Below are 71240 nucleotides of genomic sequence, written 5' to 3'. Positions count from 1 at the left end.
TGCCATAAACGTGTGACACCAGCTACATTAGCCAAATGGTTGATCTCTTTACTCTTGATGTGCTGAAATTGTAACAGTAGGTTTAATATTGGCACATGCACAAAGTTTCCCATCCACATTCAGTACACAACCAGTGTCTAATTTGATGTGATGTGATTGACAGCTTCACAACGCAGCAAACGCCAACCAGAAAGAAAAGTATGAGGCCGATCTCAAAAAGGAGATCAAGAAACTCCAGGTGAGAACCAGTACAGCGAACTATTTATTTTCTTTACTGCTATTCAGTTGATTTACTGCAGCTAGCATTCATGTAACCTTGAAAACAACACGATGGTGCCTCCTAGCTAGTCACACTCCTCTAACAATAATGTAGCATAATCTTTCCTAGGACCTAACAAGGTTCCTGTGTGTTTCTCCTCCAGCGGTTACGAGACCAGATTAAAACGTGGGTGGCATCCAATGAGATCAAAGACAAACGGCAGCTAGTGGATAACCGCAAACTCATTGAGACAGTGGGAGATATTTTCACATCCTGATAATATACTTGCATTTTAGTCAAACCGGCATTCTAACCATGCATAGTTTTGTTTGTTTAGCAAATGGAGAGGTTTAAGGTGGTGGAGAGAGAGACGAAGACGAAGGCGTATTCTAAAGAGGGACTGGGTTTGGCTCAGAAAGTCGATCCAGCACAGAAGGAGAAGGAGGAAGCAGAACAGTGGCTCACAGTAAATATATATTGATTAAAATTATCTACATTTTGTACTACAGATAGTTATGACCATGCTGTGTAAAACAAACCTTCTAACCATGCTGTTATATTGACAGATTTTTATTCTATTTATGCATTTTCCTTATTCTCTACCAATCTAGTTGTATCCAATTCCCTGGCTATATCTCGTCTACTGCCTCTGTTCCAAACCCTGAACCGGGCCAAACCTAACACACCGATGTGTGTAGTCGCCAAATGCTTCTTTTAACATAAAGAGCAGTATCATGTACAGATAGTCATGCACTGCTCTCTGTTATTCACTGTCTCTGTGCAGTGCCTTCACCAGCCAGCAAAAGCTGCAGTTGCTCACACATAGCCAATCATGTCTATTAGGGCGCTCTATGGCAGAGCTAAGATTTGAACTCTAGAGCTCGAGATCTCAGCAGTGGTGGGCTAGCATGTTAGACTGCTGCACAAACCTGTGCACCCTACAAATGCAGATAACACTCCTTATTATCTTCTTTCACACAGCTTATTTACAGCTACAGCTCTAAAATTATTGAACACACTTCCTCTCCATGTCTGTACATGTACCTCTCTTCCACACCTAAAACCTAAAGTCATGCTGGAGCAGGAAAGGGCATTCCCTAAACGGTAACTGCAAAATTAGGAGCATTTAATTTCCCTTATATAATTGATTTATTACTTCTGTTAGCCACTGAGCAATTGTTGTGGCTAAAACACATAATTTTAATAATTAGAAGGGGTGTCCCAGTACCTTTCATACAGTGTATATCTATTTTTAATGATACAATGTGATGTAACTCGTTTGTACAGTGTTGTTTGGGTACCTTGAAAGGTACTTAGAAATAAAATTCTATTATTATTATTATTATTAGATATTACTATATCCACCTTCTCTTTTTTTTTGTTGTAGAACACCATTGATACTTTGAATATGCAGGTGGATCAGTTTGAAAGCGAGGTGGAGTCTCTTTCTGTTCAAACCAGAAAGAAAAAAGGAGACAAAGAGGTCAGTCACTCATTAACCTTCCTCCCTCTCTGATTTCACAGACCTGTATACACACATTGCTTTATTTCTATTTAGCGAGCGCTTTTATCCAAACCACAATTTTGACTGAACACAATTCAAGCAAGCTGAATACAATCCAGGCTTTAATCCAGGGCCCAACAGTGGCTTAAGTCCTTTTGATAAGGGCTTCAGTCCTTTTGATAACTAGTTCTTCACCACTGAGCTACCACAGCTTCCACTTTTTTGTGTCCATATACATGTGTACAATAAAATAAAATCCTTTTCTCCCACGTATTTCAGCTTGTTTGGTAGCTTAGGTTAGAGAGCAGGGCCAGCCTATAGATGGCACACTGGAGCCATAGAGTCATTACCAACAAAGCCACAACTTTCTAATTAATAGCTTGGTGCTGTAAGGTGGCACTGCATGTAATAGGTCTGTTGGATGCACATTCATGCTGCCGACCTGCAGCTCAGATCTGTCCATTACAAATGTATGAAGCATCATGAAGAGGAGAATCAGACAACAGTGATCACAGACTTTTGAGTAGCTGAAGTCTCATATTCTCATATAAGAACTGACAAAACTAGGAAAATTAGTGTCCTCAGTTTCCAAACCAATACAAAATCTCATATAAATGGTGATGGAACACAGTGCTAAACATGCATCTGTCCGAAGTTGATAGTGTGTGTTGCAGGCATGAAATTCTAATGTGTTCACCTTCACAAACTACAATGAAGTTGATTAGTAAAAACATTGGAAATTTTGTTATAAATAAAGATTCAAGAGAATTAACAGTTTTATAGTCAGAATTATTGCATTTTACAAAATGTCCTAACTATATGTAATGTAATTATATAATTGATTGTTTGCACCTGTAAGCGATGGGTGTGGTTGCAACATTCTTTTGCTTCGATAGCTATCTATGGCCCACCTCCAGATCAAGAAGTGAACATGTGTTTTGTGTGTTTGCAGAAGCAGGATCGTATTGATGAGCTTAAGAGACTGATCGAAAGACACCGGTATCACATCCGAATGCTGGAAACCATTTTAAGGATGTTAGACAATGACTCGTTGCAGGTCTGTTCATCTGAACAAGTATTTGATTTAATGGGATTTCTCATTTCATTCAGTCGTCTCTGAACTGATTAAGGCGCTTGAAGATTATTTCACCTGAGAAGTAACTTCTGTCTCTGTGTTTTTGTCTCTCGTCATGATCCAGGTGGAGTCTGTCCATAAAATAAAGGATGATGTGGAGTACTACATTGATTCCTCACAGGATGAAGACTTTAAGGAGAACGAGTTTCTGTATGATGACCTCGACCTTGACGATATGCGTAAGTGTTCAGAAAGGATTGTTGCAGACCATAATGAAGTAGAATCATATGAACACGCTGTTATGAAAATGGGACAGATTGAAACATGTTAAATAGCTAAATTTATTAAACATTCGAGAATATATTAATTTTAATATACTAAATTTAATTTTATTATCTCAGTGTTAATAATTTAATACCATGAACTGATCCCTTGGGCCTGATCCACTGGGACTCATTTGTAGTTTATGTAATTCATTCATTTACCAAGAGCCATATTGGTTATGGTGAGTCACGCTATGCTGTGAGTCATCCACCCCTCATTAAGGCCCTGGACAGTGAGAGATTCCTACAGGGAGCTGTTAGATGTTTGGAGGAACACACTACACTCTCTTTATTGTTCCACCACTCCTACTTATACCTTTACCAGGCAGTAGGAGGCACTGTTACACCAGCAAGGTTGAGATTCCCCATCTAGTCTTCCTTCCCTCCTTCAGGCACAACCTGGCCCACTGCTACTAACTCAAACCTGGTTATTTATGGTGGTGGGCTGGCATTGTGCTACCTGAGCACCTTGAATATTGAAGTGTGCATAGTTTAGCTGGCAGAATATATGAGATATAAATAAGCTATACGGGTTATAAATGAGTTCCGTGAGCTATGTACAATGGGTTACTGCTCATTCAAACATTCATATACATTATTCTTTTACTTTCTCTTTTTAGCGATGCTGGCCACCTCTCCACAGGGACACAATGAAGAAGAGATGAGCACGCCCACATCCACCACATCGTCCTCTCCCATTCCTCCATCTCCAGCAACAGCCACCACTGTAAATGTCTTTACAAATATACTACACTTGATAACTGATTTAGGGCACCTGGGTAATTTTAATGATCCAAAACTATAAAACCACCCACGTTAAATGCTGTCAAATCAGCTCTGACCTGCCTGTACATCTTAAGGAGTCTTGTGGTATCTGGTACCAAGATGTTACCAGCAGTGTCAGTGGGTGGTGAGAACTGTCAGCGGGTTCTCACCACGGCTGCCTGTGCCACCCTTTGCTGTTTCAGAGATACCTCAACAAACAATGGGTTGAAGTACATTGGCTGGGGGTGAGGGTGGCAGTGATTCATCATCCGTCCGTCAGACATGGCCATTAGTGTCTGTAGAGCACCTGAACTTAATTAGGATTATCAGCTTTTGTTTTGTGGCACATTTAATAATCCTGTTGTGTGTTTATGTTTGTTTGTTTGTTTTCAGGAGAACTCTGAAGAGGAGAAGAAGCGAGGTCGATCTACTGACAGTGAAGTGAGCCAGGTGAGATCTACACCTGTCTCTGTTGTTCTACTTCAAAATTGGAACCACTGTATGAAAATCCACTCACTTTTCATCTCTCTCTCTAATTTTTTCTCCAGTCTCCTGTGAAGAACGGCGGCAACCCTCTCTCTTCATTCTCCTCCTCGTCCTCCTCCTCCTCAGGATTCTCTTCCTCTTCCTCCTCATCTCTTGTTTCGATGGCGGCCGTTGTTGGTGGAGCCACGTCCGTTTCCGGGGGCAGTACTCTCCTGGGCAGCTTCAGCAGTGCGGTTCAGCAGCATCCGCACGCCAAGCACTCTTCCTCCTCCTCGTCCTCCTCATCCTCTTCTTCCTCTTCTTCTTCGACCACCTCCAACAGCACCTCTAGTCCCCCCAGCCACCCCATCTTACCTTCTTCTACCACACCCTCAACTCCGCCCACTTCTAACTCCCAGACTCTAACATCAGCAGGGCTCAACGTGGCCAAAGCATGCAGCACTGTGCCAACCAGCAGTAATGTGGCACAGATAGCAAGTATCATGCCTAACAGCATGGCATCCATAATTTCCAACTCATTGCCCACTCCATACGCCCAGGCAGCAGCAGGCGGGCCCTCTAGTGGAAATAGCAGCAGCAACAGCAGCAGTGGCAGCATTTCGGCAGGGGGTGGGGCGAACGTTAATACTAACGTCAATGCTAACGTTAATGGTACAGCACTGTTGGGCACCAGTGGAGGGATTACAGGCCTCAGTATAGGGCAGTCAGCACTCTCAGGGACAGCACAGTTACCTGTAAGTCCTGTGAGTGCTGTGCCAGTAGGAGGAGGAGCCAACATGGGACAAGGAAACGGAGGAAGTACATCATCATCAGGCAGCATCGTGGGTAGTGTGCCACCAGCCAGACCTCCAAGTGTGGTGAAGCAGAATGGAGGAACAAGTGAGTTTATTTCTGGGAAGTTAAAAAATATAAAGTTAGTTTTATTATTTAGGTATTAAAATTGGTCAATTTTAATGACACTTTTTTCATTACAAATGTGTGTGTATACAGACATTGCCAAAAAAACTACTACTTCTACTACTGTTAGTACTCTTAATGATAAAAAAAATATTCTTATTCTTCTTTAATCTTCATTTTGATATATAGACCAAAGTACTTTAGTTTGGACCTTGGTCTAATTTAAGTGCTGTTCTAAGATCCTCTAGCGTACAGTGCGGTGGTTGCCGACAGCAGCTCAGACTCCTCTATTAGCAGTGTGAGCCAATCACAGAGCAGCCAGCCCTCCTCCACCAGCTCGTCAACCAATCAAGTGTGAGTATTGCTTGTGCTGCATTAGCATGGACAATTGCTTGTGGGGGAAGTTTATTTTCCTATATCCCTGCCACTTCACCCTACATACTAAATACACAATATAGTCAAAAGTATGTGAACACCTGTCCATGAGCTTTTTAAATGTAAATTTCAAAACCATGGGCATTAATGTCAAGGTTCTTTTGCCTATTACAGCCTTCACCTCTCTGAGGAGGCTTAGCACGAGGTTATTTGATATGTTTGAGAACAATGCATAGTCATTGCATAGGTGTTTAATGGAATGATGGGCATCACATTGTTCACAGGTGTGCATATGGTTTTCACATACTTTTGTCCATATGGTTATTGATGTAAACACAACATTTGTGATATTGTACTTATAAGTTGTATCAGTTCTCAGTCTTACATGTCTCTTGTCCACAGGCTGGATAATGGTTCGACCCTGCTGAGCTCCATCACTCTGCCTCCGTCATCTCAGTCTCCCTCATTTTCGGACAGCAACCCCGGCGGTGGAAGTTTGCTAAACGGCCCACACTCGTATACACCCAGCACAGAGCCAATAAAGGTTCAAGTTTAACTTCTAACAGCAAGAACATGTCATGAAAAAGCCACTATATTTATGAGGCCAAAAGTATGTGGACAGCCTTTGTGATTATTTATTAGTTCCAAGTTTTTAAGGAAGGCCCTTTCTTACTCCAGCACAACCATGCATCTGTGCACAAAGCGACATATAGACATGAACTGACAAGTTTGGTGTGGAGGAACTCCAGTGGCCTGCACAGGGACACCTGAGCACCTTTGGGATGAATTGGAATTTAGGTTGCCAGCCATGCATTCTTGTCCAACTTCAGTGGGCACAAATTCTAACAAAAACACTTTTCCTAAAAGAGAGGAGCAGCAAAGGGGTAAAACTCCTCACAGACTGTGGGATCTCAGAAACCTATTATCATGCAGCACCCACTTTGCCAACTGTGCCACTATGCCAACTGACTCTCAAACTTCTATCCCCCTTTTTTTCTCTTATTTTGGATAAATCCAATTCCCCATTGCATGTGCGACCTTTGCCGCACAAGCAACACTCACGCTGGCACAGGAGCATGCATTACCCTGTTGCTGGCTTAATTGAGAATCAAATCTTAGCAACACTAATTAATACACTTTCCAATTCAACCAATCAGCTCTTGCTTACTGAACATCTTGGTTGAGCCTCTGGGTCTCCGGGCACTGCAGAGATGCGTAGTGTTTGCAGCATTATGGGATGTGTCACAAATTACATAGCAAAACACTGTATCTGAGATCTTTTGAATTTAGGGTATTTCATGCACAAATTTCAGATTTTGGAACTTAGTGTGTGTTTGTTTGTGTTTCAGGCTCCGGAGCCTTTAAGCTCTCTGAAGGCGATGGCTGAGAGAGCAGCTTTGGGATCAGGACTGGATGGAGAAATCCCATCACTTCATCTGACTGAAAGAGGTGCTAAAAATCTCCCACCCCAACACAGAAACACTCACACAATCAAAAAGCACCATGTCCTGACTGGTTTGAGTCACAGGCGTGGGTCACCATCAGTGTTGAGCCATGGTACCGCTAGAAACCTGGCCTGAGACTGGTAGATTTTAGCATTACTTGCTCTTTATTCATAGTTAAGATTGTTGATACATGATAAAACAAAATCAGTGAAACACCTAAATATTAAATACATGTATGAATGAAATGAGGTGCAGGTATGAACGTTGTCAGAAGAGTGCAGCTTGTTCTGACAGTCATCGAGGAAATAAATCCAAGGGGTGTTAGTCCTAAAAATTTCTGGTACAGCTACAGAGCACGTTACCAGAACTTAGCGTGGCATTCTGCAGTGTAAATGCAGTACCAGAATCACCTGTGTGTACAACACATCTGTCAAAATGATGCAGCAGATGATCGGGTGATAGATCAGTATTGTGCACCACAACATCAGTCCTTTTAATCAGTCCTTTTGAATATAATCCATGTGTTTCAGATTTGTTTTCGGGTTCCTCTGCCCCTCCTGGCCCCCCTGCGCCTCCTCAACCAGCAGTGACCGAGGTGAATCTACCACCCACCCTGGGGGCATGTCCTTTAGGTCCCTCACCTCTGTCTAAAGAGCAGCTCTATCAGCAGGCCATGCAGGAGTCGGCGTGGACACACATGCCACACCCATCAGACTCCGAGAGGATCAGGTATATGCACACACATACAGGACTCGGACACTCACACACACACACACACACACACACACACACAACACACACTTCTAACACCTCTGTGTATGTGTGTGTGTAGGCAGTACGTAATGAGGACTCCATGCCCCCTGCTGCCCTTCCACCATCACACTCCTCCTCATCACTGCGACACCATCGACTTCTACCAGAGACTCTCTACTGAAACTCTTTTCTTCATCTTCTACTACCTGGAGGTGTGTGTGAGTTGTTTGAAGGCCAGTTTCAGCTATTGTATAAACTGGGAACATACACAAATATGTAAGCGCATTTTGTGTTCCCAAGTGTGTCAGGACATAGTCCATAATGCAAAGCAGGCACAAGCTGCATTCTGAGCGTTTTAAGCAAGGGGGTGCTGTAATGACTGTTCCAGAAAATTCCAAATCCAGAAGATTTTTTACATTTACAGAAAAGAATGTAAAAGTGAAATAAGTGCTCAGTGTTTGTTTAGCAGTGAGCTATTATAGAGGCAGTGTCATTCAATTTCAGGTTTTCTCTGCTTTTTGAAAGTTTGCTTTGCCCTATTTCACTTTTCAAAGCCAGACATTAGTACAGTATCTGTTTTCACTCACCAAGAGAAATTTGAAGAGGATTAAACAAAAATTTTTAAAGCGTGTTTATCCCAGGCCTGTCATGACAGAGAAGTTCAATGTTTAACTGATTTGTGGATAAATCTAGCACCTCCATGAGTACTGATCATAGCCTTCACAGAACGTAAAAACATGCTGGGTATGGACAGCAGGACGGGCACTTCCACCGCTATTTATTTACTGAATTTATGTACTTTTGTGCATCTAACATGTTTCCAGCCAAAGTGTCCTGGCTAAACTAACCACACTGTGTGTGTGTAGGGTACGAAAGCTCAGTATCTGTCGGCTAAAGCTCTGAAGAAACAGTCCTGGAGGTTCCACACCAAATACATGATGTGGTTCCAGAGGCACGAGGAACCCAAGACTATTACAGATGAGTTTGAACAGGTTTGTATTTCTTAATGTAATTTAACTATACTAATATGCTAGTGTTTAGAGAGGATACAGTCAAACCCAACCATATTTAGTTATTTGATATGCTAAGCTCCCTGGATGCAGATTGTTGATGCATATACAAAACACAGCTACATACTCCAAAGCGCCTGTGGGTTGTGCAGCTGGATGAATGTGCATTAAGATTCTATGTAAGAACTCAGCCAGCAGATGTCGCTCCAAATTGGGACAATGCATAATGGGGAAGAAATCAGGACTATAGGAGGTGCAGGAATGTTTTGGTTGGATTAGGGATAACTGATACCTGTTCTAGAAAATTTGAGTAATGCATTAACACACTAAAATCTAAAACACCTATCGGGTGAGCAGTGAGGTTTTGGTGCTGTCAGCTCTCTAAAATCCACCGATTAAGGGGAGGGGTGTTTTTTTTTCTCAGTGCGATGCTGTTCTTGACTGACAGAACCTCTTTCTGCTTTTTTCCTAAAGGGAACCTACATTTATTTTGACTATGAGAAATGGGGCCAGAGGAAGAAGGAAGGCTTCACGTTCGAGTACAGATACCTGGAGGATCGAGACCTGCAGTGATGTTCACAGAGAGAGAGAGACAGACAGAGAGAAGAAAGAAGTGAATAGAGAGAGAGAGGTTACTATGACTGCTGCTGTTGACATTCCAGGAGTGAAGAGTCCACACTGAGGGAATGTAAAGTAGCCTTATATATAGATATATACATAGAGAGAGAGGAACGAGGAGACGGGGACGAGGGGTAGAGTGCCTGTTTACATGTAAACATTTGAACTTTTATGTTTATTTTAAATCAAATTTCCCAGTTTTAGTCTATTTAAACAAAAATAAATATGAATCTTTAATACGCCTCGCCATGTGATTTGAGGAATAAACCAGTAATATTTGGATGCTACTTCTAACAAAACATTTTATCACTGGTGACATTAACTATTACCCAACTGTGCACTGAGCCTCGCCTGTTTGCACCGCTAACTACGCCGATGTTTTTAAATAGCCATGTGAGTGTTGTTTTGTTAAGGGGGTGTTTTGGGAAATTAGAAGAAAAGCATTAGAAGGCAGATATGATTAAGAAAACATGCCAAACTACTAAAAGTGGGGGTGAAGTTTAAACCTAGTTCCTCAAAACCCATGTTGCTGTGTAGCATCCACTCTATTAGCTGCACCACTACCACATCATGCATATATTTACACTAACTACTTGGTGAGGTAAAAAGTAACTGCACAAAAATCACAAAACCTGTGTAGACATTAAGGCCAAAAGTGTGACACCACTGGTGAAAATGCTTCCACTGTGCATTTTGCTCATCAGAAGTTGTAGTAGTTTTATACGTTTGTTGGCCTTTTGTAAATCTAAACACGGTTTCATACCAAGTCGGCATGTGACCATGTAAAATACAGCATTAGAATGAAGTAAAGGTGTCAGATGTCAGATAATGGGGCTTTCTGTGCATCAAATGATTGCAGTGCATTACTGCAAAGAGAGAACATACCAAATACCAAGAAATTACAAAAATCTAATAATTCTTAGTGATTTTTTATCATGATGATTGTTTATCATGTGTAATAAAACATTGTATGACATTTCAGAGATAACACAACTGAAGCATTTTCACTAATGGCTATAAACATTTGGCACCCACCCTAATTTTTATTTTTTTCGTTTTTAACACATTGAAGGTAGTGTACCAGCAAACCAGTGCCACCCCAGAATTAAGTGGGCATTAAAAGGGCATATGTTAAAAATAATAATTCGTCATTCATTCATTTTCTGCATCTAATTCATCCAGATTGGGGACTAGGTGGGTAAAGGTTGATAACACTGAACAGGGCACAAATTGGCTAGGGCAAATTAAGATTAACCAGTCCACCTTCTGCATGTTCTTGGGTAGTTGATCAGATTCCAAACGTTGGTTCAATGATGTCACAAGTCACCCCAAGTAAATCTGAATAACCTTTTCAGAAACGGATCGTAGCAGTGCAGATACGAACGCTTTTATTCAACCATCAACGAGATCTTCATCATCTGCTCTTCTACCAAAGCACCCACTAATCCCACTTAGAACCAGACAGTGCTTCTGAAGCCCAAACATAGTTTTAATGAACAAAACACAGGCTGAAAAACGAGTGGTCACATTAAATTGCTATGCAATTGAACCTCTCTCGGCCTGTGTGACCTGATAGGCGTGGTTCTGATGGGTGTGTGCACAGGAGGGCTGTAAATGCAGTGTGACAGGAAGTAAAATTGGATGAACAGAAGTATTAAGGATTTGTGAAATATGTTCCGAGCTTTATACAGTGTTCTTTTCTGTAGTTTTCGGCATCTTTCAGCTCCAGATTCTCCAAACAGATTCTCAGACAGGGTTCGTTTTTAGAAAACTATCACCAGTAAATAAAAAAAGAAAGAAAAAATAAAAAGATCTGTTAGCATTTCATTTTATGTTCCTTTTCTCCTTATAGAGGCAGATTTAAATGATCACCCAGTACTACCATGTAAAGCTCGTGTTTTTTGTTTGTTTTTTTAGCACAAGGACGAGTGCAGCTAATTTGTGACTTTTTCCTCCTGAAATAAACGATGTATAAATTAATCTCATGGCCCTTAGTTGGGCTGAGAGGGGAAAAAGAAGACGTGTAAAATTTCAATAAAATAATTTTATCAACCGGATTCATGCTTTGTTTTCAAGTGTTTATTCTGTCGACTCTGATTTCCCAGGGCTGTACTGCTCACACTCAGCGTGAAGTAATCATGTAGGATTTACCATTCACATCCCATTATACACCAGTTCTGGCATTTCTGTCACACCCATTAATAACAGACGTATACACTCACTCATATAACAGAAGAAAACCAAATAGTAGGTGAACATACTGCAAATGAAAGTGAGGAGGGAACCCATGTTGCTGTGCCCTAAGCACTAATACAGTGCCACACAGCACCATAGATCTTGAGGACCTGGGTTCTATCCTTTCCTTGTCTATGAGGAGTTTTACTTCTTCAGGCACCGTTTTTCTCCCAAAATGTTCAGATGGTGGATTGGCTGCTCTATCATTTTTTAGGTGTGAGTAAGTGAGTGAATAAATGATGTCTTATGATGGTCTGGTTGCCTGTGTGGGCTGCCCTGCCTTTTGGCCAGTGTTTCTAAATGGCACTGGACCCACTGTGTTTAACGCAGACAGAACGAGTTCCATGGACCCTTTTTCCTTTCAGATTTATTAAAAACAAAGGATGCAAAATAACACATGATCTAAAGAAAAAAAAAAAAATACACTGCGGAACGCTGAGGATCATCAAGCTCCACCATGAAGCTGCTCTATACACTTTTACACAACGGCCAACAACATCATACAACATGCTGCTGAAGGTGTGGTTCAGTCTCACATTTTGCTCGTCTCTCCCTCCCTTTTAACCTTCAGGAACTCGGCCATGTTGGAGAAATATTTCTGGTTGGCTTCCGCCACCTTCTTCTCTGCCGCCTGAGGATTCACGATCTCCAAACCCTGTAGGAAGAAAAACGTTATCATGAGCTTACTGGACATCCCATTCACATCTGTCCCTACAACCACCACTCATCTGGAAGGGCATAAGAGTTCAGCTCTAAGATTAGACTATGAGATTCATCCCAACTGTGTACAGTGGGGTTGAGGTCAGGGTTCTGTGCACCAAACCATGTCTGTATGGACCTTACCAGCGCTGCTGAAACACAAAAGGGCCTTCCCCAAACTGCTGCCACAAAGCACAAACAGTGCATCACATCAGCCTTTGACACATTTGACTTAGGTCAAGATTTTTAAGTCCAGGCTTGTGGACCTTTTGTACTACACCTTCCTTTTAGGATCAGGTGGGTTGGGAAAAGCAATAATGTCAAACTCACATGACATTTGGCTTTTATTGGCTTACTTTTTGAAGTAACCCCCAGGAGAATCCATGACAGAATTCAAGTCTGTTTACCTGTAAGGGAGTGAATGCTACGCTGGAGCTGGTTCCTGAAGATCTGTCTCTGACTGTGGACTTGCCACCGTACGTCATGCTCTGCTTCTGCAATGTTCGCTACACACAAACACAAAACACATATTCATCCATCACCAATCTCAATAAAATAATCACTTCTATTGGAATAGATCTTATGTACTCAGAAGCATCATCAATGTTACTGTTGTTCTTACCTGCAAGGATTTGGAGATGCGAGCTTTAGTGGCATCATTAACCTGTGCTTGTCTCACTCTGCCACTTCCCGATTTACCCAGCTGCCCCAGACTGAAGCCCAGGTCCTCCTGATAGGCGTCATCTTCAATCTGCAACAAACACCAGCACCAATCTCAGCAAACCACAACATCAGTGAGCATTCAGCCAATATTCATTCTACCCTCGGGGCTTGTTCTCATTGCTGTTGCACCAGCGACTCCTGCTGTCCGATAGAGGCAATTACACCAGTATTGGTGGAACACATGGAGCATCACATGACCCTCCAATCTGTCTGAGAATTGTTAATTTGGCTGGTTATTTATTTATTTATTTATTAGGATTTAAACATCATGTTTTACACACTTTGGTTACGTTCATGACAGAACAGGTAATTACTGGCTACATAAAATTCATCCGTTCAAATCTTTAATGTTAAACACAGTCATGGACAATTTTGTATCTCCAATGAACCTCACTGCATGTCTTTAGACTGTGGGAGGAAACTGGAGCTCCTAAAAAAACCCCACACAGACACGGGGAGAACATGCAAATTCAACACAGAAAGGACCCAGACTGCTCCACCTGGGAATCAAACCAAGGACCTTCTTGCTGTGAGGCAACAGTGCTACCCACCGTGACACCCCACACCGCAGCCAGTGACTTCACAGGTGTCCAAGGTCACATCAGGTTTTCCCTTCATCTCTGGTAAGTGTAATTTTACTACACATGCATGATCCAGAAAATTTACCAGCCTGCTGCTCTCCTTAGCCAGACGGGGTAGCCACAGTGCACAGGGAGGGGTATATATCCAATTTTGGGCAATTCAGTGAAGAGGACATGCAAAAATAAAGGTTATTTATAGTTGTGTTTGTGTCTGACCTCTGCAAACGTCATTCTGTTGGTGTGTTTTCTGATCTCGGTAAGACCCAACCTCTCCTTCATCTTCCGGTATCTAAAAATTAATAAAAAGTGTTAGTAAATAAAACACAGTGCAAGTGGCTACCAGTACATGCATATATAAGAACTCAAGTTTACCTCCTGCCACCTCTCTTCTTCCTGGAAGCGTCGAGCGGCGCTGGAAGCGGCTTCACCTGTTTGACGGGCGGCGGCTCCTGCCATTTATCAAACTTGCGCTCAATCTCCTCCTTTAGGTCGTATCCCACCTACACACACACCTCATGTAAGTGCCCCAGTTAAGCATGTGCTGTGTTATATAGAGTACTGAAGGTTCCCTCACCTTGCCAACTGCACTCTCGTGAAAGCTGTCCACGCGAGCAGCAAGTGTGCACTTGGCTGAGACCAGACGTGCCGCCTTCCTCCTCAGATCCTGCAGCCATGAGTACAATGTGAAGTTTATTAATATAGACCATTCGCAGTTAGAACCAAACCTCATTGTTGCACCACCCTCTCCCAATTATATATATAGTCTATATTTGGACATACTTGATTCTCCTGTGAAACCCTCACTGGCTGAAAGGGGCTACCATTATACATGTAGTAACATATACATTCTGAACATGCACATATAAAGTCATCTGTTAGCAATGGGTGTTGCTGAAACAACCGAATTAAGTCATTAGGAGACGTGTCTATATACTTTTGGCCATATAGTGTACATTTTGTTCCGGACCATATCCATTTACGATATGTTTGTGCATAGTCAGATCAAGCATGCTCTGGTGAAGATTATGTTGTGTGTGAAATGAATGCGCTTTTGAGACTGGTATGGTGTGCGCATGTGTGTGCTTACAGGAGGAAGGGACTGAACGACGTCGCAGTGGTAGATGTACCCTGTATGAGGGAGCAGTGAGGTGCTGCTGAACCCTGATAGAGTTCTCCTCTGAGCCCCTAACAGCATCAGGTTACATGCTGGCATCTTGGACAGGTTCGTCAGTCCTCCAGCAATACCTGCACTCACAACATATGTGTTACTCATGATCACACACAAATACACATGCACTGACATGCACACACAAGCTCTGCTTTGTTACCCATGATTTTGGCAGCAGTGGAGGCCCCAACTATGATGGATAGATTGGGAGCAATGAAGGACATCCTGGACTCGACATATTCATAGATCCTGTGTTTTGACTGGTTGAGCTCTAGCGCCATATCACACGCTTCCTCCAGTCGCTGGAGCTCCTCTTCACCAAGTAGTGTACTACAAACATCAACCAAACATGAATTAGAAAATAAACATTTCTGTCAGTACAACTGGTTCAGTCATCCACACGAAGGGTGTAATGGCATAAAACATTCAGTGTGGTGTAATGGTATATAACATGCAGTGTGATGTTTGTTTGTTTGTTTGTTTATTAGGATTTTAACGTCATGTTTTACCCTTTGGTTACATTCATGACAGAAACGGTAGTTACTCATTACACAAGATTATATCGAACACAGTCATGGACAATTTAGTGTCTCCAAATCACCTCACTTGCACATCTTTGGACTGTGAGAGGAAACCGGAGCACCCGGAGTAAACCCACACGGACACGGGGAGAACATGCAAACTCCACACAGAAAGGACCCGGACCGTCCCACCTGGGGATTGAACCCAGGACCTTCTTGCTGTGAGGTGACAAAGCTACCCACTTAGCCACCGTGCTGCCCCAGTGTGGTGTAATGGTATATAACATGCAGCATGGTGTAATTGGCATGTAATAAGCAGCGTGGTGGTGTTATACTTCATGTGCTGTTTGTCCATAGAAAAATGAGGTGAAATGAACTCACCCCTGTGTGGTGGAGGCAGTGACACTGACCACCATGATGGTGGCATTGGTCAGGATCTGCTGCAGTGTCTCATTGTTCTTACACTTTTCCAGGTTATTCCCCAATTCCTACACACACACACACTTTTTCATTCTCCTGAAATATCAAAACTAGTAATGTTTAGTTATTAGCAGCAGTTTTTTGTTACTGCACTAGCGCTGCAACTAACAATCATTTCTTTATTTACTTATTTAAATAAAAGCATAGTAATTCAAACAAATAACACTTATAGTAGATACAAAATCTGTCTAATTGTTATTATTACCAATGCTAGCTTAAAAGATCTATCTAAACAAAGTGTCGTTTACCTTCACAGTTCTAATGTAATCCAGCGAATTGGGCACCAGAGATTCCAGTTCTGGGAATCGTTTAGAGTATTTATCACGCACGAACTTGTGAATAATATCTACAAATACAAGATAAAATAAACATTATTATATTTCTTTTCACTTTAAAACAACCAATTTGTAACTTTGTAAGAAAAGATCAGTAAAGGATTTTATATTGGTTTGACCAAATATTGACACAGTGGCTAAATACAGCCATTAACTTTAAACCATAGTACTACAAAGTGTTTAAAAGTTCAAAAGGGTAAATATTTATGTCCCATGACAACTCTTATTCAATAATTTATTTTATTGTGGTCTGAACAGCAGTGGTATTAGTTTGAAATGTAATCAGAAAACTGTTAGTACTAGGACTGTAAACTGCTGAGTAGAGCAGAGTGCAGGAGGGTTAAATGTTCTAATGGAGGTCAAACTCACTCAGCTCATTATCAATTTCAACAGTCAGATTGTTTGCAGCAACGATGAGCCGATACTCTGGATCAGCTTCCACAGGACCTGAAACTGTGCACAAAATACACCAATTACTTCAGGTACAACTGGCTAGAATGATATATCAGTACATCAATATACCCTGATATCAAAACTTCAGACAGCTAATCAGATGAGCAATACATTCAAGATACACTACAAGGACAAAGTATTGAGACAGTCCCCCTAATTAGTGAAATCAAATATTTTGAACACACCCATCCTATCACATGTATAAAATCAATTATGTGCAACAACAGTTTGGGAAAGGCCATTTCCCTTCCCTCCAGTACGACTGTTTCCCTGTGCAAAAAGCAAGGCCAATAAAGATATAGTTTGACAAGTTTAGTGATAAAAACTTTAAATAGCAATGACTGTAGCCCTTTGGATAACCACTGGGATGATTGGGAATGTTGGTTGCGAGAAAGCCTTCTTCTTCAACATGGGTGCTTCTCAAAAGAAAAAACCCTAAAAAACGATGGTGGTGCCACCATATTAATGCCCATGGTTTTGAAATAGGTTGTTCAGATACTTTTGGCCATATAGTGTATGTTTTCATGCTAATACATGCTGCTGCTCACCGTCAGTGTTTTTGCGTGGATTCCCCACATATTGAGCAATCTTCTCCATGATCTCAGCAAACTGCACAAACACACACATACACACAAGTTAAATTGTAGCATTCCAAATTGCACACTACTGTACTAAACACTGCCACTGTGAATGGTATAGTTCCTCACTATGTGGCACATAAAACATGGTTTGGGAGATAGCCCATAATCTATACTCACAGATTTGCTGTTGCGCAGTTTTGCAATGGAGTTCACACTCTCTGTGCCACTGTAGTCTGTCTCCATCTCCTCTGGAATATCCTCCAGACCTCCATCTCCCACTCCCCCAGCCATCTCTCCATCGCTCTGCTCTTCTTCTCCACCTCCATACAGTCCATCTTCTCCTTCATCTCCGGCCTCCTCCAAGTCTGCCAGGAGCTCGTCTGCCAAAGACATCTACAACACCAAAGTAAGAGGAGACACACTAAACAGACTGGTCTGGTGTAAAAATCAGAGCATTAAAAGTCAAATGACATGTTTTTCTCATAAATCCATGAATAAGAAAACAGCCCAAGGAAACAAGAGCAGAGATATCATTGTGTGTAGTTCAAAAGAAAGGCTGGAACTAAAGATAGTAATGATTAACTGGTTAGTGGATTAAAAAGTCCTTGTCAGTATGAAGCTAGTCTGTATGGAGTATGGAGTATGGAGTGGGACTGCTTTAATATCACCTCTGCATTTTAATTCATTATGATTAACATATTTAGTTAGTGCTCAGATTAAATCAACATTCTGAATTGTTGAACTGGATCTGCTCACCAACTTTCTGTTCTACATCACTGCTACCTTCACTATGTTTCACTGATTATTTTTCAGTAAAGTATGATTGTGCTGATGTGTAGCACTGTGATGTACTAATCTGGTAAAAGTATTTAACTATATATACAGTGTATCACAAAAGTGAGTACACCCCTCACATTTCTGCAAATATTTTATTATATCTTTTCATGGGACAACACTATAGAAATGAAACTTGGATATAACTTAGAGTAGTCAGTGTACAACTTGTATAGCAGTGTAGATTTACTGTCTTCTGAAAATAACTCAACACACAGCCATTAATGTGTAAATAGCTGGCAACATAAGTGAGTACACCCCACAGTGAACATGTCCAAATTGTGCCCAAAGTGTCAATATTTTGTGTGACCACCATTATTATCCAGCACTGCCTTAACCCTCCTGGGCATGGAATTCACCAGAGCTGCACAGGTTGCTACTGGAATCCTCTTCCACTCCTCCATGATGACATCACGGAGCTGGTGGATGTTAGACACCTTGAACTCCTCCACCTTTTACTTGAGGATGTGCCACAGGTGCTCAATTGGGTTTAGTCCATCACCTTTACCTTCAGCTTCCTCAGCAAGGCAGTTGTCATCTTGGAGGTTGTGTTTGGGGTCGTTATCCTGTTGGAAAACTGCCATGAGGCCCAGTTTTTGAAGGGAGGGGATCATGCTCTGTTTCAGAATGTCACAGTACATGTTGGAATTCATGTTTCCCTCAATGAACCGCAGCTCCCCAGTGCCAGCAACACTCATGCAGCCCAAGACCATGATGCTACCACCACCATGCTTGACTGTAGGCAAGATACAGTTGTCTTGGTACTTCTCACCAGGGCGCCGCCACACATGCTGGACACCATCTGAGCCAAACAAGTTTATCTTGGTCTCGTCAGACCACAGGGCATTCCAGTAATCCATGTTCTTGGACTGCTTGTTTTCAGCAAACTGTTTGCTGGCTTTCTTGTGCGTCAGCTTCCTTCTGGGATGACGACCATGCAGACCGAGTTGATGCAGTGAGCGGCGTATGGTCTGAGCACTGACAGGCTGACCTCCCACGTCTTCAACCTCTGCAGCAATGCTGGCAGCACTCATGTGTCTATTTTTTAAAGCCAACCTCTGGATATGACGCCGAACACGTGGACTCAACTTCTTTGGTCGACCCTGGCGAAGCCTGTTTCGAGTGGAACCTGTCCTGGAAAACCGCTGTATGACCTTGGCCACCATGCTGTAGCTCAGTTTCAGGGTGTTAGCAATCTTCTTATAGCCCAGGCCATCTTTGTGGAGAGCAACAATTCTATTTCTCACATACTCAGAGAGTTCTTTGCCATGAGGTGCCATGTTGAATATCCAGTGGCCAGTATGAGAGAATTGTACCCAAAACACCAAATTTAACAGCCCTGCTCCCCATTTACACCTGGGACCTTGACACATGACACCAGGGAGGGACAACGACACATTTGGGCACAATTTGGACATGTTCACTGTGGGGTGTACTCACTTATGTTGCCAGCCATTTAGACATTAATGGCTGTGTGTTGAGTTATTTTCAGAAGACAGTAAATCTACACTGCTATACAAGTTGTACACTGACTACTCTAAGTTATATCCAAGTTTCATGTCTTTAGTGTTGTCCCATGAAAAGATATAATGAAATATTTGCAGAAATGTGAGGGGTGTACTCACTTTTGTGATACACTGTATACATATACACACATTTTCATCATTTAGCAGACACTTTTATCCAAAGTGACTTACAGTTATGACTGAACATGCAAGCAATTGAGGGTTAAGGACCTTGCTCAGGGACCCAACAGTGGCAACTTGGTGGTGGTGGTGGGGCTTGAACTGGCAACCTTCAGATTACTGGTCTAGTACCTTAACCACAACCTTAACCTTAACCTTAACCATCCATCCATCCATCCATCCATCCATCGAGTTCTTCATTATATATATATAATTAAGAACTATACATGTACATTAACATCAGTAATAATTATAATTGTTATTTTCATAGTAGTTTTTAAATTTGTTAATCAAAATAAGATTAAAAAACAAAATTGTTGGCAGAAATAATATTTAAGGTTTCTTTTTCCAGTCTATTGAAATTGAGTTCACTGTAAAACATGAAATTTGTTAACAGTTTTAAATAATACATATTAAATATATTCGCTGATTTAGATAAATAATATCAACACAAAACTTCGAACTGCTTTTAAATTTGATATACATAAAGCTAGTTAGCTTAGCATAGCTCACTACTACAGACTGCAGAATACAGTTAGCAGACTGGCTAGCCGATTAGCTTCTCGGAAGATTTTTACTCCAACCATAAATTTTCTTATACGTACCTTATTAAAACGTCCTCAGTCTTGCAAATAAATACAAATATTTTCAATTTAATGTGTATACACCAGAATAAAGCAACAGTCCTTTACAAACAACGTTCTACTGTCGTTAAAGCTGCCGGATGCGCCGCTTAAAGTGTCGCCAAACCCGCACTGCCTTCTGGGAAATGTAGTCTGTACAATGAAGGTTAGTCTACAGAACCTACATTCTGTAGGTGTAAGTGCATCACAGGGCACACACACACACACACACACACACACACACACACACACTTCGGACAAGTACCTCCAATTGACCTGACTACATGTCTTTGTCTACATGTCCTCGACTTGATCCTCCACCCAGGACTCGAGGAAGACAAGCATCAAGGCTGTTCTCTGTTCTAGCGCCGAAGTGGTGGAATGAACTTCCTCTGTCTGTCCGAACATCTGAGTCTCTTGCTGTCTTTAAAAAACGATTAAAAACCCACCTTTTTACTAAACACTTTTTACTAAAAAAAAAAAAAAGGCACTTTGGTTCTAACAGGTTTTAGCAGATTTATGTTCTTCGACTGTTGTTTACCTAAACTTGAGAAATAAAATGTTCACTATAGAAGCACTTCTGTAAGTCGCTCTGGATAAGAGCGTCTGCTAAATGCTGAAAATGTAAATGTAAATCTTTGGACTGGTGGGAGAAAACCAGAGCTCCCAGAAGTAAACCCATGCAGACACAGGAAGAACATGCAATGGCCACACAGAAAGGAACCCGGCCACCAGTCAGGGAATCGAACCCAGGCCCTTCTCGCTGTGAAGGCGACAGTGCTACCCACTGTGCCGCCCTGCATTAACATTACCATTTTAAAAACAAAAAATCCAAACACACGGTTTAATAAGCCAGTACAATTTATTTTTATCAAACACCTCAGTAAATGTTTCACAGTTTCTATTTGATTCATTTTCACCTCCCCAGAATAATCGATAAGAAAGCTTGTAATGAAACAGATGCTAAAAGCCACTATACAAATGAGCTGGTTTTATTTTAGACACTGACTGACCATCGACAGCCTGCCTGGTTTGTTCAGTTTTCTTTTTAACTCACACGTAGCTACAGAAAGAATGAGACTGAACGTCAAGTACACATGAAAATAAGGTTTAGAAACAGATACACTAAAGTGACTGATCGGTACAGACTAACATCTACGAGTATTTGAAGGTGGAAGATATTGCAAAGCTCATGAAGAGATACATCTGGCTTGGACGAACATAGCACCTGATTAAAATAATGCATAACAATTAACAATGCAAAATACAAGTGCAATTTATAATTAATTAATAAATAAATACACAAGAAATAAAAGAAATAACAATTTGCAATAAAACATGGTAATAAACAGAACTGCTAGCATTTTTTCTTCGTGCAATCTAATAAGAGATCTAAAATAAATTCTAAAATGAGTTTGTACATGTGATGTCACTATTTATTTGTACAAATACTAAAATCACTGCACTGTTAAATACAAAGGGGTTCACTCCACCCCCTCCCTCCAACAAAGATTCAACTGCGACAGGAACACATTTTCATTTACAGTTGTTGGACATGTGCTGCAAAAATTAGATTGGGAAAAATGGCGAATAAATAAATAAAACTGTAGCTGTCTATTATGCTAGGCCATGGTATTGGCTGGCCAGGCATCTACACAGACATGATTGGCTATGTCAGGCAGAAGCTCTGTGATGGATTGTTGGCCTGCCTTGTGCCCAGTGTTTTTTTTGTTTTTTTTTTAGGAAAAAAAGGGACCTGCTGCAACCCTGACTAAGCATTTGAGAAAGCATTTGATGCTTGATTAAATTTGATATTCCATTGTATCGAACTAGATTACACCTTTGTTTACGGAACACTGTGACTGTATTTTTAAGAAAGCTCATTTCTCATGGGTTGGAGTTCTGCTCTTAAATCATCATAGCAAAAGGAACATAATGAGAACCCAGTTCCTGTTCTACTCCAATGCTTTCTGCAACATGCAAGGCCCCAAAACAATCATTTTTTAGATGCTTAATATCCTCAGATTGTGCATTTACATTTTAGTAGATGCTGAGCAGGAGCTGGATCTGATTCATGGACCTGGTGTTGAAGGTGTCCTTTCAAATTACATTAATGCAATTATTCTGTTCCATTTTGCAATACTGTGAGTGTTGATATCAGCACATGCCCAACATGAAAGTACACTATATGGACAAAAGTACTGGGACACTTCTTTTTATTTTTGAATTCATGTGTTTCAGCCACAACAATTGCTAACAGGTGTAATAAATCTTATTATATAGGAGAAATTATATGCTTTCCCACTTTGCCTTTCCCACTTTTAGGGAAGGCCCTTACCTGTTCCAGCTTGACTGTGCCCCTGTGGGCAGAACAAGGTCTATTAAGACAAGAAGAAAAGCCTTGTTTAAAGTATCTCCAGTGTCCAGCCACACTAAACAGCTTTGAAATGAACTGGAACAGCAATTTAGGCTTTCTTGACCAACATCAGTGCTCAGCCATACAAATGCTTTTTGGATACAAATTCCCAAAGTCTTGTGAGAAGTCTTCTCAGAAAAGTGGCTGTTATTATTATAGCTGAAAAGACGACATAGATGTCAGTCTATTTAAAACCACTTGTTTTTGAAATTGGATGTCCAACAAGCCTATGATCATGTGTCCAAATACTTTTGGCCATATAGTGTATCTGCTGAAGCTCAGAGACACAGGTACTGTAAAAGAGAAGTGCTGAAAATGCTGCCTGTTTTTAATAACAAATAGAAAGGTTGTAGAAGAAGCTGTGAGGAGAGAGAATGAGGGAGAGAGAGCTGGTGCACTGTATAGAACGTAATCTTAACGTAACTGTAACAAGACTCCTATTGCATAGCCGTCAACTCCACGTCTGATTTTACTCAAGTTCAGGAATTTCCTCCAGCCTGAAAAACAGGAGTCTGATTTATAAAAATAACCTCCAAGTGACGTCATCACTCCAGAGCGCTACATATTTCACCTCTGTGTGTGTGTGTGTGTGTCACACTAAATGTGGATCATCAGCAGGACTGACGGTAAAGCGTGAAGATGCTGATGCTGATAATGACGATGAGCCGAGTCCTGATGAAGATTTCCCCTTCACTTTGTTCCTGCTGGTTTTGTGACTGCTTGATCCTAACAAGAAAAACACACAACACTGATTTTAGTATACATTAGTATACATTATATGGCAAAATTTATATGGCCAAAATTATGTGGACACCTGACCATGACTATGGGCATTAATATAGGAGTCAGCGCCTCCCTTGCAGCTGTAACAGCCTCCATTTTTCTAGGAAGACTTTCCGCAATATTTTGTGCTCATTCAGTTAAAAGAGAATTTGTCAGGATGAAAAATCTTATGTTGGATGGAGAAGACTAAGCTTTCAATCCTGGAAGGAGCTGTTACCACAATTTTTTTTTCTATTTTATTTTTGCATTTTCTCCCCATTTCCCCCCAATTTAGCGTAGTCAATTTGTCTTCCACTGCTGGGGGATCCCTGACTGCAGTCGAGGTGAGTATATTGCTGCTCACACCTCCTCCGACCCGCGCACAGCCCTTAACGGAACCCTTTTCCACCCATGCATTCTGCACAGGTGCCTCTATCTGCTAATCAGGGTCCTTACACAGCGTTTGAAGACCCCACCCACATAGTCCGGTCATCCCGCCCTAGCAGAAACATGTCTGCTGCAGGCACTGTCAATTATGGCCGTTAGATGGCACCCTGCTGACCAGTTGCAACGCCGAGTTTCGAACCGAGGAGTTCAGAATCTCTGCGCTGGTGTGCTAGCAGAATATCCCGCTGTGCCACCTGGGTGCCTAAAATTTTTTTTATATATATTTTTTATTACACCTGTTAGTGGTGGGTGTGGCTGGAAAAGTGTGTCTCAAGATAGTGGTTGCTTAGTGGTTAGGACTCAGACTGAAGGTTGAGGTTTGAATCCTTTTGGGCCATTGTTGGGCCCTTGAGCAAGGCCCTGACCCTGTGCTATGAGCCCTGAGGGATATGCAAAGAAGATCTTTTAATTGTACTGTACACCTGTATATGCACCAGTACATTCACCTGACAATAATGGCATTTCAACTCAAATGTAAGTTGAGGTGTAATGAATTGTTCATGTGGGGTTAAATAAATTCTTAATCACGCTAAACCTACCGTGTCCATCAGAGTGCACTGCCTTCACAGCAGGAGATGGACTGGTTGGGGTGGAGCCAGAACTCAGCGCATTGGTTGGCGTTTCCTACAGAAGAAAGACATTCAACAAGTGATTGGCCAATAATTACAGAGCAACCAAATTAATTGTACGTTTTTATGGGTTAACGTTTTGCTTGTTTGCTTGCCTGATCAAAAAGGTAGACCGTGACATCATCGAAAAAGGACACGTTCCTCCCGTGGTCACGGTTCTCCTTGTCGACAGGTTCTTTGGGAGATTTCAGCAAACTCCTCAGTCCTACTCTTTTGCGAACGTCGGTCTCAGTGACGACGATGACTTTCCTGGAGGACTCGTCCTGCTCTTCCTCTTCTTCGTCCTCTTCAGCATCGCTCCCTGTAAAGAAGCCCCTTCTCCGAGAGATTCGGTTCTCCCCTCCTTCCCTGAACCCTTTGGAACCGGGAGAGAGAGGGAGCGAGAGAGCCAGTGGAGGAAGAGAGAGGGAAAGGCGAGCTAGTTTAGCTGGAAAAGAGGATGGTGATGATGATGAAGGTGATAAATATGATGGTGATGTTGAAAGAAGACAAGATGTGAGTGTACCAAAGAGGAAAAAAAACAACCAGTCCTGTTAAACTAAAGAACTGTGAAGAATTTGGGGGCTTTACATCAAGTTCATGGTCCTGTGTCTAGTTACTTTTGATCATATAGTATTTTAAAAGGTACATTTAACCAGCGTTTACACTGGAAGTGTGCACAAAACGGCAAAGTGGCCCAACGTTGCTCATTCTCTATGAGAGCTGGAAATACGTGATAAGGTAATGCAATGAGGGCGAGCAAATTTCAGTTTGCTGCTGACCTTTATAAAGCACTGCCAATGAGACAAATCTGTTTATACAGCTTCATCAGAAGTGGGGCGGCGCGGTGGCTAAGTGGGTAGCACTGTCGCCTCACAGCAAGGTCCTGGGTTCGATCCCCAGGTGGGGCGGTCCGGGTCCCTTTCTGTGTGGAGTTTGCATGTTCTCCCCATGTCCGCGTGGGTTTCCTCCGGGTGCTCCGGTTTCCTCCCACAGTCCAAAGACGTGCAAGTGAGGTAAATTGGAGATGCAAAATTGTCCATGACTGTGTTCGATATAACCTTGTGTGAACTGATAAATCTTGTGTAATGAGTAACTACCGTTCCTGTCATGAATGTAACCAAAGTGTAAAACATGATGTTAAAATCCTAATAAACAAACAAACAATCATCAGAAGTGAAGCACTGACACAGCGGAGATAAACGAATTCTCTCTTTTTTAAATGGATTTTCTGCCCTTTTCTCCTGATTTTAGTGCATCAAATTTTTACCCAATTGCGTTATGCTTCCTCTCCACTGGTGCTGATTGAGGAGAGCGAACTAACACACGCCCCCTCCGACGTGTGCAGTAGCCGGCTGCATCTTTTCACCTGCACGAGGCGAGTTCATATGCGGATCAGCTTTGTGTACGGACAGTCACACCCTGATCGCATTATCCCTCAACCCTGCGCAGACGGCATCAATCAGCCAGTAGAGGTCGTAATTGAATCAATTACATTTACATTTACATTTTCAACATTTAGCAGACGCTTTTATCCAAAGCGACTTACACAATGAGCGGAACACGATGAGCAATTGAGGGTTAAGGGTCTTGCTCAGGGACCCAACAGTGGCAACTTGGTGGTGGCGGGGCTTGAACCGGCAACCTTCTGTTTACTAGTCCAGTACCTTAACCACCAAGCTATCACTGGCGCAATTATAAGGTAGCTATCCGGCTTTTCCCTCCCTGTATGAACAACAAGCCAATCGTTGTTCATATAGCCGCCCAGCCAGGCCGGATGGCGGAGCTGAGTTTCGAACCGACAAGTTTGAAATGTCAGCTCTGGTGTGCTAGTGTGTTTTACTGCCGCACCACCTGAGCTGCCAACCCCATGTTTCTTGATTCAGAAACCACTGGTTAAAGCTTTGTAACTCAGTAGCTGTTTAATAAGATTGAATGTAGCGTTCGATTGAAGCAATAAAAGTTAATGAACCCACGTCCACTTTTTTATCTTCTCACATCTCCAAATGATGACGATGCAGATCGTTCCTGTGAATAAACGTTCCTTACTGTCAGTCAGTATTCTGGATTGTTTTAAAGATCATCGCTCAGTGGTACCGTCAGCAGAAATGCTTAAAGCCATGGAATGCAGCAATCAATATACGTAATTCCAGAGCTAATGAAACATCAATTTAAAGTATTATACACCAACATGGCTTTGTTTATTGATTTCTCATGTTAAAGGCACCTTTCATAGCTTGGTTAGTGGCTGGTGGAGCAGGCATGACTTCAGGCTTCTCCATCATCATTATCGTCTGTGTTTCCAGTTCTACCTCAGTGTCTTCAGTTTCAGGTAAAGTCGGACTGGATGGAACTGCGTCCATTTTACTGCACAGTAAGATCACACAGAACTTACAAAATTAAGGTGGTACCACAGAATCATCATATTTTCGGATATACACAGAAGTATTGGGACACCCCTTCTCATTTTTTAATTCATGTTTCAGCCACAGTAGTTGCTATTAGGTGTACTAAATAAAAAAAAAATGTTATGCTGCCAACAGTGTTTTTCTGTTTCAGCATGACTGTGCCCATGTGCACAAACCACGTCTATAAAGACATAAAGACAAGCTTGAAGAAAATCATTTGTTTTAAAAATGGGATGTCCAACAAACTCAAAGTCGGCTGTCCAAATACTTTTGACCATATAGTTTATTTAAGTCTAAATTCTTTCTATTAGGCAGTTCGAAAGATTCAAGCCAACTTTTGTGATCATACTGAAATCATAACAAACCTTTCAGTCTCCTGGGTGGAATCCTTCCCGGAAGCATCATCAGCTGCAACAGGATTGTTTTCACCCCATGGATGGAGGATGATGCTGTCAGTAACAGTAGATCCCCACAGCACATTGGTTTTAACATTTTCACTGAGTGAGTACTGAAGTTTTTCTTCACAAACCTAACAAAAGCAAAAACATGCAAATAAACATCAGTTTGTGTTTGTAATCATGTTGTTGCACCAGTGTGATAGCACCAGTGGGATAACCCAAAATTGTGGTGTAAAGTACATCACAGTATCTTGCTAACCTAACATTTTTTTCATCAGGAGTTTGGTTCTGTAGAACCCTGCAGCAGCAGCACAAAGTTTTCTAAATCAGGGGTTTTCAACCTGTGGGGTACGCCCCAGTATCTGTCTGGGGGGGGGGGGGGGGGGGGGATGAGTGCCTGACCAGGGCAATTCATTTTTCACCCACAGTAGACATTTGATTAGTCTCACTGACCACGCACGTTTAATGTTATCCAGTTTAGTCTGAAAAAAAACCTTAAAAATAGGGCTAAGAGCAAAAATACATCGGTGAAAAAAGCAACGACTGCTGTTATAGGACATGTGTGTGTCTTTAAGAGAGATGCTCGGTTCACAGTGTCTATATAAGTGATTCAGGAGTCGATTCATATAAAGCAAAGCGTAAGTTTCTTTTCTCAGTCATTTCTCCATTTTTACTGTTATTAATTAATGTCGCGGTTTTAAATAAACACCAGATACTACAGAACATTTTGTGTGACTCGCTTACCTTAAAAAGCTCAGGCTTAATTAAACTGCTATTACCACAGAGCGGTAACCGAGTCAGACTCGTTCTGCCTGTGGAGCTAAAAGTTTTCTGTCAGTCGAAGCAGAGAATCCTGAACTAACCAACTTAGTAACTGATGAACTTTTGCATCTGCTTGGCTCTGTGAAGTATCTTTTTGAAGTAATACTTTCAATCAGCAAAATTGCAACGTATGTACAATGTGCACAACGTTAATTATGTTATTTTAGGTTGTCAAGAGCTTTCGCGATGGTTTCTGTGCGATGGTTGACAAAGGTGGGGTTGAGGCGCAAGTTTGAGTATGGGGGGTGGGGGGAAGTTCGCGGTTGGCACACGAAAGGGGGGCGCATGTCCAAAAAGGTTGAAAATCCCTGTTCTAAATGGCATCATTAATAAACATTTATATCAGTGAACCTGATATAAATACATCAAAAGGTAAAAACTGGCAAGCCAGCCAGGAGGTAAGCCTAACTCAAAAACTTCCAAGCTGCCTCTTCAGAAAATCCAACACCAAGATTCAGTGAACCAACCTGGTAAAATCTGATTAGTAAGTGGTCAAATACTGTTGTTAACACTAGGCTGAATCGGTCCTAAAGCCCTGGATCTTTATAGGATTAAAAATTAAAATAGTAAACATCTCATTTCAGACTTGATAATAAGATAAGTGTTTTCCTCGAAGAACCTTTATGACATTGTCTCCCTGGAACATGTGATACATTCCACAATAGTAGCCTCAGGTCTACTATTATTAACCTCTGTTAAACAAATCTGCAATGGTTCAGAATCACATACAAGCTTTAAAAACCCACCAACTCAAACATAAATCATTCACTGAAAATCCTTTTAACCAGCATCAATTAGTTTTAGCTGGTTAATTATGAACATTCCTCCCTTCTTTTCTGAACATGTTCCATTAAACAGTTTATGTCTTCCCGTTCTGTTTTTAACAGTTATGTATAACATCAATAACAGAACTTTGACATATTCCATCTCACCTGCATCATTAGCCCATTTCTGGTTTGCATTTGAGACAGTGACTGTTGGCTTTTGGCACTTTCACTTGAATGACATGGAGACAGCTTTGATGATGTGTCCTCTTCTTCATCTGCATTTTCTTCCCAGCTTTGTGATTGTGAAACATCTGAGATTTTGTGACCCTCCCGTTCTGAATCAATTTTTGCCTTCACATCTGTATTTTCTGAATTATCTTGGCCCTCCTTGGTGCTTGAGACAGTTTGGTGATTCTTCTTCAAAGATTCAAGAAGCTCTAAGTTCCCCAGCAATAGATCTCCGAGAATATCTTCATCTCCAGAAATGCAGCACAACTTTTCCAGTTTTTCAAAATCCTCCAGTGGTTCCTCCTCCAAGTTCTTCCACTCTGAGATGAGCAACTCTGGAATGTAGTTTAAGGAGCTCTGAGAGATGGTAGAACAAGAGTTGCTCTTTCTGTCATCCTCGTTTATATGATCTGAGAGCAGGTGAGTTGGACTTTCAACACTTAGTGGTATTTTCTGTCCCAAATTAGCAGTAATGCCTTTGTTAAGAGTGTTGGTCGAATGTTCTTCTCTTGATACACCTGAGAAATCAACATGGTCTGTGGTGTCAGGCAAGGTAAGATCAGCTGTGTCATCCAGGACTGGACTAGACTTGATTTCAATATGGTGAACTGTGTTTGGGAAATTGTCTGGGGCTTGGTAAGTGCCTGTTTCTGTATGCTGAGAAGCAACACAGTCTGAGATCTCTCCAGACAACAAGGAAGAGGAGAAGCAGTGAATGTCGCTGCTATGAATTGTGCAAAGTTCCGCTTCTGCATTAGCTTTGAGATTGGGACAAGATGGAGAATCTGATCGCTCATTTTCTAAACTGGACTCACCTGGTTGATGATTTGGTGTTTGGCAGTGATCATTCCCAACATTCTGGCTGGAAGCATCTTGGCATTCTGAAGATAAGTGAGCTCTTCCAGCAATGTTATTTGTAAGGATAGAATCAGATGTTTCTGTCTGGGTAGTCATTAAGGACTGAGTACTAACAGATTCCCAGTTGAGATTTTTTGGTGCGTTGTAATTTGTATGACATTCAGTCTGTTTGATGCTTTCAACCCTAACTGAGTCAGCAAACATGTGACCTATGCCATCTTGTTCTTCAGCGTCATTCTCTGTGTTATTGAAGTTCTCTGTTTGGCTGAAGTCCATAAAGTCATCTTCTGCTTCATTGTGTATGTATTCATTAAAGTCATCTGAAGATATTTTACCAAGACCATTCATTTGGGTCAGAAGCTCCTGCTCTGGACTCTCCAGATTATCTACTTCCACGGTCATAGAGTTCACATCATCTTCTAGGTCTCCACAATCTGTGTCAGGATTTTCAGTGTTTTCCCACCTTCGAACATCCATCTCCAGGAATGGCATCTGTTGAATTTCAGGAGCTTCATTAATCCAACTTTGAAACATTTGTTCCTCTGGTGTTTCATCATAGCATTTACTACTTTGAGTTTCCAGAATGGTAGGTTGAAGTTCACTCTCAGCTAGTTCATCTGGATTCTCAATGTTTTCCACCAGGTGGACATCCATCTCTGGCTTCCCTTGAGTTTCAGGTGCTTCCTTATCCCAACTTAGAAGTGCTTGACTCTGGTCATGTTCTTGTCTTTCATCATTGCATGTCATTTTAAATGTATCCTGAATGGTAGGATGAGGTTCACTTGCAGCTAATTCATCATTTGCTTCGTCTTCTTCAAAGAAGTCATGGCTTGTGGACAGACTTTCTTCCTTTTGGCATTCGACAACATGGATGAAATATGGAATTAACTGTAATTCTGTTTCAGGTCTCTGGCTCTCAGCTGTGGCCCACTGGTCATTTTCAACTGTTGCCCAGTCCTTTTCATCAGATAGTATTTGGTCATTTTCAGGTGAAGCATTCTTGCCATTTTCAGCTAATACTAACAAATCTTTCTCGCCTGAAGCCACCTGGTTCTCTTCAACTGAGACATACTGGTCATTTTCATCTGTCCAGAGATCATGATTACATTGCTGGAATTGACAAACAACTTCTTCCTTCAGGGGTCGGTCTGTCTTTTCAGTCTCTTCAGGACCCTTCCACAATTCTGCTTTAAGGTCAAGTTTCTCTGAGGCTTCTCCATCAAAATATTTTATTTCTTTACCCTTTGTTGGACTTTTCTGTTTTCTTTCAGCATCCTGAAAATTTCTTTCAAAGCAAAGCTCAACTTCTGCTAACTGCCTTCCAGCCTCTGAATTTGCCTGCTTATCAATTTCTTGAGTATGAGATAAGCTTCTCAAGCCCAATTCTTTATCATATGCATCTTGTCTGTCCAGTGCACATTTTTCTATATCAGAGGTTGCTTTTGCATTAGTCTCAAACCTTGTGGAAACGGTGGAAAAGCTTAAGTCTTCAATGCAGGACTTGTTTAGCTGGAAAGTCTTAATAGATGTACAATTTTCTGCTCTCAGCACCTCTTGAATTTCTCCAACTTTTGACAAATATTCATATTCATTACTTTTTAAAACCTGAGTTGCAATGAGTTCCTCAACCAAATTTGATTTGTGGGACTTTCCTGGTGATTCTACATTTGCTTTGGAAAGCAATCCAAGGTCCAGATTGTAAAGCTCTTTATCTTGACTTAAACTGAGAGTGGACTCTTGATAGTTTACTTGAGAGTCACCAAATGAAACCCTTTCTATTGGTTCATCCTTAACAGACGAGAACAACCTGTTCATGGCATTGCTATCACTATTTGAGCTCTCCAAAGTCTTAGATACTGGCACCAAGGTATCATCTTCATCAAGTTTGGAATTTCTTCCAGTAATGACTTCCACTGTAGCCTCTACAGTGTCAAAAGGTCTCACTGTAACTACTTTATCTGAAAAAGATTCCTGAACATGCCATTTGTTTTCTTGACTATCATCCTCAGCCTCTGTTTTTTCCTCAATTCCCATCAGTATTCCTTTCTCTGCTGATCGACCACTGCCAGGACAAGAGGAACTCAGTCCATCGCTCCTTCTAGACAAACCTTCTGCAGCATCCCAGTCACTGTCTGAGAAGTAAGCAGAGTCTCTATGTGGAGTTTCAGTTCCGAGAATTCGCCAGCCATTACCTCCTCCACTACCCCATGGTTCTCCAGGTGTGAGGCAGTCCATGGAACTTGAGGTAAGAGGTGACATTGCTGAGTCCGTGGGTGTAAAAGTAGACAGGGATTGTTCAGAATTTGGTTCCCTCGACAGGGATAATGGCAGCCCATCCATGCCTTCTTCGGCTAAAGATAATGTTGACTCTGATGTATTGATGCCTTCCCTCAGAGGGTCTTCTTCATGATCACATCTAGAACTTAAACTGAAGTCTCTATTGTTCAAAATAGTCTCGTTCCTAGATGTATTCATTTGTGAGACCTGACGAGAGTCTGGGCCTTTTGGAATAAGTGAGTTACAGTGTGTCTCAGTTACGCTTGCATCTGTATCTACTGAACTGGCCCACTCAGGAACACCCACACACGTAGACTTTTCTAGGCTAAGGAGTTGCTCTGAATTTTCAAGTGTACCAACACTGTGCACACTTGCTTCTGTTTCAAACATCATCTCTGAGTCTTTCACTAGTGAATCCACTGGACTGCCGCCATCTTTTCTCATTTCTTGAACACAGATGCCTGGATTTAATGCAGAAACATCTACAATAGCTGAATGGTTATGACCATGGGGTTGTTCTGAACTTTGAAGTGGCTCATCAATGTAACGTTCTGTTTTAAGCATCATGCCAAAGTCCTCCACCAGTGGTCTACTTTGGTCTTTTTTCAGTTCTTGTACATTGATGCTGTCAAGAGGCATCTCAGTTACCTCTTTAATATGTTTATCAGTCAACAGACTGTGCTCAGGTGCTTCTGTTTCTGTGTCCTCACTTGAGCTTTCCTGTAACTGAGGTTTGGTTGGTCTTGAAAGGTCTTTGCTTAAATTATAGAAGGGTAAGTCTTCCATAACATCAATTTTTACGTCATCTACTTTCTCTGGCACAGGAGATGTCTGGTTCATTAGAAGCCCTGTTTTAGGCAGGATGTCTGAAAGAGCAAGGTCAGAGTCTGATACTGCTCTGGCTGGATGAGTATCAATGGACACATTTGGTTCAGTTTTATGGCCTTTTAATTTTGTTGATATTTCAAGTACAGGCATTTCTGGTCGCACTGCGACTTTTATTTCACTTCGTTTCGCTCTCTTGGTAACTTGGGCATAGATTGCCTCTTTAAAATCACTCTCTCGCTTTCCAAATGATTTTTCAGATTCAAAAGAAATCGTCTGCGAGGATTCAGGGTCAATGCATATTGTCTCGTATTCAGGAGTTATTGCTGAAGATGATAGACTTTCTTCCTGTTTGCTTTGTCTTGTTATTATCTCAGTAAGGAACGTTTCAGCTGACTGGATCTGTTTTAGGAACTCCTCTCTGGTACTTGCCTCCATTTCAGACTCAACATTCTCAGGGCTTATCTCTGACAGTAGGGAACGACCTTCTACTGCCTCATTGCATGTCTGTAAGTCTTGTGGACGTGCATTAGGAAAAGGTGTAGTCCCAAAGCGGGACACTGGGACACCCCCTTCACCATCATATACATCTTCACAATCAGATACAGCAGTGTCAATCTCGGTGAGGAACAAATCCTGCTTTTCAGGACAATCTTCTTTAAAAGTCTTATCAGACTCAAGTTCGGTTAGGAGGGATTGTGAGTGTTGCATCCCTTTAATTTCAATGTCGTTCTTATCATCCCTGCTCCATGAGGTTTCCCCAACATTCGACTCCAAGGGTTCGTTGGAGACTTCTGTCAGAAATAGGTGAATTGGGGACTTTTTAGATGCCACAACTTGTTCCCGATGCAACTCAGCATCCTGCTTCCAGATAGCTGGTAAAATAGTGTCAAGACGAGACTGGGTTCGTTTCATTCCCCTGATGAAAAGTTCGACAGTGGCCGGATCTGGGTCATCAGCCAAGCTGGTGTGTTCGATAATAGTGCTGCTGCTAAGTCTGCTTGGGGATACAAATGGAGAGTTATAGTCATCCTCTGAGTACGAAGTACTTGAGGAGGACTTTCTTTCAATTTCTGAAAATGTGGGGGACTTCTTGTCTTTGTAGAAATTTGTCGAATTGTGCAAGGACTGCGAGCGTGTCATGCTTTTGTCATCAGTTTGCTTTTCATAGTCACAGCTTAACTGGTCTCTTTCTAAGTGCACTGCAGGATTGTTATGTCTAGAAAACGTATCTCCAAAATAACTACTCCTTTGGGGTCTGTAATGAGGAGGAAGGGGTGGAGGGCAGTTCTGAGGCTGAGGATACATAGAGTGTCCACCGGAGGATGGTGGAATGGATGGAGAGTGCGAAGGAGATGGAGGCAGCATCTGATGTATCCGACTAAACCCCAAATGATCAAAATTAGCTTTAGATGTTGAGCTGCTCATAAATAATGAATCAGAGGTCTCGAATTTGCTAATGGGATAAGAAGGTACAGGGTACTGACTCAGTCCATATGAGCGAGGGTATATAGGTGGCGGAACTGGAAGGGGTCGGGAGAGTAAATGGCTCCCTGAAGACATGGACATCGAGCGGGGTTTTGGTGGGAGGACTGGTCCTTGGCAAGTAACAGATCCAGAACGCCTCAGACTTGGGTCATTCTTTGCATCTCCAATATCGATGATGGCGAAATCTGTCACTCTGTTGGAACTTTCTTTGCTGAACTCAACTAGGCCTATATTTGGAACCAGGACTTGAACTTCACTGGACCTTACAGTCTGAAAGTTCGGAGCTTTTCCGACATTTTCTTGGTAATCTAAAACCGATTTTGCTCTTCTGAGAGTCCCATTGGGAATCTCCACCAACTCCAAATCACCAGCATCGCTAGAATCTTTTTGTGATAAGAAAGACCTCGCTTTAAGAGAAGTGGATTTGTCTTGTGGGGTGTGTTCCTCCAGGCGGATGTAGTACTCGCTTGCTAGGGATGGACTACGAGCGCTAATCACAGGTACGACTGTAGGGGTGTCCAGAGACTGTCTGTGACTAGAACTAGGTGCTGGTATTGGTTGTGGTGTAGGAAGTGGTTTATAACCCCTTCTGGCATGTGCTTTCTCCCAGAAATATTCGAAATTCAAGCCTTTGCTGGTTTCAGTGACGGTCAAGATATCATCCAACTCATGTGTTGAAGGAGCAATTGAGTCCACAGGATCCAGAAGAGGAAAGGAGTTATCATTCCCTCTGAAATATCCCTCTTCTCGAACATATCTGAGTTTCTGGCATTCACTTGCGGATGAGTGGTAAACATTAGAACGAATGGAGTTCCATCTCCTTTCAAACGACTCTTCGCTCTCGCCTCGCGGTCCCCGGTTATGTTCTGCCACATACTCCTCTTCATCATCATCCTCCACTACCCTCCTCCGGCTTGGACCTTGGTCTGCAGCAAGGAGGGATGACAGAAGGATGAATATTTCATTGACTGTGGGGCGCTGAGATGGAGAAAGCCAGCAGGACTGCATAACCTCATACCTAGAAGCAAACAAATAACAGAACCCATATCAGAGACATTCTGGGTGGGAGGTTTAACTTTTGAAAATAAGAATATGAAACTGACCAGTAGTCAGAGTGAGAAAGTTTGAGGCGAGGCTGAGCCAACGTAATCTGTCTCTCCTTAATAACAAAGGTTAAAACCTCTTCATCACTCAGGTGACGATGTGGCTGAGCACCAAATTCAAACAGCTCCCAAATCACAACACCTAATGACCTGTCAATCAGAAAAACACAAAGTTACAACGAAAGTGTCATAATTAGTTAGGACTGTTCAATAATTACAGTAAAGCAGCACATGATCTATTAAAGCAGAAGATGATCTAACACCTATAGAACAACTTGACATGAATCTGTCATGATCTGAGCTCCACTCTTCTTTACTGCTGATAAGACATGAGATGCTGCTTTCAGGTCTCACCAGGTAACAGCACCTCTACTGGGTTCCAAAATATTCAGCCATATGACCATTGCAACTTTTATGGTGTTTCTTTTTCTTTGGTCAGATGTGAATTTTTGTGTATTTTGGATTGCTGTCCTGTCACTGGTAGGGTGGAATTGTAACCCAATTACAACTCAGCTTCAGCTCACAGACAGATGTCCTTACATTCTCCTTGATGATTTTATGAGTGGAAATAATTGTACCCTCAATAAGACTCAATCTTCCAGGTCATGATGGAGGAAAGCGACCTCCACACCATCCCACTACCAGACAGATCTCAAACAAGAACTGGTGTTCCTCTTGGCAATATTTCTTCTTGCTACCATACATGGCATTTTTGCGTCAGCCTCTTTCATGTTGTAAGATCATGAACGCTGACCTTATCTGAGGCTAGAGGCGTCTGGAGTTTTTTCTGAGATATTTTATGTAATCTTAGAAATTTTAACAGGTCTGCCACTATTATATATAGATTCTCAACTGTTTGAAGACACTGGCTCTCGCTGTTATTAAATCGAGTCCTGGAGGCTTAGCAATGGCTATGCAACATTTTTCAGACTGTCCCTGTTGAAACTTTAAGGTGACTGATTGAAGTGAAATTTCAGATGAGTAAGATTTATATTTCACAGGGCTGCTAAATGTAAACCTGACTGTGTTCAATTAGTGGAAATTAATTAATTGGTAAACAGGTTAACTAAAAGACCAATTATTTCTTCACACCATTTATCTACATGTTCATACGAGTGTATAAACATTGAACTTGAGGTTGATATAAAATATAACCAGAACATAATCCATACCAGACGTTGCTGGTTTTGGTCTGGTCCGTGACCACTAATTCTCCTCTAAACTCTTCCAGCAGTTCGGGAGCGATCCAGCGCAGAGGAATCCACAGTTTATCCTCAGTTAGATAATAATCCTCCTGTTTCCATCACAGAAAATACAATACATTAGAGGAACATTAGACACATGTTTTGGATCTTTCTCTCTCCTATGTGTAAGCAAGTTGAAATCCGTGATGTGAAACAGAATGTTGTGGTCAGTGTTCAAAGTTTTTATTAGAATATTGTTGGTGTCAGAGGGTGATGAGCATCTTCTTACAGAGGCACCAGGTCTAACCCAGGTGTAACCCTGCACCCAAGATATTAAAGAATGAGCCCAAGTTTTCAACCTAGATGCACACTAAGGAACCAGCAGTGGCTACAGAACTGGTTCAGCAGTGGCAACACCACCCATAAAAAAAACTTTAAAATGAAAGATGCCCATGGCAGCTGCAGAAACCAAAAGCTGAAAATTGCAAACAAGAAAGCTATTGGAGGACGCAGGGATTGAGTCAAAGGAGGCTTTTAAAGCATTAAAGCAGGGTATCCTTTAGAAAACCATGTTCTCCTCTACCTGACTGCCAGCATGAGTATGACAGATTTGTGACACCAGATGATTGTTGCGGCTGTTTTTGTGTAAGTACCTTGTAGTGGTTGTGTGAGAGGCCGTAGTCTCCGATCCTAACCGTCAGATCTGAAGTGAGCAGGCAGTTTCTCAAGGCCAAATCACTGTAAAAGAGCAGGAAATGAATAATCTACACTTTTAAGTAAAGCAAAGCAACCAGCACACATGTACCTGAGATAAAGCACACACACCACAGAGCCTGGAACTTTTAATCAACAGATCAAACAGATACAGAAAAAAATAAAATTAATTATTAACAGCAGCCATAATATCTTGGTCACACCATAAATGCCTTTCGAATTGCTTTGTGATGTGTCTGTGATCTGGCTGAGACTGAAAGATTTAATCAGAAAATTGTCCCAGTTTTGAGATACTCAGTTTCGTTGTGTACTAATGGGTATTGCCTCATTAGTGCCGCTACAGTGCCTCCTACTGTCTGGTCAAGGCACCGGAATAAGAGGTGTAAAAATATAAAAAGTATAGCGTGTTCATTTATGTAGGTTACAGCTCTTTGTAGTACTCCAAAAATGACTGGTGAGAAGAACAATCTGATAGCATCATGCTTGTCGAGAAGGGACACTGGCTAGTCTGCGGTCACCGTTGGCCAGCATGGATGTCGTGTAAAGGCAAATGATTGGCAATGCTGTGGAAGGGAGCTGGACATGTCTGTTGATGAATACTTCTCATTGAAATAGATATCAGCATTGCGTTTTTTATGGATGGCAACAGTGTCTAAATCTTCACTGTGCATTTTTATTTGTACAAGGCCTATGTTCCAAATGACATCAGAGTCACAAACATTAGCCAGTGCTAGCTGTATTTGTTCAAATCAACGAGATCCAGATTGAATCTATGTAACATGGGTCAAGATCTTGTTGATGCTCACCTATGTATGTAATTGTTCTCATGAAGGTGTAACAGCCCTGAGGTGATCTCGTACGCCATTCTCTGAAGAGTCAGAAGGTCACGGTTTAAAAGGTCTGGGGTCATGCCATCCGATTTCCTCTGAGCTCTCAGATATCTCTTGAGATCCCCCTACGAGTAGGACATCAAAAAAATGATCATGTAAGTGCCTCTTGTGAAGCTCATGTGAGGACGATATTCAGATAGATCATCATGATTCTCACCAGCTGGCAGAACTCCATAACCAGCAGGTAGGGCAAAGTCTCATTGCACTGACCCAGACACTGCAGGATGTTTGGGTGGTGCAGACTCCTGTAGAACAGGACAGAACAGATGAGTAACTGGAAACAAGAACAAGATCTTTGATGGTTTACATTCATGTCTCTTACCTGTAGGGTTCGGCTTCTGCCAAGAACTTGCGCTGTTCCAGAGAACTGGCGCTCACCTTCAGCTCCTGAACCACAACCTGACAGGAACTGCTGTCACACTGCACCTCTGCCAATATAACCTGAGACACAAAGAGTGGAGAGTGATTTTTTTGGATTCATGTCTTTTTATTGAACCAACCCACCGCTGTTGAGACCTGGGTTTGAGTCCTGGCAGTTCTACTGGCCTGGCTAGGTGCTCCACATATACAATTCATAGTTTTAGAGATAGAACGCAGGCTATTGAATCTCCTCCTTGCTGCTGCAATAGTGCCCCCTACTGGTTGACTGAGTTATCAGTGTGAGTGGTGGAAAAATACAAAGAGCGAAGCGTGTTAAATTTTTTAACCATTTCATGGACTGTAGATGGTGAAATTCCTGTTTTGAGAAATGTTCTTTTTTAAATATTATTTGAACAGTTTTCCTCTTCTTCCCAATCTAGTCATGTCCAGCTCCCTTTGTTGTGCACCTTCCTCCACTGCTTCGACCTCCCACCCTCAGACACAGCCAATCCAGCACCATTTGCTGGTATTTCCAGCAAGCTCATGGTCAATTGTCTAAATACTTTTGGTCATATAGCATACCTTTTCATATAGAAACCATTTCACCCATAATCCCAAGTTTTTTGGAATTGGGGTTGTGATTATGATTATGATGTGATTGTCCTATAGGTTTGAAGTGGACGTACCTTTCCAAACCAACCATTGCCGATCTCCTGCAAGTAGTTGAGAGTTTGTCTCCGAAAACACTGAGAACTTGAGCCTGTAGGAATGGATAAACAGATTACATGTTTTATGTTTTGGATTTAAATGTGGACATCATTTCTACACAAATAAAATAAATTACATCAATAAAAACTGCAGGGGTTCAAACCAAATTTAGATTCAAATGTGCATGTTCACGGTTCATTTACTTGAATATTAAAACTGCAAAGGAACTTCCCTCTAATCATCATTAGCATTGGTATTTAGAGCCAAAAATATAAGGACAGCTGTGTATAGAACAATTTTCTCTCCCAATTTTCTCCCAATTCAGTCGTATCTAAATACCTGATTCATATTTTGGCCTCTACTGCTGCAATCCTCCACTCCTGAACTTAGGAGAGCCACAACCATCAAACATGTGCACAGAGCTGGATGCTTTTTTTCATTTACACAAAGCAGGTTCATATGGGGATTTGTATCTCGTATAGAGAGTCAAGCATCAATCCACATTATCTATTATTAGAAGAAGTATTAATTGCAGCAGTTATGAGGAATTCTCTTCAGCAGTCCCACACACACAGACGAGCCAATTATTGTCTGTATAGGCGCCCGTCTGCCGGTAGCAGAGCTGAGATTCAAACTTTTGAGTTTGTGATGTCAGCACTGGTGCGCCAGCATGTTTTACCCCTGTGCAGAACTTAGTTTTAACTGGTTGTAAATGGCTATTAATTGTAAATGGCAGCGTGTCTGTTAGTGACTATGTTTTTACGTAAGGTGCTGATAAATGTGGTTAACCTGTGCTCTTGGGCAGTGCTGGACATGTTCGGTCTCGTAGAGGAAGTGTATAAACATCAGGGAGAGACACACAGGAGGAGGCGCTGTCCTCAGGAAGTGGACTGGAACATTCCTCCCCTTCTGCATTATCAAGCTCCTTATCCACACACAGAGAAAAATCATATGTTATAATGTTCAATAAGTAGGTCTGACCACACAACTCTCCTCACAAAGCTCTCCTCACACAACTCTCCTCACAAAGTTCAGCGCAGCAGAAGGTTCTGTCCTGCAGGCAGCCTATAAACCCACAGTGAAGCTTACTTGAATATGGACAGTTACACCTGTGTTTTAACAGGTTCTAGTTCTTGGTTCTGGGATTACATCTGACCATCCAGACATTTCTCTCTCAGAGGAGAATGAAAGTTTGGCTTTGCTTCCTGACCTTGAGACAACTGTTCCATCTACTTTATACTTATGGGATGTTTGTTTGTTTGTCTATTCGGATTTTAACATCACATTTTACACTCTCATTACATTTATGACAGGACAGGCAGATTCTCCACTTAACCTGACTGTGTGTCTTTGGACTGTGGGAGGAAATCTGAGCTCCTGGGCGTAACCTACGCAGACATGGGGAGAAAATGCAAACTCCATACAGAAAAGACAGGGACTATGCTGTATTTATGGGATATGGTTTGTACAAATGATCTCTGGACCTGAAGTTGCTTATGACCTTATGAGATCTGTGTAGAAATACCAATTTATTATTATTATAATTCATTATTATAATAATAATAATTTATTATTATTATTGTTGTTTCTAATATTATTATCATCAAGTGGTGTGAATGTTAGACTCACATTGAAGCCGACCGCTCCTCGTTTGCAGCACAGACAGGTGAGCAGTAACAGAATAAATGAGATGAGACCGGAACAGGAGACCAGGATAACCACGTACGCCGGAGGGGATAAAGACTCGTCCCTCGAAAATGATACTGACGACAACAACAACAACAATAACAAAAAAGAAAATACAAAAGAAAAAAAACAAAAATAAATAAATTAAAATAAAAAAAGTTCAAATTAAATAAGGGATAAATATAAATTGAAGAAAATAATAAAAAGGAAAAAAATAAAAGGAATATAGAGAAAGAAAATAAAAGAAAAAAGAAATATAATGGAAAGTTAAAAAAAAGAGGAAGAAAAAACAAAAAAAAAAACGTTTATTATAACAATTATCTTCACATATCAATCGATACATTATCACCAAACCTATCACAGAGTAAAAGAGAGAGACAGAAGAGAGTAAAGAGAGAGATATATATTCCTACATGGTAAAACCACTGAGGGAAGAGGAGAGTTTAGGTTAGCATGTAGTATTTACGTGAACAGAAGACAGTAAGCGACCAATGAAGTGCACTCATTGGCAAGCTAGTGGAAGAAAGGAAGGAGAATTGGAGTGGATTAGGACGGAACCGTTAGGAGGAAAAAAATCACAGGTTAGAGTTTGAGGGAAATAAAGGAGGTGGAAAATTCCATCATACAAGAAGAGTTCCTTGTAGTGGGATAAGTGAACAATAGACCTGCTGCAGGGACGAGGGTGAACACCACTCTGCCCCAAACACTCACACTTTAAATCAGACATTGCAATAATGCACGCTCTTACTTCCATCTGTTAACTTAGAACATGAATAAACATGTGTCTAACACTAGTGATTGATCCTTACAGAGAGTATCAGCATATACAGATCACCACGCTATGCTTTCTGTATTCTTTTGCACTTATGACAGTAGGAGTTGCTTTTGGTGGCTATGAACCAATTGGTGGTGGTACTGCTGAGACTCGAAATAGTGACTGCGGCACCATTAAAATCTAATGATCTGGATTTGGGCCACTTCTTGTACTGTGTTTGTTAAAGTGTTAGAGACGAAACCCATAAATGTCTAGCGTGCTTTAAAAAGAACCCTCAATAAATAAGGTCCGTAAGTGCAGTGTAGAAACAAAGTGCAGCGTTTGGGACAGAGACAGTTTCACTTAGATAGGGTAGGTACGAAGTAAGAAGGAGGAAGAGGAACGTTTTAATTAGAATACCTCGACTTGTTCATGTGTGTGGACTGAACCATCTGTAGAAGAGAGAAGGGAGCAGGGCATGGGGTTACAAACTAAAAACAAACCCTTAAAACTGAAGTCTCAAGACTGCTCACACACACACACACACACACACACCGCCAAACATGTGAGCCAACACAGCTGTTGTGATGAACCTGAAGAAGAGCAAGAGTGATAATCATCTCCCCTTGGCAAACTGAAACAATAAACTGATGTTGATTAATACTGAACATGAACAATAAAGGAAATGGCCAGGATGTTATCTGAGCTCAGGCTTTCATCCTGCTGTGGTGTAACATGGTGGTGTGGTGTTTCATTTGTCTGTCACTCTTTTTAAAAATGTGAATGTTTGTTACTATAGTGATTCGCTTTCCCCTTCTATTTATTCTCTGTATTACTATTTTTAAAAATGTGAGACTCCAGGTCTGGTTGCACCTCATCAGCTGATCAAAAGCAGCTCTCATTGTTTTTTGGAAACTTTTTTCTCCTCTTTCTCTCCCAATGTAATCATTTCCAGTTCCCAATTGTGAATCTTCTGCCACTTGCACAACCCTTGATCTGATCTAGGAGAGCTGGATGACCACATGTCCTCTCCAATCTGCAGCCGCATCGTATCACCCACCATTGTTGTGTTTCCAAACAGAGCTGTTTTGCTTAGTAAGAGTCATGCTAAGCTCCATGTGACTGACCACCCCAACAATCGTGCAGGCACCTGGACCAGTACTGAAGATTGCATTTCTGGAGATTGCATCCCTCCCTAAAAACACAGCCAATTGCTTCAAATGGTTAAAACACTCCACAGTGATGAGAACTTCTTAAAAGCTCTGTTGCACCAGTGAGGCAAATCAAATCCAAATGTGGTGTTTGTCACCCAAAGGGTAACAAAATTTAACATGGATGTGTACAGTAGGGTCATGAGGTAACACCAAAACTAGGGTGACCATATGTCCTCTTTTCCCCGGATTTTTAAATCACCAAAAATGTCCGGGATTCGGCTTTTCTAGTCTGCACTCGCTATTCTGTGTGTATGTTTTTGCATTGGTTTGCATTGGTTTGTTTTTAGGTCTTTTTAGGAGTGCACCTGTTTAGTTAAAATAAGTCTGATTTTCACGTGCATGTACCAAGACAGAGGCTCTTGTCAACACCGTGATGGCACTGCATTCTGTGGAAATTGCTCAGCAAGCACTAGAAGACACACCTTACTGCTGGGTTTTTACTGATGGGAGCAAGTAATTAAAGTGAATCAAATTAAAGTAAAAAACACTCCCAATAAGTCGGCTGATACGATTGTACAATACATCAAAGAAACTAAAAAATAAAGGGATTTTTATTTATAGGTGACAACTGTTTTTTAATTTGTTGTTATTACTGTTTATGGCTTAACGCTGAATGTGAAGGAATAAGATTATCTGACCATAAAGGCCCTTGTTAAAGAGCAGCTGTACATTTATTAAAGTTCAGTAACACAGCTGGATGGTTATTGACTAATTTGTCAACTATTTAAACCTCTACCCCATACACATTGCCATGGTGTCACCAATTACATGACCCCCCCCCCCCCCCCCCCCCCAGACCAAAATATGGTCACTCTACCTAAACATAATTATAAATGTCATTATTTCAGCTTATTGACACAGTAAAATGCTTTGGAGAATATAAGTACATCTTATTTACTCTATAAAGAGAATAAAATGTGTTTGCTCATCAGTCTGTGATTGTGGAATTTTGTTTGTGGGTGGAACGAGTGTGTGCACACAAAAACACAAGGGCTGTCAAAATAGCACACAGTGCGCATGCGTGGCGTGGCGTATTATTTTGACCTAGTACCTAATAGACTAGAATGAGCACCTTTAATTTAATCCAGTAATGCATTTTGTGCTTCGTTTTGTCTCCTACACACCCAAATGGCTCTAATAATACAAAGTAGTATAATATAAAGGAATAAACCATAACCTTTTATGAATATAATCCTGAAATGTACCTCGTTTAGGCCCAGTAGCCTACAGATTAATGTAATAAATCAGTCACTGTATTAAAACCAAAGCTGCTAATTATGTCCAGTAAAGACAAATATTCACTCATTTACACTGACAGTGCCCTTCATGACATTATTTAACACCACAATAACACGAGAGCAGCAGATCTGTGTCCTAAATCCTATAACCCGTGTTATTTACGAGGGTCAAACCTCTTTCACCACTTGTTAAGCCCCCTGGTCCAGGACCGACCCTTCTCACCTTGTGTCTGCGGGGCTCCGTGCGCTCTGTCCGGGGTGAAGCCCGACAGGAGCCCGGCTAACAGCATCATCCAGCTCATAGCGGCGGTGGTGGAGGCATCCGAGCGGCTTTTGTTTCACCTTCCTCCGGCGATCTGCTCTTCCCCTCTCCTGCTTATTTCTCACAATAATTCCCCTTTATTTTACCTTTAAACCTTTTTTCTTTGGTGTTTCAGCTTCTGCCAGCCTGATGAACCAGATAAGAAGGACAATATCATTATCATCAGCACCATGTCCGTCTCCATCTTCATGTATCCTCCCCCATCTTATAATAAAGGGAATTAAAATAATTTCGATTAAAAAACGTCAAATGATGTGTAGAAGATCTCTGAAGATCCTTCGATCTACTACAAACTCGAATGTATTATTAATAGCTATTAAACTGTGAGATTTTAGCCGTTCTGTCTACCTTTCTCTAGGTCTGTTTTTCAAAGCTCAGACTCTACTACAAAAAAGAGCCGATTCTTTCATGTCTCGTCCTGAAAGTGAAGAATCGACTCCAATGCATGAGAGTCGGTTCCAATCAGAGAATTTGAGAGGTACATAGAATAAAAAAATGGCTTAAATGTAATAGTCATTCATTTAAACATTTTCACAGTTTTTACCTGTTCAGGGTCGCAGAGGCACCAGTGCTCATCGACAAACACTGGGCGCAAGACGGGAATGCACCCTGGACAGAGGGCCAGTTTATCACACACTTATTCTCTCTTACACAACTAGGTTTGCTTGTTTGCTTATTAGGATTTTAACATCATGTTTTACACTTTTGGTTACATTCATGACAGAACAGGTAGTTACTCATTACACAAGATTCATCAGTTCACAAGGTTACATCAAACACAGTCATGGACAATTTAGTATCTTCAATTCACCTCACTTGCATGTCTTTGGACTGTGGGAGGAAACCGGAGCACCCGGAGGAACCCCACGCAGACACGGGGAGAACATGCAAACTCCACACAGAAAGGATCCGGACCGCCCCACCTGGGGATCGAACCCAGGACCTTCTTGCTGTGAGACCAGTGCTACCCACCTAGCCACCGTGCCACCCACACAACTGGGTAATGTAAAGAAGCCAAGACATGTGGGTAAAAACTAAGAAACTGGTGGAATTTCAATATAGGAGAACATATTAAACTCAATCAAGTGGCCAATGCACTCTTTACATCACCTTATCAATACCTGGAGGATACATGAACAAGGGAAGAACATGCTAAAGCACTCACAGGCAACGACTCAAGAAAAGAATGAAACCTGTGCATAGGGTGGCACCCACACTAACCCGATAATGTAATATTTACTTTATTCTTTGTATTCTTGAAGTCTTTGCGATTTCACAAAATTATCGTTTGGATTCGAATCCCGGAATCGAGTCAGGTCATTCATAACACCTGGAATCAGAATTGGAGTCGACTCCGGCATCTTCGGAATCGAACAGTTATTCTGTGTTTTTCCGTTATTCTCTGGCTGTCTGGAGCCCTGAGCTGGCCAGCGTTCCTCTGACAAATCCGGCTGGTGTTCAGTGTCCCGTGGGGCGGGGGGAAGGGGACTGGGATCTTTTAGAGTTCAGTGCAAAATATAAATGCCCCCCACCCTCCCTTCCCGATCATAAATCACGCTCAATGAATAAGAAACGACAGAGTAATTTCCTTACTAACAACAAAAGATCCAGAGGCCAAGGAACACATGGGTCGCAGATCAGCACTTAGAAGAACAATTATCTGTGAGTTAAGTAAGATCTTCAAACGAAATGATTCGTCTGCACAAATAATAACCTGAATTTCTGAGGTTGATGTTCTCTAATCTCTAATCCAGAATTGTATTTATTAGGATTTTAACATCATGTTTTACACTTTTGTTACATTCATGACAGAAACACAAGTTTCATTGACAATTTTGTATCTCCAATTCACCTCACTTGCAAGTCTTTGGACTGTGGGAGGAAACCGGAGCACCCAGAGGAAACCCACACAGACATGGGGAGAACATGAAAACTCCACACAGAAAGAACCTGGACCACCCCACTTGGGGATCGAACCCATGACCTTCTTGCTGTGAGACAACATTGCTACCTACCGAGCCACTGTGCCACCCGAAGCAAGACAGAACATTAAAGTTTTCAAACTTTCAAAGCCTACCGTAAACTGTTGCTACAAAATTGAAAGCGTATTTGACATAATTGATGTAATTCACTTGTTAGCATCTGAAATTAATATTTTGGTCATATTGTATGTTGCTGTGTGGCACCTTCTCCACCAGCTGTGCCACACCATTATTCAGCATGGAGAGCAAAAGAAAACTTTTCTAACATGTTAATGACCATGGTTTTGAAATGTGATGTCCTCCAAGCTAACAGTCAGGTGTCCACATACTTTCGGCCATACAGTGTACCGTATGGTCTAGCATTAAAATAGACCACAAAAAAAGACACTTAATATAAACAATCTAACATTGAAAAGGTTACTAAAACAAGAATCAAAATGTGCTGCTGCATGGGAACCAAGACTTTTAAAATAGTTTTTGTTCGGTAATAATAATTATAACTGAATAAATGAAAAGTTCCAACACTTATTCAGTAAATTAAAATTACATGATATTCAAAAATAATGAGCAAATAAAAAATATAAACAATGCATCAAAACTGCACTGAAATCAATGTGTCTGGAGGAGGTGCTGCTGTCTGCCTCCACATGCCTGACCCTGGCTAGCATGACTGGTTAGGAGAGCAGAAGGCCACAGATGACTTGCAGTATATGGATAATATGACAAACGCGGTTCTGCTGCACCAATCCTGAGCCACAATCACAAATTTCTCTGGTTATTGTTGCAACGTCAGAACGTCAGAAATAGTGCTACAGTTGTTAACATCAGTCAACACTAATCTTACTGTGACCACAAAACCAGACATCCAAACACACACTCCCATATATACACACATATACCGTACACACATACACAAGATTTTGTACTTTTCAGTGGACACAAAATTCAATAGAATTTCAATGGTAAAATGAATTAAAAAAAAATAACAAGGCAATCTTTTAAGAACACACCGATACACAAGCCCAGTGGTGTAAAATCTCTGCTTTCATTAACCTGTTTTAATGTAAACCTCAGAGTAAACACATGTCAGTGTGTGTACAGTGTATGTGTTCAAAGTATAGCGTATGGTAAAGACGAGGGAAAAGTAGATGGACAGACTATATTGAAGTGAGTTCCAGTTCCTCCATAGTTCCTGCAATTTACCGAAAAAAGTCTGAGGATGTTCAGTTGTAGGTTCAGGTGTAGTTTCAGTCAGACTTTTTTCCCTCTGTAACAGTGTTTATAATACACTGTTGTAGTGAATTACAGTGGTGAGTGTGATGACTGAGTGACGGACTACAGGAAACTGTACTGATCCTTGTCTCTCCTCTGTCTCTTTCGAGCCAGTTCAGGAAAGAAAGCGCTGTTGTAAGGTCGGTCTCTATCATCGGTCTGTTTCTGGCAATCCCTCTCTCCATCCACTCCCTTCTTCTCAGCCAGCAGAGCCTGAGCACGCTTCCTCTCCTCCACCTCCCTCTGTAATCGCTCAGCCCGCAACTGTTCTATGCAACTGAAGAAAAACAAATCAGCTAGTTAATTTACTAACCTTAAACCAGTTCAGCAATGTTTTTCAGTAGTTTCATCCATCCATCCATCCTCATATACACCCAACTGTCGACAAGGTAATTATCCACTGAATTATCCATCCATCCATCCATCCATTCAACCATAAATTCATCCACCCATTTAACCATCTCTTTCATTCAGAACTTAAGCCCATTAATCATCTTTGGGATAAATTACATCCGTGTCTGGCCTCACAAAGGTCCGGTCAATGAATGGGCATGCATTTCCACAGACAGTCTGAGATCATGTGCTAAGCTTGTTTGTTTGTTTGTTTGTTTGTTTATTAGGAATAAAGCACCCGGAGGAAACCCACGTGGACACGGGGAGAACATGCAAACTCCACACAGAAAGGACCTGGACCGCCCTACCTGGGGATCGAACCCAGGACCTTCTTGCTGTGAGGCGACAGTGCTACCCACTTAGCCACCGTGCCGCCCATGTGCTAAGCATTATAGCCACAAAACAAGTGCAACTTTATTAATGCTCATGGTTTTTGTAATGAATGTCCATCAAGCTCATAGTCAAGTGTGTACGTTCTTCTACAGAAGGACAATCCTCACCTCCCTGAACTCCTCTCTCCTTTGTCTCTTCTCTCCTTCTTCTTGTGTTTTTTCTCCTTCCTGTCCTTCACTGCCAGAGCTTTCTTCATCTCTTTTAATGGATCCAGACGATCCTGTACAAAGACAAACACTCACTTGTTTACACTGGCATTAATATACAACCCTACATTCACACTAGAACGCAATATTTTTCATGGTTTGTCTACGCTGGGTGTTTATGGAGCAACTGCTGTATGTGCTGGTGGTGGTCTTGGTGGGAACTACTGAGTAACATTTACAAATAACACTTACTTAATGTAATAAGATGGCTGGCAAAATTTGCAGCAACATTAAAAAATTATTTTCAACACCTTGAAGAATCCATGCTTCAAAATACCAAGGCTGTTTTGAGATCAGCAAAGGTTCTACCCAGTATTAGTGTGGTATTCCAAATAAAGTGGCCAATAAGGGTTTATATATATAAGTGTGGAGTTTAAGGAGGAATTTTAGATTTAGTGATGCAACTGTAATCTGACTAGCAGGAGAAATGTAAACGATCCAGCCCAGATTTCTTTACATTGTTCTTCCAAAACCAGCTTTTGGGATTTATTTGCATTGACGAAATAATTTCCGCATTATTGTTTTTTGGTTTGCAGAAAATTAACTTAACATGCAAAAAAAATGTAAATGAAACATTGAGCAGCGCACCTTCATCCTGCACACATAATAAAATGAAACTGATAATTATTTTGATGAATGATTGATACCTTTAACTTGGTGTCCTTCTTGTCTCTCTCCTCCTCAGTAATACTCCTTTTTCTCTTCTCCTGTCTCTTTTTCTCCTCCTCTCTCACGCTGTCTCTTTCTCTCTCTTTGAGGTACCAGGGTGTGGCATCGGTTCCGGGCGTGGGGCCTAGATTCACCAGCAGACCAATGGCACGCTCATGTTTCTCCTGATTGAAAAGATGACAGACTCATCAGCACGGCAATACCTGGTAACATTCATTCATGTGTTTTCTCTGACCGCTTTAGTGTGGTCAAGGTCTCAGTGGGTCTGATGCCACCTGGAAATAAAACAGCAGCACACGCTGCAGAGGGCAGCAATCTATCGCTGGGTTAGAACACTTATTTACTCACATACTCACACATAGGGGTCACCCATTTAACTACTGCATGCTTTTGAGAGGTGAGAGAAAATCGAAAGTAAAGATGAGAATAAACATGGTAAACTCTGTACAGACCCTAACCAGAGGTGAGAATTGTGATGAAGTTCGGGGCTGGGCAGCAATAAGGTTTTAAGTACATGGTTTCGATCTACTTCCAGTCACTGTCAGGAGTTTAGCATGGTTTTTTCTCTCGGTTTAGTCCCAGTCCTCAGAATCATGCAAAAGGTGGACTGGCTGCTCTAAATAGCCCTAGGGCTTTGTGTGAGTAAATTAATGTGTGAGCATGCGTTGCTTCAGGTTGGCACCCTGTATTACTGCATTGTGTTCAGTGTTTCCAAGTGGAATCAAACACACCACGACCCTGACCAGAAAAAAGCAGTTAGTGGAGATAAATAAACAAATGTTTTTCTTTATTATTAATTACATAAAGTATCAGGGTTAGACACCTTCTCCTCTTTCTTCTCTCGCTCATACTCAGTGTTTCCCCTTTTCTCTGCAGAATCCTCCAGAGGAAACAGGTTCAGATGCTCTTCCGTCGCTTCACTCTTCTCTTCCTCGTCCCTTGTTTCTCCTTTCTGCTCGAGTGCCACACGGGATTTTCTCCTCAGATACTCTGTACGAGCCTTCAGGGAAAAATTACAGAAGAAACACACTGTTGAAAACACTACACAGACTTTTCACTACAGCTTTAATCTGATAATAATAATAATAATAATAATATTTATTATTATTATTACTATTATATAATATAAACAATAATGTAATGTTAATATTGTAAATAATACTATTATTAAAGCTATAAATAAAATACAATTACTACAATAAAAAATAAATATAAGTAATTACATAAATCAATAGATATAAATATTCAATTTAATTCAATTAAACATATTATACATTTTGTAAATTAAATAGTAATTTCACTTTTATTGTTTGCTTGTTTGCATTTTATTAGATGTAATTAAACATTGAATAATAAATACACATTTTATTTAGATCTGAACGATTTAAAGTTTATTAGACTAAAACAGGTGAATGCGCGCTCCCGAGTTGCTATGGTTACCTCTTGCTCTGCCCGCTCCGCGCGCCTCCGAATCTCCTGCTCCTCCTCCGCCGCGCGCGCCTCATCTCTGCGCACTCGCGCGACGTTGTCTTTATTACGGACGTGCCAGCTCTTCTTCGGTAAAATATTCATATTTATAGATCAATAATTAACAATTTATTCGAAACAGAAAATAAACAGAAAGTCTAAACGCATAAAAAAAAACCAAATACAGGAGAAATCCACCGATAAAACAATATAAATCCTCAATAAGAAAACACTGGCCGCTAGCTAATCAGCTAACTTGCTTGCTAGCTAGCCTGAACGTGTCGTTGTAAATGACGCATTCACCCACAGTTTCGTCTCTGTTTACACTGAAACGAAATAACTTTATAAACGCTTATTTACTCTAGAAAACAACAGAAATCTTCAAAATGGCTATTAATGAAGATTCAGCAAGTCTGAGCAAACTAGAGACGAGTAAGCATCTGACGTATGACAAGTCAAACGATGACGTCACCGCGTAAACACGTCAGGCGCTGTTGTGAGAAATGAGCACACGAGGGCGCTAAAGAGCAACAAAGAATTCAGCATTACAGTTTTATTATTATTTCATTATTAATGTATAAATATAATAAAAATAATAACATAACATGAAAAAATTACAACAACCAAATAATAATAACATTATTATAAATATCTAGCACTTTTAAAATGTGAAAATATTTCTTACAAAATATACTTTTATGTTGTTTTTAATAATATTTAACATTTTGTTGATTATTTTTTCTTTTTTTAGTAATTAATATTACATTTATAAATTATTTATGGTTCATGCACTGAACAATGCTATTGTAAATCTGTACAGAATATTTAAGGTTTATTAAACTAAATAGTGTAAATAATATTTATAAATAAATACATTATTTTATTTCCAGTATATTATTAATAAGCAAAAAAAAATCACAACAAATTATCAGTTTTATACAAATATATTTAAAATATATTATTATAACACTTATTATAACAGTAATAAGTGAAATCAGTGTTTATTTGTTTTAACATCGATAACTTTTTCTTATTTTTGGCTAAAGTGTAAAATAATTTTTTTGTTTGTTTGTTTATTAGGATTTTAACGTCGTTTTACACTTTTTGTTACCTCACTTGCATGTCTTTGGACTGTGGGAGGAAACTGGAGCACCCGGAGGAAACCCACGCAGACACGGGGAGAACATGCAAACTCCACACAGAAAGGACCCGGACCTTCTTTCTGTGAGGCAACAGTGCTACCCACTTAGCCACCTTGAAAATGAATTTATGTAAGATACAAAAGATCAATGCTGTTTGGTGATTTTAAAAATGAAGTATCAAGTGTTTCCTACATCTTACATAATGAAGGTGATGAACATGTCATTTTCTAATACTAATTATTTATTAATTAGCTGTTGCAGTTTCGTCACTTGAGCTTTGATTATTTGTGAAGTGAAGCAGCTCTAAAAAAGTTCTCAATGATCTGAGATTGATGTGTGCAATTTGTACAATTTGTGATTGAAAATGTAAACTGATAACGAAATGCAACACAAAAAAAATCCTCTATTATTCATCACATCTTTATCTGACACTTTATTTACACACAATTGTATAACATGTTACATAGACACTAAATTACAGCACTGAGTTTAACATGTTCTATTACAGTCCACAGTGATTAAACCATTGAAACATTCCAGTTTGCTCATGAGCTGCTGTAGAGGAACTGTTTCATTCTGTACATATAAACACAATAACAGATTTATCATAAAACTATATAGAAACTATAATATTGCACTCTGACCTACACTATTTGGCCATAAGTATGTGAACACCCACTTAAATTATTGAGCTCAGGTGTTTTAGCCACACTCGTTGTTACCAGGTGTATTAAATCGTTTCCATCAAATAAAGTATATGGTTTCAAGTTTCTGGTAGCGCTTTGGGAAAGACACTTTTCCATTCTGGGGATCTGTGATAATGCCCATGGTTTTGGGATGGGATGTCCAACAAGCTCATGATCAAAATCAGGTGTCCACATACTAAAATAGTTCTTTTTTTTTTTTTTATTGAGACCCCACACATATACAGTGGTGTGGAAAAGTATTTGCCCATTTCAGATTTCAAGTTTACTCAATCTGCAAATTGTGGCTCTCACTGTTGTTCGGTGTAGTCCTGGAGCCATATAAATGGTCTAGTTACATATTCCAGGCTGATATACTCAAACTTTTTTCCGCTCAGCTTTTCAGGAATGTTTTTAGTTCACGGCATAGTGTTCCTGTAGAACGTTTAAGGTGACTATTTGACGGTATGGTTCTGTGTTCATTTAGCAGCGTTTGCTTAATCCTCAGTTGAACTGGTTAGCTGAGTAACCAAGGGGACACTTTCTTTTCCACAAAGGTGATATGGGTGTTGGATAACCTTGTACATTAAATAAATAAATTGATATTTTAAAGAGTGTGTCTTGTTCTCTTTGTATAGTTGCAAGTTTTGTGTTGAGTATTGTGTTCTGTGTGCCCATGTTTTGTATTGGGGATGGTTTTTGGACCAAGGTGTTGAACTGGGGGAAGCTCACCAAAAAATAGTTTAAAGTCCCACTGACTGATTTAATAAGCTCCATAATTCTGAAATTCCTCTGAGTAGAAAGCTCTGGTTGGTTTGGTTTGTTCTTCATCTGGTTCAAATGCAGGATTGTAATGTTCTTCCCAGTTTGGTTCGGTGTCTCTCGGTCTCCGTCTCTCTCTCACTGGGGACAGATGTTCTCGCTCGTTTTCACAGACCTCTGCACTCGCTTCTTTAATCTGTCTAACCAGGAACTGTTTATCTCGTCCTTCCTGTAAAAACCCACAGTGATAATCAGTATGAGTTACATCATCATGCAGCATGGATGGAGGACCAGCTGCAGCAGAATAATGTGAATGGAGTCTGGAGGGGCCTAAGAACAATTTCGGGACTTAAGGAATCCAACAGACAGTCTGTAGGAGACTTACAGTGGGCAAACGACCTCAACACATTCTTTAACAGACTTGATCAGGCTAATGCCTACCCCTGGGCTATTAACACCCAACTCTCAACTCCTTTGTTCATCTTCACTGCAACCTTCACCCACCACAGTTCGATGCTTCACACCTCCACCTTCAGCACCCAGCACCCAAGCCTGCTCTTCTCTATCGTTCACCAGTGATCAAGTGAGGAGGGAACTGAGGAAGATGAAGGTGAGGAAGGCTGCTGGCCCTGACGGCATCCACCCGGGCTTCTGAGACACTGTGCAGACCAGCTGTGTGGGACAGTCCAGGTCATCTTAACCTAAGCCTGAAACAGGAGCGAGTTCCAGTCCTCTGAAAGACATCATGTTTAGTGCCCATACCCAAGACTGCACATCCCATTGATTTAAATGGATATACACCAGTGGCACTGACCTCCCATCTGATGAAGGCCATGGAGAGACTTGTTCTGGACTATCTCCGCCCACTGGTTAAACCAGTGATGGATCCGTTACAGTTTGCCTACCAGCCAGGCATTGGGGTGGATGATGCAATCATCTACCTTCTTCAAAGATCCCTCTCTCATCTTGACAGGGCAGGAAGCACTGTGAGGATCATGTTCTTCAATCTTTCTAGTGCATTCAACACCATCAGGCCCACTATACTGAGGAACAAGTTGGAGATTGCAGGGGTGGATCATCAACTCGCCACATGGACAATGGACTACTTAACAAACAGACCAAAGTTTGTGTGGCTTAAGGGACTGTGTTTCGGACACAATCCTCTGCAGCACTGGGGCTCCACAGGGGACAGTCCTGGCCCCATTCCTCTTCACCCTCTACACCGCGGACTTCACCTACAATACAGCAACCTGTCACCTTCAGAAGTTCTCCAATGACTCGGCTGTTGTTGGCTACATCCTGGATGGAGACGACAGTGAGTATAGGGAACTTACCAAGAACTTTGTAGACTGGTGTGGACAGAATTACCTCGAGATCATCACCAGCAAGACAAAAGAGCTGGTGGTGGACTTTCGAAGGTCAAAACCACATCCATTGAAGCCGGTGAGCATCCAGGGACGGAATATCGAGATTGTTAACTCCTATAGGTACCTGGGTGTTCACCTTAACAATAAACTGGACTGGTCGGACAATACACAGGCCTTGTACAAGAAGGGCCAAAGCAGACTGTATTTGTTGAGGACGCTCCGGTCTTTTGGAATACAGGGGGACCTTCTCAACTCTTTTATGATTCGGTGGTGGCATCAGCCATTTTCTATGGAGTTATCTGCTGGGAGTTCTGTCCTGGGATGCACCCTGGACTTGGTGGAAGCAGTGGGGGAGAGAAGGATGATGGCCAAGCTGTCATCCTTAATGGAGAACACTGATCACCCACTGCATGAGACTGTGGCAGCACTGGGCAGCTCCTTTAGCGACAGGCTTCTTCACCCGCGTTGCTCAAAGGACCTTTGTGGTTGAAATATGCTAATGCAAGCAAATGAATAATATTTGTGTAGCTTGAAGTCATGCTAATTGCACAATCCCCCATCTGATCAAAGACACTCCTTCTACACCTTCATGTCCAATCTGCGACCACTTGGGTTCCCACACAAAGCCATATCGTGTATGAAGAGCCACACTAAGTTCCACGCTAAATCTTAGAAATACTGATGTGATGAGGTGCATTGTGGGATTGAGGTTCATACTCACCAGTCTGTGTTGCTTCTTCAGCAGATCCACAGTTTTACCATAAACTGAGGCCAAAGCTGCTACATAACACAACAACACACTGCAAACAACACACATAAACATTCAAATCAGCACCACACCACAACAACCACACAGTCATCTATGTAAACTAGGGCCAAAAGTATATAGACACAGCATTAACAGCATGGTAGTGTCATATTTACATACACTTGTAAGGGATGTGCATGTCATGTACAGTAGGTCACTGGATTTAAACAAAATTTTTTCTATGCCTTAATGATTGAAACACAAACTTCTTTATTTAAACAACTCTTCCATATTCAAGTTCTTATGAAGGAGCTTATGAAGGATTTTCTGAAAATTCGCTGGGTCGGAACTCTCGGTTTCTGATCCCTCAACTTCACATAATTGGTTGAGTTCAACCATTTTTGGCACAGAATTGACATTTCACTAGAGTCCAAATATTTAAGGTTGTGGTCAGGACTTGTGAAGGCAATTTAGTAACTTTATAGTTGAGCCTAATTAATTTATCCCAAAACCAGTTCTGATGTCTGTTTTGGGTCGCTGTGCTGCTGGAAAATCAGACAAAGCAATTTTCTTTCCAACCTTGACAAAGAGACCAACGATTCCACGATTACAAATCAAAACTTTTGTATGTAAAAAATGTTGCTGTCTGCACAATTTGATCCAGACAATTGTCAAAATCCCATAATAAACTTTTAACAGAATTTCACAGACTAGTGCAAAAAACAATTACAATCCCAGAAATGCCATGAACTGCATGTTATTTCCAAGTGTATGTAAAATATTGGCTTCTGTAAATGTAAATTAAAGAGTGAATATTAAGTTGTAGTGATGTTTCTCACCAGGAGCAGATGAACAGAGGAATGGAGAAGGCCTGAGAGCCCACGTAGAAGAGAAATTCCGTGGTGGTGTTAGTTAAAGGATAGATAGAATCAGGAACGATGCTCCACATTGATGAGGAGAAACGGAACGGACCACAACCATAGGATGGATGAATACTGCACAGAATATAATGATGATGATAATAAATATTTATAGGGACACATTAGATTGGAATTTAATCTAATCTACCAAGAATCAAAATCAGGACATTTTAACAAGACGACAAGTTGATTTCCTCCAGATCATAATGAGAGGGGCTGACTCATAATCAACATTCCAATTCATCACAAAAGTAGGGTTAAAGTCAGAGATTTGTTCAGGTCACTGGAGTTGCTCTATGCCAAACTTGATCAATTATGTCTTTATGGACCTTGCTAGTTGTTAGCAATTATGCATTCATTAATTTTTTGCATTGGTGTGGCAAAAATGTAAACTTAACAATACAAAGAGTTGTCCACATGCTTTTGGCCATGTTATCTTATCAAAAGTACAATGATTTATGTATTTAAGTAAAGTTTTGCGTGAGTGGTTCTCTTACTTGGCCACACTGTAAATGAGCACCACACTGGAGAGAATCCAGCCAAACAAAAGAACCAGGAAAAAGAAGAAGTTGGAGGTGGTGGAACGAAACGTTTTTAGAGCTGGACGACAGTTCTGGAACAGAGTGACCTGAAGAACAATATGAAATTCAGTCAAATGCAGAGAAACAGACTGTTCTATACTATACATTATTATTTCTTTTCATTTTCATCAACCGCTTTATCCTGGTCGGGGTTGCAGCAGGTCTGGTGACACGGGAAACACTGGGCACAAGTCAGAAATACCCTGGACACAGTGCCCCCTCCAAAAATAGCCAATCATGTCTGTGTTGACTGATCGACCCATAGCACTAATGAGATTTAAACTTACATCTCAGTGGTAGTGGGCCAGTGTAAAACTGCTGCATCACCTAAATGCCCTGTAATATACATATTTATACAGGAGTGTTTCGCTAGGGCATCACCCCACCCAAACATTATATTTTTGGAAGTAAATACTGTTGTAATGAGCCTGGGACAGCTTGTACACAGCCCTGAAGAGGCAAGCTTACCTGCATGAGCCAATAAATTACCCAGTTATCTATTCAGATCAGCCAATTATCAGAGTAGAAATTATGCACTTGGGGTGGCTAGAGAACTAGGCTTGGAGCAGCTGAGTCATGATGCTGGCCTTCCTGTGAAAGTGAAGGCTGTTAGAACATTTCCACAGAATGGGATGTCCAACAAGCTTATGGCCGGGATGTCCAACAAGCTTATGGCCAGGTGTCCACATACTTTTGGCCATATAGTAAATGACTTGATTGATTACTCTGATTCAGACCTTTTTGCAGTAGAAGATGATGATGAATTTGATGGTATTGATGAAGGGCAGGATGGGACAGAACAGGGCACCACTCCAAACTACAGTCTGACTGTACACCAGCGCCAGCACATTGGATGCCACCACAAACTCCTGACGACCCACCAGCTGAACCAGCTTACACGAACAGTGGTCCACCACTAACCTGTAACACACACACACACACACACACACACACACACACACCGATATGCAGTGGTGTTAAAAAATAATCACTCTTCCTGATTGCATTTGACATGCAGTGGTAAATGTACCCAGGAGTGGCTGACTTGCTAATATTTCTCCAAGGGCTCAGTGACTCATCCTGGAATCCACAAACAATCATATATAGGTATGAACACTGACACTCTGCTTAGTACGTTTGGTCTTCTATACATCACAAAGAATGAGTTTTGCTGTTTTTAACTAATAAAACAGGTAGTGTGGACACTCCGACAAAGCCATAGATATACAGACCTGCGTGGAAACTCCACAAGGATCATCACAGCAATGGTAATCAGAAAGTCGAACAGAGTGAGTTTGTACATTTCCTGTCCAACACGTGTTTCCCAGCACTGTAAATGTTACAACACAGTGTTACAACACAACGATATGTGCAAGTATATCTATATACAGTATACACACACACACATATATATTTACACACACACATATACATACATACAGTTTATGTATATCTATATATAGTATATCTATATTTGTTCCCCCATATTGTGTCTAGATATTAATAGTATTTGTAGTTACCTGATACTGTGTTTGGTTGTATATGTTGTATGTAGTTACCTGATACTGTGTTTAGTTGTATGTGTTGTGTGTAGCTGCATGTTGTGTGTAGTTGTATATGTTGTGTGTAGTTGTGTGTAGTTGTATATGTTGTGTGTAGTTACCTGATATTGTGTTTAGTTGTATGTGTTGTGTGTAGCTGCATGTTGTGTGTAGTTGTATATGTTGTGTGTAGTTACCTGATATTGTGTGTAGTTGTATATGTTGTGTGTAGTTGTATATGTTGTGTGTAGTTACCTGATATTGTGTTTAGTTGTATGTGTTGTGTGTAGTTGTATATGTTGTGTGTAGTTACCTGATATTGTGTGTAGTTGTATATGTTGTGTGTAGTTGTGTATGTTGTGTGTATTTACCTCATATTGTGTTTAGTTGTATATGTTGTGTGTAGTTGTATATGTTGTGTGTAGTTACATGATATTGTGTGTAGTTGTATATGTTGTGTGTAGTTGTGTGTAGTTGTATATGTTGAGTGTAGTTACCTAATATTGTGTTTAGTTGTATATATTGTGTGTAGTTGTATATGTTGTGTGTAGTTACCTATTATTGTGTGTAGTTGTATATGTTGTGTGTAGTTACCTGATATTGTGTGTAGTTGTATATGTGGTTTGTAGTTGTGTGTAGTTGTATTTGTGGTTTGTAGTTGTGTGTAGTTGTATATGTGGTTTGTAGTTACCTGATATTGTGTGTAGTTGTATATGTTGTGTGTAGTTGTATATGTTGTGTAGTTACCTGATATTGTGTGTAGTTGTATATGTTGTGTGTAGTTGCATGATATTGTGTGTAGTTGTACTGTATATGTTGTGTGTAATTGTATGTAGTTGTATATGTTGTGTGTAGTTACCTGATATTGTGTTTAGTTGTATATATTGTGTGTAGTTGTGTGTTGTTGTGTGTAGTTACCTGATATTTTGTGTAGTTGTATATGTTGTGTAGTTACCTGATATTGTGTGTAGTTGTATATGTTGTGTGTAGTTACCTGATATTGTGTTTAGTTGTATATATTGTGTGTAGTTGTATATGTTGTGTAGTTACCTGATATTGTGTGTAGTTGTATATGTTGTGTGTAGTTACCTGATATTGTGTTTAGTTGTATATATTGTGTGTAGTTGTATATGTTGTGTAGTTACCTGATATTGTGTGTAGTTGTATATGTTGTGTGTAGTTACCTGATATTGTGTTTAGTTGTATATATTGTGTGTAGTTGTGTGTTGTTGTGTGTAGTTACCTGATATTTTGTGTAGTTGTAGCTGCAGGTTGAACAGTCGTGTGTGTTTGTGTTTCCGTTACATGTGATTTGTTTCCACAGAGTGTACAGCAGTACAGCTAAACTCACTAGCCGCAGGAACACCGCACTGGAACCAGTACCAGAACATAATTATATAATACAGTTATTCAAAAGAAACATGCAAACACTGCTAATAATAAATTCTAACTTGTATTGTGATGTTTTATAGGTACATTGTAATGGTAATGACTGACATTCAGAAGGTTTAAGAGAAAACGTATCCTGAATTCTGTTTTGATTTGTTTGTAGATCAGATTTTGTCTCTATGGTTATAATGAGCTGAGACATGAATGTCCGATCTGGCTCACAAAGAACCACCGTGTCAGCAGATTTTTCATAGCAACCAAGTAGGAGCTACAAGTAATACAACTGATCAGATGTTTGAAGACTAAGTCCAGAGTTTGGAGAAGGTGTAATTTAGTTTTGTTTCACATGTGGGTGAAAACAAACACTTATTAGAAAGAAACAAAAAGTTGGATTGTGTACACTGATCTATAGCTCCTAAAGGCGTCGTTCAAACTGCACATTACTTTACTGAACATTGTGTATAATTACTGCAACTGGAGTAGTTTAGTTACACAATAAGTAGCAAACAGGATACAGGAAATTGCATTTGAACAGTTTGCCACTGTGCTTCCCTGAGCAGCAATCACTGGCTGCGTTATGATTGCAATTTTTCCGCTTGCTGCGGTGCTCAAAGTTCATCTGATTAAACTTTGACCCATTTTGCCTCTGACCTTTTCAAAGGGCCTTTAATGAGACAAACTGTTTGATAACCCAACGTAAACAATGGCACAACCAGCGCAAAAGCGGTTTTGCCACTTTTTATGTAAATGTGCCCTAAGGGCGGATTCAGATAAGAGTACTCCAGTCTGCTCACCGTGAGCCTCTGTGTCAATTGCCGCTTTGTTCAGTGCTTGGTGCAAAACACTTCTCATTTGAATGCACCCCAATGCCAAGTTCACACTACACGACTTTCCAAGTCGTCAGGTCGCTGTACAGTTCACACTACACAACTGGATCTCTTGTAATCGGGAGTCTTTCTGGAGTCTTTTTGGATTGTTCTATAGTGAGTGTATTTCACACTACACGACTGATCGGTGATAGGGGGTTTCACACTACACCATCTATTACCAACTGGAATCGCAGGCGAGCTACTCTGGTAGCGTTTTGTCACAAAACAAATGCGAGAAGTGATGAAAGGTTTAATGATACAATGTCCAAAATTGCACGTCAACAAGTAGCGAGCGATCAAAGTTTGTGCTCTGATGTGCAGCATAAAAACATAGAGGAAAAATAAATGAATCTAAGTGGATTTTGCTTGGATTGTTCTATAGTGAGTTGGAGGTTAATACATATTTTTTGCAATTCAGAGTTGATGTATTGTGGAGAACAATAAGGTCCGAAATACTGTAAAACTTGTGCTTGTGCCGGTGTATTCTGATATAAACTATTTTAAGCCCCTGTACCACCTTTTACACACCTCCCCTGACACCGTATCTTGTGTTCTCATTGGCTGTTTGACACAGCACTCACTGCCAGTCGGCCAACTCAGAGCAGATATCTGACATGCTAAAAATCTCGATTCGGTCAGATCGAGTTGTTGAGTAGTTCACACATAACGATCGAGAGCCGAGTTTCAATCGCTGAGCAAACGCCAAGTTGCTCCCGAGCCGGCAAATCTAGCGCTGACCAGTCGCCGAGCGAAAATTAGGGCAAAAGTCGTGTAGTGTGAACTAGGCATAAGAATCAGCAGATGAGATATGAGTGAAAAGTGACATGGTTTCTCACAGTCAGAACAATGTGGTTAAAATTAAAATGCTCTTTTTAGGTGGAATGTACTGTAGTACACCTTTGGACAGGACAAAAAAAAGTGAAGAACACTGAATTGGAGCCAAACGCTCTGCTAGCCATCAGGAAGAGCAGCCCAACACTTCCAATAAAATGGTATGTTTATTTCTAAACATTTATTGTGGTGTGGATGAAACTCATCTGATGCTGGGGTGGGGCTGCTAGATTTTAGCACCATTCAAACTAAAAAAAAAATCATCAACCTTCCCCAGATCTCAAATAGAATGGTGACAGGCTACCAAGACAACTGTGAACAAGTTTGGAGAAGTAATGCTAGCTTACTACTAGTGTTGTTGCTTGTGTAATGAGAAGGAATGTACCGAAGCAGGGCGAGGATCACAGTGGTACTGGGTGAATATTTCTCCAGCAAAGCGATCTGATCACACAGGAACGGAACCACGAAATTAATAGCGGTGATAACGATGGAGGGCAGATACTCCAGCAGCAATCCCACAATGCCCGTCCGCTGCTCTGACTAAAAAAGAGAGCAAGGTTTACTGATTACATCTCAACATTTTTGCTTGCGTTTTGTTCCTGCTTAAAACCATTTTGCTGTCCATGTGTACTGGGGTGCCACGGTGGCTAAGTGGGTAGCACTGTCGCCTCACAGCAAGAAGGTCCTGGGTCAATCCCCAGGTGGGGGGGTCTGGGTTCTTTTGTGTGAAGTTTGCATGTTCTCCCCGTGTCTGTGTGGGTTTCCTCCGGGTGCTCCGGTTTCCTTCCACAGTCTAAAGACATGCAAGTGAGGTGAATTGGAGATACTAAATTGTCCATGACTGTGTTCGATATAACCTTGTGTGAACTGATGAATCTCGTGTAATGAGTAACTACCGTTCCTGTCGTGAATGTAACCAAAGTGTGTAAAACATGATGTTACAATCCTAATAAAACATACAAAACAACAAAACAAACTGTCCATGTGTACTAAGAATACCTAAAATAGCCTCAAATGTTCACAAGCTCCTCTAAATGTTGAGGAGGTGTCAACTGGTGACTAAAAATGATACAACATTTTATTAGCCAAAGAGTTCTGGGCATTTTAATATCCTGTCCGTTCTGCCCTGACCACTGGCCCTGAGTAAAGGACTCTTAGATGGGTGAGTATCTGTCCTAATGTTTCGACTTGGACCATTGTTTATCTGGTATAGAACCTGCTTTAATAAATGAGACATTTCCTTTTTTTCAATATATATTATATATATATATATATATATATTCTTTTTGCATTTACTCCCCTTTTCTCCCTTTTTAGTGTGTCCAATTGCTCGATTGCGTCACGCTTCCTCTCCACCAATGCCGATCCCTGCTTTAATTGAGGAGAACAAAGCTAACCCATGCCCCCTCCGACACGTGGGCAGCATGCCGTATGCATCTTATCACCTACACTTTGACGAGTGCAGTGCAGCTCAGCGTTGTGTACGGAGAGACACACCCGGAGAGCACTCTTTCTCATCTCTGTGCAGGCGCCATCAATCAGCCAGCAGTCGTAATTGCACCAGTCATGAGAGAGAGAGACCCCATCCGGCTTAGTCCCGCCCATATCTGAACAACAGGCCAATCGCTGTTCATGTGGCCGCTCAGCCTTAGCCGGCAGGCAGAGCTGAGATTCGATACAATGTATTCGAGATCCCAGCTCTGGTTCCAGCGTGTGTTTTTACCGCTGCGCCACCTGAGCGGCCAATAAGACATTTACTGTGAAATACTTTTACCTGGCTGTACTGGGTTGCAGCGGCGATTCCAAAGAACGCTCCCACGATCAGCGCCAGAACTACGAGACTGAGGAAAACTCGGAGAGAATAAAGAGCTAAAGCCTGAGAAAGAGTCAGAGAGGCGTTTTTTTGTTTAATCCTCTCCTCCTCCAGATCCACCTGACACAGACAGAAACAGAATAGAATAAATGTATAGAATTTATAGACCGCTGGGCATGATGCAATTCATATTTCCCTCTGCTCACCTGTAGTTGGTATCGCAGGTTGTTCTGTTTCATCTTGATGGCTCGATCTCCCTCGATGCCGTGATCCCATCCCGTAAAAATCAGAGCACTGTACCCTCCAAATCTACCTTTGTCCATCCCTATGACGACCCGCGCCAGGCCTCCCATCCTGCCAACCAAAGACATTCAGTCAAGTTTTCATAACCATTAATTAATTATATATTTTTATTTATATAATGGACATCAATCTATGATTTGAATAAATAATTGATGAGATGTTTCATTTGGTTGTAAGTGATTCAGCAGTCAGAACATTGTGGCATCTGCCAGTGAAGCATTGGGATTACACGTTCATTATGAAATGTTCAAACCATGAAATTTTAATGATCAATCAAGAAATATTTGCCCACATAATCAGCATTAATTTAATCACTTTATATTTTATTTTCATTTTTATTAAAGGCTTTATCCAGGTAGTCGTAGTGGGTCTGGTTTCACCGGGAAACACTGTCTAAACAGGAGGAATACCATGGAGAGAAAACCAATCCCTCACAGAATTTTGGCCATGGCCCTCATACATAGCAAATCATGTTTGTGTAGACACCCAGCCGGTCGATAGCACAGTTGAGATTTGAATCTTGATCTAAGTGATGGTGGGCTACTGTAACAGACCGATAGATAGGCAGACTTTCTAGGGTGTGTTACTGCATTGATTCCAGGGAAAGCAGCTCACTGTGGCCCTGACCAAGACAAAGCAGTTGATAAAAATGACAACATTAAAATAAAATGAATAAAGTGTTCCAGGTGTTTGCTCTGGTATTTTAAGCAGTGGCGGCTCCTGCCAAATCTCTCAGGGGGGCAATTGTTGCGATGATGGCCAAGGTGACCCGTGCAATGGGTAAATTAAAGCTTAAACAATTAACATCTTAAGTCATCTGTCAGTTTACCCTCACAAATAACTTTGAACATGGAGAGGGTCCAGCTTTACCATTAATCATAAAATAAAATTAATCATTGAAAGTAAAGCCTTCACCCTAACAATTTAATTCAGTCTTCATAAGATAGCATTTTATTTTAGGTGCAACAGATCCTGAGGTAATAGTAGTCATGTTGACGAGGTCGCTAGCTGCTCCAATTATCGCTACACCAGGTTACGTGTGACGCAAGCACGTAAGTGTGAGCCCTTCCAGAACCTATACAGATTGTATTGCAGTGCCTACAGTTCGAAAAAAAAGTTCCTTAACATGAGAGTCTATCAGAGCAATCCGGGTGATTTTCAGTCAGACTGAAATCACCCAAAAGGGGCGGTACTGTACAGAACACAACTCGACGCTGATTGGACTACGATATTCGGAGGCAAGACAGACTGTCCAGAACAGTCACAGCTAGTTTAACACTGGTTGAACGTGATAGAAAAATTTCTTCCCTTTCGCCCTTTGATCGCCCTAAGGAACAATTGATTTTATGATTTTAAGTGGTTTTTAGAATGTTGCTAGATGGATGCCATGGTGTTATTATTATGGCCCTAACCAGGATAAAGCAGTAAAAAGGCATGAAAATGATTATGAAATTATTATATATTATTATCACAATTATTTGATATAAATTTTACTGACCGAACTATGATGCAGACGAGGCAGAACAAGAAGTAGAAGGCAGCAGTGAGCAAGTAGGCCAGTGGGATGTTGTAGGAGAACCCAACACTCATGATCTCTGTGTTATTATAAAACCCATAAAACAGGTACGAGTACTCCATAAAACCCTGAGAAACGGGAACAGGGACATTAAATATAATGCACCATCACCAAGCACCTTCCTCTAACCATTCTGAAGGCTGCAGCAGGGAGTGATTTATCTACAGGAACACACTCGACCTTGGAAGCTTAATATCTAATATCTTTTACACAAGAACTTTGATCTTTTTCCTCTTCCACCAAATTTCGATTTATTTACTTTGGACTTTTCACTCTTGTGACCTCTGCCTACAGGGCGTGGAGGGTTACAGGCTTGCACCCATTCTCTGGAAAGTGTGAAGCTGTCACTTGCATCTTTCCACAATCTGGGGTGATGGTGCCTTATATAGAGTCTCAGAATGTACAGTGAACCACACTATTCTCTCTGTAGTCTTCCAGTGCTCAAGCCGGTACCTTGACCAGACACTAGGAGTGACTGTTGCAGCAGCAAGAAGGTAAAGTCCCATACGGCTTCCCTTCTCTCAGACACTGGTGCTCAGTAGTCTATTGTGCTAACTTACAAATACTGAGACCCAGGTTCAAGTGTCAGTGGTGCCACTGGCCTGGTTGGGTGCTCTACAGACACAATTGGGTGCATCTGAAAGAGGTGGGATACCACCTTATTGTCTGTGCAACAGTGACTCCTGTACTCTAATCAAAGCACCTGCATGAGTAGTGGAACAATACTAGAAGCTCTGAGTGTAGCTAGTCAAAAGTAGAGCCCGATAGCTTCAGACGTGTCAGCTGGAGCATGTGCTAACATTTGGTCCTTTTTGCCAGCTGAGTCAGGTTTGAGTATGCTTTGTTTCTTACCGTTCCTGACAGCAGATCCAGGAAGTAGGTGAAATAAATGGTGAGAGGTTCAGGATAAGGGTCGTATTGAACACACACCTCCACACCTGCAGCAGAAGAAAATAAATGTTATGTGTAACCTTCTCAACTTATATATTTACTTATTTATGTCCCAACTTTTTCCCTCTGTGTGGCCTAGTTTGGCCAGCAGTTGGGGGCACTGAAGCACAGCAGCATGTTGATCTTTCACTGTCTCTAAGTTGACAATCACCTGTGCTTTCTTTCTCTTCTTATCTCTCTTGATTAACAGGCACCAGCGTATGGTGCGTTAAGTCGCTTCAGATGGAAGGTTTCCTATATCATGGCTCCTGTCGTATTTGCCAGCTCTTTTGTCGGCACACTTGTTGTTTTTTGAGGTTATGGTGCTTGCTCCAGTCAAGTCTGGCACCCAGTCTGGGTTGCCAGAATTTTTTTTTCTCTGGGAACTTGCCCCAGTGTCTCAGTATGTTGGGCCTCATGAGGGAACCAAACTGGGAGTCTCTTTTCTGGAACTGAATACACCCTTGAATCCACTGGTATACACAGTTCCACACAGTATTGGTTCTTGAGGTTTGGACAGTTCCCTGTCTGTTCTGTTTTCAAGAGCTGGTCTTGTCATATCATGACATCCAGTTCCCATTTCTGCACTATCCCTTTTCTATCCACTTTCTCTTCTGTGGGTTTCAGATCTTTTTATGTCTTTCCTGATAGTTTGTTTGTATTCATTTGGCTGCTTATTCCTTTGCAGTTGCCCCCCTTTTTGTTAGTGAGTTTTTAGTCCCAGTATTGTTCTACCTGCAAATGGGTTCTATTTCCCTTCTCACAGGTGTGTGGGGATCCGCCTCAAGCTCTCTGTAACGAGGCATGTTCCAGCCCTGTTACAGAATTAATTGATCTGATTTTGCACCACACACTGTATGATGTTGTAAACACTGTTACCATGGTGATCTTTGGACCAGATATCTTGACGGAAGTAATGGCCATTGATCATTAACGTTAAACAGCTGATTATGAACAGCTTAGTACTGATAACACTGTTATAAATATATCATGTAAATGTAACAATGTACACACTACACAGGAGGAAGAACAGTACACATCACGGTGTGAGGTGCACTCACAGCTGGTGTGAAAATGTGATTGCCCCACCCTCTTTTGAATGATCAAACATGATATACAAAGGCAGATGTAGCTCATTGCCTAGAGATCTGGTCTACCATCAGAAGCTTTAGGGTTTGAATCCAGGCTTTGACACTCAACCATTATTGGTCTCTAGGTACGCTGTGGGCCTGTTACCCTGGAATCACTAGCTATAATGCAGTAACACCCAAGAGAAGGACACCAATTCGTCACTGGGCCGTACCCAACATAGCCAATCATGTCTGTATGAAGACACCCAACTGTGCCAATAGCAGAAATACTAGCAGATACCTGATGATTCAAACCCTGGATCCAGCATAAGTTACCACAATGCACCGTTATAACAACAACAACAATAGCAATAATAATAACAACAGTTCTTACTTCATAGTACATTGTCCACATTAAGTTTCATAATTTTTAGACAAAGGGCAGTGAAGGGGGTAGAATTTATCTCCTAATATCAGATTCTCCTACAGAGTCTGATTAAACTCCATGCTGAACAACAAATGCATTATTGTAACTTAGCAACCATTTTTTTTTTACATGTAACTGATCTGTATATCAAACCTGGGTTTGTACCTGAGAGGTTGATGGAGGGAAGGAGAGATTCATTTCTGGACATGTCTGAGTGAAACACAATGCTCGGGATGATAACGAACCCCGCCATCAGCAGGAAGGACAGGAAATTAAGAATGACCAGGAACCTCAGGAACAGAAAGTAGGACTGAACACCTCCTCCAAAATGTCCTGCTCAGAAACAACACAGATATAACAGACAAGTCGTGTTCATTACTGTCACCTGAATAATGTTACTATAAAACTCAGCCTTTGCTCAGATCACTGACATTCTTTTATTTACCTCCAATCTTCTGCACTGGTCTCCTCCAGAGCTGCACTTTAGATAAAACCTCCCCAGCATTTTTACCAAAACGCTGAATCAGTTTAGACTGATGAAAACGCCAAGACCCCCAACGAGACACAACAGGTATCTTCATCTGCTGTACCTGCCTAAGAGAGAAATAGAAAAAATGAGTCAGAGTAGATGATAAAAAGAATGGCATCATGACTGTAGCCCTGTGCGCAAAGACATAGTTTAATGAGTTTGGTGTGAAGTCCTGATCTCAACCCCAATAAATATCTTTGGGATTAATTTAAATATATATATATTTTGAATTTTCTATTTTTCCCACTTTTCCCCCCAATTTTTCTCCCCTAATCTAGTCATGTCCAATTACCCTGATTGTGTCCTCTATACTGATTCAACCCTTCACCGCTGACTGAGGACGCCTCTGACTGAGATACGCCCCCTCCGGCACGTACAGTCAGTACAGATTGCATTTTTTACCTGCGCGAGTCGAGTTCATACACTGACGGGCACTGTGTACAAAGGGCCACACCCCCATCAGCATCATTCCTCAGCCCTGTGCTGGCGCCATCAGTCAGCCAGCAGGGGCCACTGTTGCACCGGTTATGAGGACCTATGATCCGACTTATTACCCCTATGAACAACAGCCAATCGTTGTTCATGCAGCCGCCCAGCCCAGTCGGAAAGGCAGAGCTGAGATTCGATATGATGTATTTGAAACCCCAACTCTGGTGTGCTAGAGTACTTTTTCACCGCTGCGCCACAGACTTCTCACAGACACGCTCCAAACTCTTATGGAAGGTGAAGGCTGTTGGATCTGCAAGGGGAAAGTAGGGGTCAACACCGTATTAATGTTTATGGTTTGGGAATGGGATGTCCAACAGGCTTATAGTCACGTGTTGACATTCTTTTGGCCATGAAAAGATGTGTTATGGATGCAAGGCAGGTGCCAAATATTGCTGGTCATCACACATTCAGCAATTTAGAGTAGCCAATCGACATTCTACATGTTTAGCGGGAAGAAACCAAAATACATAGAGGAAAAACACTTAGTCATGGGAAAAACATGTCAAACTACTCACAATATAATAACACAATGATGGAGCTAGAATGTTTGCTAAAAAGTTACAGATCTATAATTGATCTATGCCTTTGGTCACCGTCTGTGAGGGATTAGGTATGTCCTCCCTGTATTTGCATAGGTCTGCTCAAGGTACCTTTTAAATGCAGAAGATTGATGGACTGGTTCAAAATGCAGACGTGTGTGTGTGTGTGTTGCCCTGTGATTAATTGGTGTCCCATCCAATGCCCATTACTGCTTTGTGCCAATTGTTTCTGAGCGGTGCTGCACCCACTGTGACTCTGACCATGATAAATAAAGAATAGAAAATTGAATGTTATTGTTTGTGTGCTGTACCATATTGCTCTTTTCAGTCCCATTGGAAGCGGCAGCTCTTTTAAATTCCGTGTTTTATATGGTTCTTCATCACCTTCGTCTTCAGGACGTGGGTTCCAATCAAATTGTGCTGTGTGCTCGTTCACATCACTGGGGGGAACTGTGTAAGCCATAGTGCTGTAGTGACCTCCATCAGAACCTGTAGGAGAAAGCAGAGCTTCCATGGTGAAACACAAGTCTGTGAGAGAAACAAACTTGAGAGAAACAAAGTGCTTTTCTAAAGGAACCAGAGAGCTCAAACCCAAATCACTCTTCAATAGTCAGACAGAGAGCTAACAAATTTAAAAAACACAGACCGAAAGGATCTTAGTGAGGTGTTGTGACTCCATTAGCCTTCAGAACAGGTTCTACACTTGTTCTAACTGTTCTCGAGGAACATGTTTTTCAGAAAGTCTTTGCTATAATAATGTTTTAAAATGGTGGTGGAACAACCACATATAGCAACATCTGATCAACCACCTGGGATATCATAGCATCCCAGCTAGCAACACCCTGGCGACTGACTGAATTACCATAGTAATTGCTTGTCATCACTCTAGCAACCACCTGAGATAACTTGCAATTGTAACAACACTTCAACAACCACCAAGTAACCACCTAGCAATCACCTGAAATACCATTAAAACCACTGTTCAACACCTGAACAACTGTACCACTGATACCACAGCTAACACTAGCAACTTACTGGAACATCATGGCATCAAACTTGCGACATTCAAACAACTGCTTAAAATACCAGAGCAACCCCCTGGGATACTTTACTCATATTTTACATTTATTTATTTTTATCAATCCCGTTATCCTGGTCAGAGTACTAGAAGGTCCGTTTCCACCAGTGAACGATCGGTGCAAGAAAAAAAAACTCTGAACAGGAAGCCAATATATGTGGGCTTCAGCCCCCCACCTCAAACATAACCAATCATGTCTGTGTAGAGCACCATCAACTTCCTTAATTCCTAAATCTTACTGTTCATTTGTAATGATTTATTTGTTGTAAAATGAGACTCAGTGTCATTTACACTCCTTGTTTCTACATTCACTGTCCATTTTATCAGCTCCACTTACCATATAGAAGCACTTTGTAGTTCTACAAT

General features: G+C 41.2%; 4 protein-coding genes across 6 annotated transcripts in view; 1 reads left to right on the top strand and 3 right to left on the bottom strand.

Annotated features, from left to right (window-relative positions):
* cnot3a (CCR4-NOT transcription complex, subunit 3a) overlaps positions 1-11567 on the top strand; it is a 15540-nt gene extending 3973 nt beyond the window's left edge. For both annotated transcript variants that reach the window (XM_062992590.1, XM_062992589.1), the window contains exons 4-19: positions 164-238; positions 423-512; positions 597-725; positions 1647-1742; positions 2716-2820; positions 2963-3077; positions 3782-3888; positions 4320-4376; positions 4475-5291; positions 5549-5663; positions 6087-6228; positions 7034-7133; positions 7660-7858; positions 7962-8094; positions 8749-8874; positions 9367-11567. In XM_062992590.1, coding sequence (XP_062848660.1) covers positions 164-238; positions 423-512; positions 597-725; positions 1647-1742; positions 2716-2820; positions 2963-3077; positions 3782-3888; positions 4320-4376; positions 4475-5291; positions 5549-5663; positions 6087-6228; positions 7034-7133; positions 7660-7858; positions 7962-8094; positions 8749-8874; positions 9367-9465 — 2505 coding nt within the window. In that variant the 3' untranslated portion in view covers positions 9466-11567. The remainder of the gene's footprint in view (positions 1-163; positions 239-422; positions 513-596; positions 726-1646; positions 1743-2715; positions 2821-2962; positions 3078-3781; positions 3889-4319; positions 4377-4474; positions 5292-5548; positions 5664-6086; positions 6229-7033; positions 7134-7659; positions 7859-7961; positions 8095-8748; positions 8875-9366) is intronic.
* A 7-nt stretch (positions 11568-11574) lies between these two features.
* prpf31 (PRP31 pre-mRNA processing factor 31 homolog (yeast)) lies at positions 11575-20721 on the bottom strand. Of its 2 annotated transcripts, none has more exons than XM_062992593.1 (14): positions 20694-20721; positions 17464-17679; positions 17254-17314; positions 16622-16705; positions 16166-16263; positions 15819-15925; positions 15077-15246; positions 14836-14993; positions 14323-14412; positions 14121-14248; positions 13965-14037; positions 13067-13195; positions 12852-12950; positions 11575-12400 (listed from the first exon to the last, which is right to left on the bottom strand). In XM_062992593.1, the coding sequence occupies exons 2-14, from the start codon at positions 17677-17679 to the stop codon at positions 12278-12280; spliced, it is 1536 nt and encodes a 511-aa protein (XP_062848663.1). In that variant the 5' UTR covers positions 20694-20721; the 3' UTR covers positions 11575-12277. The 2 variants fall into 2 exon arrangements, with proteins under 2 accessions (XP_062848663.1, XP_062848662.1); XM_062992592.1 differs by lacking the exon at positions 20694-20721 and adding an exon at positions 20411-20512.
* A 25928-nt stretch (positions 20722-46649) lies between these two features.
* leng1 (leukocyte receptor cluster (LRC) member 1) lies at positions 46650-51745 on the bottom strand. The gene is made up of 5 exons (XM_062992588.1): positions 51261-51745; positions 50644-50820; positions 49799-49984; positions 49053-49165; positions 46650-48436 (listed from the first exon to the last, which is right to left on the bottom strand). Exons 1-5 carry the CDS (start codon positions 51390-51392, stop codon positions 48223-48225), a joined length of 822 nt encoding a protein of 273 aa, XP_062848658.1. The 5' UTR covers positions 51393-51745; the 3' UTR covers positions 46650-48222.
* A 1121-nt stretch (positions 51746-52866) lies between these two features.
* On the bottom strand, positions 52867-70310 carry tmc4 (transmembrane channel-like 4). Its single transcript, XM_062991580.1, has 15 exons — positions 70108-70310; positions 68685-68833; positions 68405-68572; positions 66665-66750; positions 65735-65880; positions 64140-64287; positions 63895-64053; positions 62506-62660; positions 60275-60401; positions 58723-58820; positions 58228-58411; positions 57407-57537; positions 56829-56984; positions 55963-56041; positions 52867-54103 (listed from the first exon to the last, which is right to left on the bottom strand). The coding sequence occupies exons 1-15, from the start codon at positions 70308-70310 to the stop codon at positions 53876-53878; spliced, it is 2217 nt and encodes a 738-aa protein (XP_062847650.1). The 3' UTR covers positions 52867-53875.
* Positions 70311-71240: the final 930 nt, after the last annotated feature.

This window comes from Trichomycterus rosablanca, chromosome 3 (genome assembly GCF_030014385.1).
Source record: "Trichomycterus rosablanca isolate fTriRos1 chromosome 3, fTriRos1.hap1, whole genome shotgun sequence".
Classification (NCBI taxonomy): domain Eukaryota; kingdom Metazoa; phylum Chordata; class Actinopteri; order Siluriformes; family Trichomycteridae; genus Trichomycterus; species Trichomycterus rosablanca.
This window is presented reverse-complemented; position numbering and strand designations above follow the sequence as displayed.

What these genes read in the sequence shown, in the direction of transcription:
- leng1 (XM_062992588.1), bottom strand. Translation starts at nt 51,392, where the DNA reads ATGAATATTTTACCGAAGAAGAGCTGGCACGTCCGTAATAAAGACAAC. An exon ending in GAGAGAAGAAAGAGGAGAAG is followed by an intron (nt 49,985 to 50,643) that starts GTGTCTAACCCT and finishes CTTTTCAATCAG; the next exon opens with GAGAAACATGAGCGTGCCAT. An exon ending in AGAAGGACACCAAGTTAAAG is followed by an intron (nt 49,166 to 49,798) that starts GTATCAATCATT and finishes GTCTTTGTACAG; the next exon opens with GATCGTCTGGATCCATTAAA.
- tmc4 (XM_062991580.1), bottom strand. Translation starts at nt 70,310, where the DNA reads ATGGAAGCTCTGCTTTCTCCTACAGGTTCTGATGGAGGTCACTACAGC. An exon ending in TCCCTCCATCAACCTCTCAG is followed by an intron (nt 66,751 to 68,404) that starts GTACAAACCCAG and finishes CTTCTGCTGCAG; the next exon opens with GTGTGGAGGTGTGTGTTCAA. An exon ending in CTCATTTACAGTGTGGCCAA is followed by an intron (nt 56,985 to 57,406) that starts GTAAGAGAACCA and finishes TATTCTGTGCAG; the next exon opens with TATTCATCCATCCTATGGTT.
- prpf31 (XM_062992593.1), bottom strand. Translation starts at nt 17,679, where the DNA reads ATGTCTTTGGCAGACGAGCTCCTGGCAGACTTGGAGGAGGCCGGAGAT. An exon ending in ATTACATTAGAACTGTGAAG is followed by an intron (nt 15,926 to 16,165) that starts GTAAACGACACT and finishes GTGTGTGTGTAG; the next exon opens with GAATTGGGGAATAACCTGGA. An exon ending in ACGAGAGTGCAGTTGGCAAG is followed by an intron (nt 14,249 to 14,322) that starts GTGAGGGAACCT and finishes GTGTGTGTGTAG; the next exon opens with GTGGGATACGACCTAAAGGA.